The sequence below is a fragment of the Capra hircus genome, chromosome 23 (assembly GCF_001704415.2).
Source record: "Capra hircus breed San Clemente chromosome 23, ASM170441v1, whole genome shotgun sequence".
NCBI classification, from domain to species: domain Eukaryota; kingdom Metazoa; phylum Chordata; class Mammalia; order Artiodactyla; family Bovidae; genus Capra; species Capra hircus.
Window position 1 is genome coordinate 22,203,336 of NC_030830.1, and position 66,896 is coordinate 22,270,231.

Consider the following 66,896-nt stretch of genomic DNA (forward strand, 5'->3'; position numbering starts at 1 on the left):
TAATTTATAAATGTGCTTAGTTTCATTTCAATGTTACTTGTGGCTTAACCTTGTACTAGTTTCCCTTATTTGGGCCTCTTATGTCTCAACAAGTAAGACTTAAAGCTGTGCACACACTGCAGTTCAAAAATGAGCCCCCACATATAACCCTATCACTGAGAGACAAGAGGGAAGGCTTATCTCCTCCAAAATTGAACAGGGACTCTCCATTCTTTTTCCACTAAAAAATGGGAACCTGCCAACTAATGGGGAACCCACAGATCTCTGACTTCATCTAAAGTTGCTTCAGCCCAAGTTCAAGAATCACTGATCTCCAGGAAGGTCTCCCTCTCTGCTCCTCTGACCCCCACACTATGGCAGAGGCCATCTTCCCTCCAAATTCAGTGATGTCCCAGACAGCAAACTGCAGCTGTCCACTGTCCAGCAACCTTGCTTTCTGGGGCATGTTTTTCTGAGGACCTACTTTTTCCTAGAAGATCAAAGGTGGAACCATCCACTCTGTGAGCCAGGGGTATGACTGTGCCCTCTAGCCACAACAGGACATTTCAGAACACACTGCAGAAGTCCAGTATGTATACACAAGCCTCAGTGAGGGGACAAGGCTTTTGTTCTAGTGCGGATTTGATGGGAGGGCTCACCAGTTCAACCAAGCTTGAAACTGGTAACTGTATATGGTGCCAACTTAACAGAGGAGGCAAACCCCAACAATGTACAAGAGAAAGGTCACTGGCAAGAAGAGGAAAGGGAAAATCAATACTTGAGCCAGGTCAAGGGTGTGAGCTTTCAAGTCTGGCAGACCTAGGCTTTTCCAGCAGGCTGTGGAGCCTTGAGCACATCCGGCCCAGAGCAGGTTCCAGCCCATACTTGCTGAATGAGTGAGTACTGAATGAAGTTCTGAGCATTTCCTCATCTGCCAACCAGTCATGTAATTCATTCTCCCTTGCAGAACTGAGAGGAATGAATAAGAAACACACAGTGCTAAGAATTACTGACACAAGACATGGTAGGCTGGGGACCAGAGTTCTAAAGCAAATTTTGCCTGGCAGGAACAACTTCACACTAGGGAACCTGAGTTCCTGGACTCTGGGGCCAGGTTGGGAGGCGGGTGGGTGCAACAGAGCAGGGCAGGGGCAGGGCCAGGCATTGAAGCGAGGCCACAGCCCGGAGGGAGCCAGTTCCTGGTGGCTGTAGAGTGGCTCAGACAGCTCCCTGCCTTACCCGCCATGGTCCTCCCTCTGGCCTGGCTCTCCCGATGCTGCCGCCGCCTCCTGCCATCCTGGGCCCCCACACCCCAGAGCTCCTGGAGGTGCTGCTCCCAGAATCCCAGGAGCAGCACAGCAGAGACGAGCTCCACACGCAGTGGGAAGATGTCACCTTCCAGGGTAAGTGGCACCAAGGAAGGTGGAGGGGATGAGGGCAAATTTGTACTGGGGGGCAGAGAATCCCTTCTGTGTCACCAAAGGTCAGCAGAGAGCACACCCGGTGACTCAGATGATAAAGAATCCACCTGCACTGCCAGAGACCTGGGTTCCATGGCTGGGTTGGGAAGATCTCCTAGAGGAGGGCATGGCAACCCACTCCACTATTCTTGCCTGGATAATCCCCATGGACAGAGGAGCCTGGAGGGCTGCAGTTCATGGGGTCAGAGTCCTAGATGACTGAGCGACTAACCACAGCACAGCACAGCACATGCCCTCCACCCCCACCCCATGTTTGTGGCCTAGTCCCAACCCTGTTCCCTAAAGCACCCTCCCTGCCCCCACTCCACTCGAGACCACAAGACACCCTCTATCTGCACCCTACCCTCCTTGCAGTTCACAAAGTCCTTGAACAGAATAACTTCCCCTCATCTATCAGTTAATTATTTCTCAGGAGGGTTGGGACAGCCGGTTCTCCCCTTCCCAAACGCACCTTCAAGTCCAGTTACAGCACCTGGGCTGTGATCTCTACCTACCACCACCCCACACCCCACTCCAGGACTATGCCCAAGACAGGAAACTGCTTTGGCTCTGCAGTAAGATGACCTCAAATTAATGGGGCAGAGGTAGAATTCCTGACTTCCAGTGAGCCTCAGCCTACAGCCCTGCCTGATGACCTCTCCCTAATGCCCTGCCCTCCCAGGAGTGCCAGCCCCGCCCCACAGCTGAGCTGGCCCAGGCGGAGGAGCTGCTGGAGCAGCAGCTGGAGCTGTACCAGGCCCTGGTGGAAGGGCAAGAGGGGGCCTGGGAAGCCCAGGCCCTGGTGCTCAAGACACAGAAGCTGAAGGAACAGATGCGGAGACACAGAGCCTGGGAGAAGTCGCCTAAGCGTTCCATCAGTGGCCCCTTCACCCTCCAGCCCTGAAAACTGCACGCCACCCTCCCCAGCCCTTGGATCAGCAACATCCCAGCCTCTCCCAGGCCCTAAGCAAACAGACGAAACTGCCACAAAAGGGCCAGAAATTGGATAGCCATGAGAAGTCATGGCCTCTGCAGTCTTTTCACTCACATCCCAATTCAACACCTCCCGCTGACCTCAGCCCACAGCAGGGCACAGCATCCCCACAGGAATTTACTCTGGATTATGCCCCAGAACCACCTCACCCCAAATCCAATAAAGGGATGGAATGCTTATAGACACCACAGACGCATAAGTTTTTTAGTTTTGTTAAAAAAAAAAAAAAAAATTCCGACAAATCGGGGTAATGGGTTTTAGGAGTGGTGGTGATGGCAGAGGGAGTCATGGGGTGGGGGCCGGGGCCAGTAGTGTCTCCTTCACCCCCACGCCTGGTGTGCTCTCCTGAAGAGGACTGTTGCATTCCAGAACGGGGGCTGAGTCCTCTACCGCGTCTGTTCAACTGAAAAGAAAATACAGCAGTTAGACTAGATCGTGGGGAAAAATTTTTTTTAAAAATCAAAGTCGGCACAAACAGCCCTCTCCCAACACATCCAAATGTCTGTGTGGTATGTGGGTCAGATAGGTCTGGGGATAGACAGAGAGAAATAATTTCATGAGAAGAGACCTCCATACACAAGTCAACTAAACATCCCAACAGAGCATGAAGGTAGGGGCAGCAGAAATATGGATGACGAACTTGTCAAGTGGCCACCATGCACCAGGGGCTTTAAGAAAAAAACCCACTAAGCAATGAAGAGAATCTAAAGGACTGGGGGAAGCAGCTTCATGAGATCATTACTCACTGTAGGAGGAGATGTCTATCTCATCAGGCAGCTCACTTATATTGACTTCAAAGCGATCCTGCACATCATTGAGGATCTTGGCATCATTCTCATCTGACACAAATGTGATGGCCAAGCCCTTGGTGCCAAACCGGCCTGCTCTGGCCACCTGGAAGGAGATATGTGATAGGACCAGCAGGCCCCACAGCAGGAAGACACACAAAAGGAGGGATGAAATGCGAGATATGAAAAGATAAAGAAACTGAAGGATGGGGAGAGGACACTGGGCTATCCTCCAGGTGTGGGGCTTACCCGATGCAGGTAGGTGTCTGAATCCTCAGGCATGTCGTAGTTAAAAGCAATGTTCACCCGCTCGATGTCCATGCCTCGGCCAAACAGGTTGGTAGCCACAAGAATCCGTCGTTGAAAATCTTTAAATTGCTGATACCGAGAAAGCCTTTATGAGAAAGGAAAGCAGAAAGTGTTGAGATTCTCTTCTCTCAATGGTCCCTTTTGCTCACAAGGACACAAAACATCTTGCCCATCTCTGACTCACCTCTCCTCCTGGGGCATCCCACGGTGGATAGCAATGGCTGGGAAGTTCTGCTCCACCAGGAGCTGGGCCAGGGCAATGCAACGCTGCACAGACTTCACAAATATCACCACCTGTGTGCGTGCGTGGTGTGTATGAGATTGGAGGGATGTGCGTCCATGTGGGTGTGTGTGAGAAAAATTACGAGCAGGAGTTCTCAGTAATTACACTCTTCTAAAAGAACTCCTTAGTCCCCATCACATACTTCCTCTTCTGCTCTAAATACTAAGTCTTTCCCGCTTGGCTCTGACTTTTCCTGAGCAGACAAACATGCTGCAGAGAATATGGAAAACAGTAACCAAAACTACCAGATACATTAGGAGATAAGAATGAAGCCACCACATGAGAACGGTAAAAACCTAATCTAAGTCTGGAAAGACATGACCATTATTCCCACTCACCAAAACATCAAACATAGTAAGAGCTTATAGAAAATGATTTTTAGTGCAAACAAATCACACAAGTAATGAAACACTTCTCCCTGGTGAGCAGTGCAAAACACAAATTTAAGAACCTAATTATTGTGGGACTCTCATTAACTTTAAGACTCAAGATTTTATAATTTGAGGTTTACTTTCTGTATCAGGCATGGAACAGAAAAGCAGTTCCCATTGCGCTCACGCTCAGCCCCTAAGTCTCTCATTTAAAAGACTTTTTCCACTATTCTCTTTCACATGGCATACGTGGCTTCCTCAATAAAAAGGTTTCTGCCAACAGTTGGAGATGTACTCATTCTCCCTACTGGACCCTGGACAACTAACCTGGTTGAATTCAAGGACATCCAGAAGGTCAAAGAGCTTCCGGTTCTTCTCGTTGTCCTTCAGTTTCACGTAGTACTGCTGCAATCCATGCAGCGTCAGCTTCGTCTCATCATCCACGAAGATCTCCATTGGCTGGGGGGGAGGGGGGAGGGAAGGGGTGGGGAACGGGAGGAGGGCAGAGTGGGGGGGTTAAACCTGGGGGGGTGGAGGAAGTTGATCTCCAATACACCCCATGGGGGGATGGGGAGAAGAGAGAAGATTGAAAACCCAGCCCCACCCCCAAAAATACCCACATTTTAATGTGGTCTTTTGGACATTAGATCTGATTTCCTTCCTATCAGTTGAGTTTTAAGATTTCCCAACTGAAAATCGTTATAGGAAAGGAACTCTGCAGGGAGGAAAGGGCAGAGTCCAACCATCCAATGGCAAGATGCCATTACCTCAAACAGAGGTGGTGGAGGAAAGAAAACAAAGGGAAGTGGTTCTCAAAGCGAGAACATGAAGCAAACACCTGGGAAATCATGGCAACAGTGACTCGAGGTCAGAATAACTCCATTAGAGCTGGTTTAATACAGGGCAGAGCTCCATGTGCATATTCTCTCAACTAGGAGAATCATATCTCCATAAGGAAGGTAGATGTCTTCCCATATCCCCATTAGGAAGGTGGAAGATCAGAATACTTCAATGGACTTAAGGTCAAAATGCCATGAAAAGAGAGGCAAAGATTGAGTAGCAACTTGCTCTCGAACCACAAGGAAACAGTTTTAGATGAGATTGGTCTCTGAACGAAAAATCAAACCATCTACAGTGTTACGAGGAAGGTACAATGAGTGGTGGTAAGAAGCAAATTCAGAGCAGCAGAGTTACTCAGTCATCTTTAAAAACAAAACAAACACACACAACCCTTGAAGGGAAGGTAGATAGCATTTACAAAAAAAAAAAAAAAAAAAGTGGTAATTGACACAAGAGTCAACTCTAAAGCCCAATTTCCCTTGTGTGCTGTGCTTAGTCACTCAGTCGTGTCCGACTCTTTGTGACACCATGGACTGAAGTCCACTAAGCTCCTCTGTCCATGAGGATTCTCCAGGCAAGAATACTGGAGTGGATAACTTTTCCCTTCTTCAGGGGATCTTCCCAACCCAGGTCTCCCACATTGCAGGTGGATTCTTTACCATCTGAGCCACCAGGAAGCCATGGTTAACGTAAAACCCCAGGGTACAAGATTTGGGGAAAGGGTAAGTGTGTCATAAGCGAAAACCAGAAGCTGAACTTCAGAATGCAGACTAGCAAAGGAAGGATTTCCAAAGAGAAGTTCCATGGCTTCCTTCCAATCTAACTTGAACCCCAAATACAGCTAAAGTAAGAGTTATGGTCCATGGGAAGGAGCACAGCAGGGAGGGAGGGAAAGAACACACTCCACTGCTTACACAAGGGCCCGCCTAGCCCAGACCCTACCACCACCTGGTTACACCCAAGTGGAGCGCTTCACTTTACTTTTTCCATATCCCTCTGAGTATTAAAAAAGTTAAAAAGAAGAAAAAATAAAAATCTACCACCCTACTCAGAACACCCCTCCCCACCAACACAAACGGAAAGAAACAGGGAGCACGGCACGCCTTGGGTTCAGGAAAAAAACCGGGAACAGAAAAAGAGGCTGGTTTGGTCCTCAGCTTCCTGGTCAGGTTCCCCGCGGCCTCCGCTGCCGCCATCCACCGCCGGGTGAGTCCGCATTCCCCCGCCGCGCCACGGTGCTTCTCTGCTGCTGGTTCACATCAACCGAGGTTCCGACGGGTGCGAGGAGGTACGGGTAGGAAGGAGCATGGACTCGGGGATTGAGGTGCCAAAGGCCCCCACCCCTGGAGGTGGGGAGGGAGCGGATTCGTGTGTGCTGTTTGCTCTTCTTTTGGACATGCCCTGCCATCTGTCTGTCCCTCTCTTGCTCTCCTGCCACCGGGAGGTTATGACTTTGGGGAGCAGAAGGCTCCGGCTGTATGCTTGACGCCACCTGGAGGGTGCGTGGCTGTAGGGGGTATGTAGGAGACGATGGGTGGGTGGTAGGGCAGAAAATCCTGCCCTCCCCCAAAAGGGAGAAGAGGTTCAAAAATGCTTTGATGAAAAAAAAAAGTCGAACACTACCCGCTCTCACGTTAACCCGACCAAGTCTTCCGGAGTTTCCCTGGCGCCGCGCAGACCCTAACACTAACTGTCTCTGCCTCTGTGTGTCTCTTCAAGGAGTCATCACTTTCAAATGGGCGCGTGCCCCCTTCTTGGCGCTTGAAGGACAAGGGAGTCTGGAGGAAGAGGGCGCGGAGGGGGAGAAGGCAGCGGGCGGGGAGTGGAGGGAGAGAAGGTAGAAGGGTATTTACGTCTTGCATGAACTTGCGGCAGACTGGACGAATCTCTTTGCTCAAGGTAGCACTGAACATCATGACCTGCTTCTCATGGGGGGTCATGCGAAAAATTTCCTGGACATCCCGACGCATGTCTACAGGAAGAAGAAAAAAAAAATTATGGTAGAAAAGAGACATATTATCATAAATGAAGATCAGAGACAGGCTTATCAATGAGGTAAGGACTGCTGGAAATGGGTGAGCCGAGAGCTGCAGGTCAGGGTTAAGATTTGCCTCGGGTCTCTCTCTACTCTATTATCTCCAACCGCCATGTAATCACGTCCAGGGTTGCAATACAGTAGGAACAACAGTGCCTATGGACCAGGTTCCAGCCGTTTATTTTAACCACGAAAGAAATTAGATGAAACCCCAAAGCCCACAACCGGAAAATGGGGATAAAGCCCACTGCAGAGACTCACAAAGATTAAGTCCTTAAAAAGCCCTTCTCCCTACTCCTCTCTCCCCAAGCTCCAACTGTCTACCAATATCGCGCACCTATTACATTCCAGCTGTCAGAGTCCATTCCATGCTTCCTCTGGATCACACTGTCCTATCCAGTCAGGCAAATATGACATCTCTACTTGGAGCCCACTTTATAGCTCGCCATCTAGAATAGCCAAAGATCATTTGGAATGACTTATCCCTGGGTATATGCCCATCCCTAGTCTCATTCACCAAATTTGAGTTCTCATAAAACATCTTCCTTTCTTCACAGCACTTAGCACACTGGAACACCACACCACACAGACTCCCACACACACTCTCCACATTCATTCCAGAACTTAAGTCGAAACATTTATTCAGCTATAATCTGATGATACATCCTGAGTTGAGGATGCCAAACAAGTAGACTGTCTCCTTTTCCAGCTCCATTGTCTTCCCTTTGACACCCACTATAGAGATTTACAGAGGACACAATGGTGGTGTGACTAACATCCAAGATTAGCTAAGTCCCTCTTCTCAAAGATAAACATCTACCACAAAAAGGAAGAACATGATCCCCCTCTCCTTGATCACCAAGGAAGCTTAACAAGCCTAACAGAGACTGACCAGGGAAGCCAGAGCCATCAGTCATGGGTGATAGATTAAGAGTCGTCCTGGCACTAAAGTGCTCCAGTATCAAATAAGCATCATTTGGCTCCAAAAGGCAACTTCCCAGATCACTAGACCAGCCCAGCCCGACTGGGACAACTCACCGAGCTGTTCAAGCATCTTATCGCATTCATCCAAGATAAAGTGTTTAATGTGTTTGAGGTTGAGGCTCTTATTTCGAGCCAGGGCTAGGATGCGGCCAGGGGTACCCACGACGATATGCGGGCAGTTCTTCTTCAGCACCTCTTCATCCTTCTTGATAGACAGACCACCAAAAAACACTGCAACCTGCCAACCCAGAAGAGAACAATATTTCACAAGGAAGCAAAGGGTCAACCTTCCCAAGGTTCCCATCCTTTCAATTTGCTCTAAACCAATTCTCAGAACATTTCAGAGCTAAAGGGAACATGAGATCACCTAATCTAAAAGTATCGTATCCCCCAAACATTGAAGCTAAGAAACAAAAGTGACCTGTCCTAAATTACATGGCTGATCATGGCTCTGAGGACTAGCATTTAGTTCTGACTTAATCTAACAATTTTCCTTCTCCAGCTCCAAAGCCAGGCTTCACTGTAAAAATGAGGATGGCAAGAAATTAACAGTATCAAGTACCAAAAAAAAGCTCACAGGTATCAAGTGTTCCTAACTGACCCTAGATTTTTAAATTCCTTTGAATAGACCCTGTTTAGGCTAGACATATTACTCCACCTTAAAACCATTCAGGAAACGGCTGTTGAGCCTTTTAATACAGCATCAGAAACTGCTTTTTTAGTTTCAAAGGGGGAGACCAATCAAGGGATCAGACTATCACAACCTTAAGTCTAGGGTAAATCTAAAACTATTAATTGTGGGATAAGTGGTCTGCAACAAAACAGGAGATACACAGCATCATCTATGAAGAATTCTTGCCCAAAATCTTTAAATTGAATCAGTTAAGCTTTCAAACATAACTTTCAGTTTAGGGACTTCCCTGGCAGTCTAGTGGTTATTGCACTTTCAATGCAAGGGGCATGGGTTTGATCCCTAGTGGGGGAACTCAGATCCCACACACTAGGTGCCACAGCACAAAAAAAAAAAAAAAAAAAAATTCAGTTTACAGGAAACACTGGGAGCGAAAAACAAGTTAAAACACCACCACAGGAGAGTAACCAGACAAATCCAGAGGTAGGACATTTTGCAGAACTAGCCCAATCTCTTTATCAAATCACTGAAGCATAATATTGAACAAAAGGACAAATAGACTAATCAAATTTATATCTGATCTTGACACCAAGAACACTCTTTTGAGTCCACTGGTGATGAATTAAACCTACTGAGGTGAAACTACATCCTAGCTCTCTATTGAGCTCAACAACAAATGTTTTCATAGTCTTAACAATGGAAAGTTATGGAAACTCCACTTGCTAAAAGGACAAAGTAAATGCTAACGAAACCGACAATGTATGAACACAGATATACTTTACACACACACAGAGCTTTGACTATATTTGGAAAATTAAATAGTTTTCCCAAGTTCTGGGAAAAAGAACCATGTAAACAAGCTAAACAGTATTACATGAAAAGTTAAAATGGCTTTTAAGTAGACAAATTGAGAAAATAGTGCCTAATACTTGGTTTCACAGAACATTAGAAGTAAAAAAAAAAGTTAACAAGTGATACTCTGTGTGAAGTATGATTAGACAGGAGAACACAAATTCAACATAAGATCTTTTGGATTAACTACACATTTTACCAAGCGCAAGTACTACTACTACTATTTTTAACAAATTACTTTTAGTTTACGGCTACTACTCAAATATCCCTAGTTCTAAATATAATAATTAAGAGGGAAATTTTTAATCTGAACAAAACTGTATTTTTTCACCCAAGGAGAATAAAAAATTATATACATCAAGCATATACATATGCTTCTCAAATTCCAATTACCTGAGAATCTTATTAGAATGCATGTTCATACTGGATAGGTCTGGGTGGAACCCATGTTATCTATCTACATTTCCAACCACTCCCAAGTGACACTGAAACCACAGAGGTCTGGGAACCACACCTTGAATATCACAGCTACACAATGCACACCCATATTGACACAGTGTATATACATGCTGATACAATGTATACACACATCAATACAATATAGGAGGCACCTCTAACAAGTATAATTCATATCAGAACATAAATCTCTTAGACACCTAAGTTGCAGGAACTTACTATGTCCTACAAGTTTATTTGTGTACAGGTATTTAATACCTGTGGGACGTGAAGACTACTGATCTAGCAAGTTCCCAAGGCCTCCAACTCTCCACACCCTCATTCCCCCAAGCCTCTTACCCTGGCTTACCTTGACGCTGGGCATGTATTTGGAGAAGCGCTCATACTCCTTGCTGATCTGAAAAGCCAACTCCCGAGTGTGACACATCACCAGTACAGACACCTGGGGGGTGGGGGGGAGGCGGGCAGTAGTTGGAGACACAGACAGTATATCCCTTCACCAGGGACGCCACAAAAGCATACCCAGCAGATCACAAGCGGCTACAATTCCGGGTCTAAATCATTAACCCCATGATTACTACAGAATATTCCCCAGAGCTCTCAGTCAAGAGTGATAAAGGTCATTTTAGCAGCAAGAACTCACAGCTCTGAAAGCATCATGTAGCTGAGACAACACCCCTCCTGAACACTAGTAGCCAAGAGGCCTTGCCCAGCACTCTCCCCAAGTGTACCTGTCCAGTAACTGGCTCCAATTGTTGTAGGGTAGCCAGCACAAACACTGCTGTCTTTCCCATGCCTGACTTGGCCTGGCATAGGACGTCCATTCCCAGGATGGCTTGAGGGATGCACTCATGCTGGACTAGAAATAGGGAAGAAAAGGTAAATTAGACTCCAATCTTCAGAGAACTCCACCACATTTTTGCACCAGGCCAAACCCATTTCTCACCACTCAATTCTTAAGTAATTCTTGTCAATTTCTATACCCTCTCTCTGCTCTCTCAATCAAACTGAAAGTGAAGTCGCTCAGTCGTGTCCAACTCTTTGTAACCCCATGGACTGTAGCCTACCACACTCCTCTGTCCATGGGCTTTTCCCAGCAAGAATACTGGAGTGGGTTGCCATTTCCTTTTCCAGAGGATCTTCCTGACCCAGGGATCAAACCCAGGTCTCCCGCACTGTAGGCAGACGCTTTACCGTCTGAGCCACCAGGGAAGTCCCTCAAAGTGATTCCCAAATCAAGACCTTCCCAGTTTCTTCTAGTATCAGCCTCTTCTAACTCCAGGGCCCAAAGTCCTGCCATCAACCCTCTGGGCATCTACCAATCGGTCATCTTAGGTGCTCCTCTGTCCCAATGCTCCTTAATCTGTAACAATCCATGACTTTTGAGGGCCTGTCACAGGCTACTTCTTCTACTTAGATTGTCATGCTTTGGATGACATAACTCTGCAACCTTGGGCAAAATAAAAGAACCCGGTGAAAGTGAAGTTGCTCAGTCATCGCCGACTGTGACCCCGTGGACTATAGCCTGCCAGGCTCCTCCGTTCATGGGATCTTCCAAGCAAGAGTACTGGAGTGGGTCGCTACTTCCTTCTCCAGGGGATTTTCCCGACTCAGGGATTGAACCCAGTCTCCCAAATTGCAGGCAGACGCTTTACCGTCTGAGCCACCAGGGAAGAACTTAGTACTTGACCCAAAAGACAGCTATCTTTAGACCAGCCATAAAGGTTTGCAGAGACCAGAGGTTATTTGATCCAAGGGTCCAACCAGCTCCTCTTTGGAAATTTTAAATTAAAAGACAAAATTTAAAACAAGGAGACAAGGAGAAAAGCCACTCTAAGTTGCTTTGAAATCACTAGCACTTACATACTATCATGAACAAAGACGAACCTATATAAACATCTTCTACTGCTGAAATAGGTTCTGGTACTTATTTCCTGATCTATCCTATATATAAAACTGTAAGGGACCATGGCTATTATCTGTTTTCTTGTATCCTTAAAGCACCAATGAGCACTCCATGCCCAACAGGAAATTTACCTTCTGATGGATGCTCAAAGCCACAGTCAACAATGGCCCGGAGCAACTCTGGCTTGAGCAGGAAGTCACGAAAGCCAGAGCTGTGGATGGAGACATAGGAGCCCTTGACATCCTTCTTGGCAGGGGCCTCAGCCCCATCTCCCCCAGCTGCCGTCTCCACCTCATCATCTTCATAATCCAAGAGCTCATTGTCCACATCGTTCTCCGCCATAACTGAGCCGGCAGGAGAAGGGGAAGGGTCTCCGGATGGGTTAGCGCAGAATAAAGGAAGACAAGAGGAGGAGAGTGGGGGCTTGAGGAACAGAAGAGGAAAAGAAACACACTAGTTTCTGACAGAAGAGCTGGGAGGGGGGAAAAACAGGGAGAAGACATCAGTCATGAGTAGAGCCTTCACCATCTATACCGTCCATCCCCACACTCTTCCTTTCCCTAAACTGACACATGTACCTGGAAACAAAAGTAACAAAGGGGAAAAAAAAGTAACAAAAAAACACAAGACAAAGAAACAAAAGGTAAACATAACACACGGAATGGGAAAAGTGTGTTTCCCAGGAGTGATGGTTAGGACATAGGTTCCCAAAAAGATAGGATCGGAGAAGCAGAAACCGGAAAGCTAGAAAGGCCAGGCCAGCTTCCCAATTCCTGCTCCAGGACAGCAGTAAGTAAATTAAAGACACATAAAAAACAGACTGCTACTAACAATTTACAAGACTGGAGAATGTTAAGTGACAAAATGAAAAATCCTCAACGAAAGACCTTGTGCTTTCCCTATAATCTCAAGGTGTGGACAGCAGCCATCAGTCAAGGGTGATAGATTTACGGTCGTCACTGCGCAAAGCGCTCACTTTTCAAAATGGAAACATCATATGGCTGCCATCCACCTCTCCCAACACTCCAGTCTCCCACTCCTCAGACACCTCACACTCGCGCGTAAAAAATCCTTCGGCGGTGGTGGCGGAGGAGGGTGGGGGCTAAAGAATGGCTCGGCCAGAAGAAAAAAACCCACTCCTCCATCACTCCTTAGGTATGGCTCGTTTCCGAAAAACACACAATGACACCACTCGTAAACATTTAGGAAATGCTCCAAATAACGGTGGGCAAATCGGGCCGAGAAACGTCCAGGTAGGCCTAGAAGCCGGCTCCTCTTATTCCCGCCGCGGACCGAGGACCCAGAAATAAGCGGGAAAGTGAGAAGACCCCGCCCTCCGCAAATACCCAGGACCAGAGGACGCCTGGCGCCGCCTCTCAATGTCACTGGGGCCTCAAATAATCGAGGGGGGCCACCGAAGGAGCGAGAAGCAAAGAAAACACAATGGCGCCGGGGCCACCATCTTGGATTGGGCCCCCCTAGCTTCCCTACCTCCCCCCCAAAGTTTCTTCATCTCGAAAAACATGCAAGCGATGGAACTAACGACCCAATCAGACTCCAGCAACCAGACCATGGCCTGTACAAGGGCTATCAGGAGCTCGTGCGACAGGATGGCCGCAGAAAAACGCAGATGGAGGCGGATGGTGCCGAAGGCCCAAAGCTTACCTGAGCAAGGCAAAGACGTATGGCGGCGGCAACAGCGACGAAGAAGGGAATCTGCCTTCACTTCCGGTTCCCGGTTTTCCCTCCACCCGGCCTCCCGCCTTCGCTGATGCGAGCGCGCAGGCGCGAAGAACCGGAAGACGGGCCTTCTACGGTTGTGTAGTTCTGCTCGTTCTAGGGTTGCCTTTAGAAAATGCCTGCGTGAAAAAAAAATTTTTAAGCTGCTTCTTACTCTTTTGCTACTACCAGTAACAAAATGCATCAAGGAAACTATAATCCTTCCCATTGTTATCTTTTTTCCGCGTGTCCAGTTCTTTTCCGCGCCTCTCTCTTCATTTAGATTCTTGCCACTCAGGTCTTCTCTCTGGGCACCCCTCCTCTGGGCGCAGGAGGACCCAAGCTGGCGGGACTTCGATTTCCCACGGGGTCCTTGGCCCGGTAGTCAAGGTGACCTGGGGGCGCTGGCGCTGGAGTTAGGGAACGGCCAGCGCCAGGTGTAGGTAGTGGGTACGTCTCACGGATCCTACCTCCTACCTTTTCCCCAGTCTTGGAACGGCATTTACCCAAAGTAATGGTTGGCTGATGTATCTGATGTCCTAAGGGCCGTGGGCTTGGGCTGTAAGTCAGGAAGGTGTTTTGAAGCCACTGCGTGCAGGACTGGGGGTCTAGATTCTGCCCCAAGTGTTAACGATAAATACTAGGGCATGAGGGTTACATGGTGGTGGGTTAGTCGCTAAGTCGTGTCAGACCCACCAGGCTCCTCTGTCGATGGGATTCTCCAGGAAAGACTACTGGAGTGGGTTGTCATGCCCTCTTCCAGGGGATCTTCTCCACCCTGGGGTTGAACTCAGGTCTCCTGCATTGCAGGCTGGTTCTTTACCTACTGAGCCACCAGGGAAACCTGAGTGTTACATAACATTTTATAAATGTTATTTCAACCAGAATGGGCTTAACCCTTTACCCAATAACCCCTCCCTTGGTTCATCCTGAATATTTTTCCTGAATGAAACATTTGATATCTCCCGCCTCACTTTTATATGCTACAGAAGTCAAATGTGACTTAACAAAAATGATAACAAACGTTTGACCTTTTACCTATTATCACTTAACCATTTAACACCAAGGTGTACCATTATTCCCATTCTATATCAAGCAAACAGATTCAAAGAAATAAACATGTCCAAAGTAATACAGCTAGCAAGGTGACAGAGCCAGAATGGAGACACCTCTTTATTCTCTACTGTATCCCGTCTCCCTGATTAAAGAGTGCTTAATAAATACCCTATAGATAACCTCATTGGTTCAAGGCTCGTTTTCTGTGGCCAAAAGAAATAACAGTGATTCAAGGATGATGTTACAGAAGGGCAGTTTTTCCAACACACAATATCTTTTTTTCAACAGCATTTATCAACTGCCAGTCCTGCGTCAAGTGCTAGCCTAAGATCTGGGTACATAGCAATGAACAGCCCTATCATCACAGAGTTCATTTAACAGGGGAGACATGTCAAGTACGGATAAATGCTATGAAGAAAAACAAAGGAACGTTCAGTTCAGTCGCTCAGTCGTGTCCGACTCTGCGACCCCATAAACTGCAGCACGCCAGGCCTCCCTGTCCATCACCAACTCCCGGAGTCCACCCAAACCCATGTCCATTGTGTCGGTGATGCCATCCAACCATCTCATCCTCTGTCGTCCCCTTCTCCTCCTGCCCTCAATCTTTCCCAGCATCAGGGTCTTTTCAAATGAGTCAGCTCTCCGCATCAGGTGGCCAAAGTAATGTTACTACCTTTACTTTACTTTAAAAAGTAACGGCATTACAAAGTAATGCCAAAGCAATGTTACTACCCCTCAGATTTTCTCTCTAGTTACCATCTACAGTCCTCAGGTTTGCAAAGGAGGAGCCATGTGTTTCTCACTTAGGAGAAAAACTTACGTGCCATTTGCTTTTGTTTCTCCAACAAGCTTCAAAGGACATCCCTTTTGAGTGGGGAATACATAAGCAAGGAACAAAATGACTGAAAATGATAAATGAGAAGCAAAAGGAAGCTGACTCAACCCACCAGTTGATTTGCCCATAATTATTTTATTGACACTTTTATTGTTACAAAGGGAAAGTGTTGGTGATGTAAAAGGAAGGTCATGCACACAAGGGGACGCAACATCACTTTAGATCTCAGGAAGCAGTAAGCAACTGATGGTTCTTTGGGGAAATAGGAAAAGGGGGAAAACCAGTAAAGAGGAAGACCAACTTAAGAGAAACAAAAAGGCTAAAAAATGCAAACAGCTTCCTGGAACCACAATAGAGAAGCTAAATAAAGCCATCATTTCATCTTTTTAGCGATCACAAGGTCTTTGGGAAAAGAAAGATTGGAAGTACCAATTCTCTAGAGAATTAGGAGGGTCACAAGATGAATGAGTAGAATTAGAAAGCCACAGACAGAAGTGAGAAAACAGCTGTGTTTAGGTTTTGGCAGGTGAGCAGGGGGTCATTATAATATCACAGATTTGTCACTTATTGAATCCAGCTACTAGAAGCCATGCTAGGCTCTTTACAGAAGGCTTTCTAGTTAATGCAACAACAAGGTAGCATTATTTCAGCCTTACAAAGGACACGGGAGTTACAGTTTAAGTAGCTTGTCATGGTTGCCCAGCCAGCAAGTGGCAAAGTCAGGAGAGGGACCCAAGCCTGCCTGGCCCTGAAGTCAGTGTTTTCCACATCCCTACTTCTCCAAGCTACAAATTTCACAAAGGATCTGAGTGAAGGTGACTTGGCAGTTTACACGGTCCTGGTAAAAGAGCAATAAGGAGATTCTGGTCTGAGCAGGGTATGTCTAAGCTTCACAGGAGAATCATTGGATCCTGCTTCCTAGAATTTCTAGGGAATGCAAGGGAGAGAAGGATTATGGTGGAAGTTGGTTTTGACTTGAGGATTTCTTGGCAGGAGGGAACTGGGGGGAGGAGTCAGGCCCTAGGTTAGGTCCTAGGCAGCAATCCGGTAGTTGGGGTGGACCTGGGGCCTGACGTCACAGACCATGCCGAGAAGCTGGGCCAGGACACGTTCACGGTTTCTCTGCTGGGAGCTCTGCATGCCCTGCACCTGGCGCCTTGTAGCCTGCTCCACCTCAGCTGACAAGTTCCCTTGGGAGCCCATGGCCTGCAGAGTGGGAGAAAGGGTGGAAGAGAGAAAAGAAAAAGCAGAAACAGAGAAAGAAGCATCCAGGCACGTGGAAGGAAGGGTCCTGGAGCAAGGCCAGGAAGCAAGGCCCTCTCCAGAGTCATGCCCACCCTTGGAAATATCTAGATAGACACCACTCGCATCCACAGAAATATCTGGACACCAAAGAGACCAACATTATGCCCTCTCCTCTAAGATCTGACATGCAGCATCATCCTACAACAGACTGTAGGATCCTCACCATCTGTGCCCATAAAACTCTGCCCTCCACCCCAAATGTCATCATACCCTGCATAGACCTCAGCCATTCCCCCACCTGCACCAGCTACACGAGTCCTTCAAAACTCCCAAACTCTCTTACATACAACTAAGCTTGACCTCACCAGCGACCCTTGACCACCTTTTTTCTTGTGGAATCACCCTGGACACATCCCACCAGATATACCCCCCAACATGCACACTGGAGGTCCCATCTCAACTCCCCCACGACTCACTGCCTGCTGCTTGCTCTGGAATTCTTGCTCTCTCTCTCTGCGGTACTGGTCCACCTCCATTTGTGCCTCCTCCTTTGCCTGCTTCAGACGCCGGGCCTTCCCTGGAGGCAGAAGGACGGACTGAAAGTGGGGGTAGGACCCCTGCCCCATACACACACACTGTGAGAGTAGGGGGTCAGTCTCTCCCCCAAAGTTATTGCCTTCTCTCTGTCAGCCAAGAACTGGATTCTCATCACCCACCCATTTCTTCCCTCCTAAAAGCAACCGCAGCCCCCAGCTCTCTCTCCATCAGTCTTGGGTTATCCCAAGGACTCAAATGTCTGCTGTCCCTCTACCTCCAATTTTCTCTCCAGAATTCTAAGGAAAAAATGAGACTCACTCTTTCTGGCATCTGCCACCTTCTCAGCCGCCCGCTTCTCGGCTTGCAGGAGCTGCTGGATACCCTGGGATTGACTGGCCATTTCTGTTGTTAAGACCGATGTTGTTTGTTTCAGAAGCCACCAAGGTACCAGATGGCTCCCCCTCTTCCCTCTCCCCACAACGCCTAATCCTCCTTCAGCTGTTTGCTGCAGACTTTCACTCCCCCTGGGTCTTAGTGCTCCCCTTTTCGCTCAGCCTCCTTTGCCGGGTGTCTCCCCCAAACTGATCCTCCCATTGATGGCTGGTCCTCCTTTCCCACCTCTCACACTGGCAGTACTCAGAATTACCGCCTGGTGGCAGCAGAGACCAGGTCCAAAGCTGCCCGCTAACTACAGCAGGTGCAGAGCTTTCCCAGTTGGAAGAAATGGGGGGCGGCGGCCGAAAGGAGAAGAATGTTTAGGAAAGAAGGCGGCAGAGAGAGATTGAGACTGGGGTGAGGAGGTAAGGAAATTATGCGTGGTATGTTGGGAATAGAATATCTGAGCTTCTCTGAATTCTTCCAACTTCTCTTCCCCTCTTTTTTCTCCCTCCCATTTCCATCTTTTTTCGCTACATCTTTCCAGTTCCAAATTTCTCCATTCATCTCATTTGCTTTGTCCTACAGTTGTTTTCCTTGTCTTTTACTGTATTTTTCTTCTATGATCTGTCCCTTCCTTGGCCTTACTGTGGTTTGGGGTTTAGTTTTGCATTTTAACTGCGGTTTTTTTCTTGTCTTTATCTCTGTTTTCTCTCTCGTCTCATCTTTTCGTCTATCACTGAACCATCTCCTCTCTCCTCCCAGTTGAAGGAGGCGGGGTTAAACTCTCCAAGAGCCTTTGCCTCTGTTCCTTTTCCTCGCCTGTCTTCCAGACTTCCGGTTTCAGACGGACCCTTTATCTTAAGTTCCCTAGTTTCCCCCCGGAGGCTGGGCCAAGGAAACACCTCTTGCCCCCTCGGGGAGGAACGACATCCGGTAACACGCCTCACAGTTCATTTCCGCCCTTTACCTGCTTCTCGGCTTGCGCCACTTCCGTCAGTCTAGAGTGTCTCCGCCCTTCCCGCCTCCCTTCCTCCGAGCTTCTTAAACACGGGCTTCGGGCCTACTGCTCCGGGGGTACTTTGGGGGCGGGGGGGGGCAGGTCTGATGAGTAACCCCTCCCCCCAAGTCCCAGAGGGAGAAGCCTCTACATCTGTTTGCCGGGTACATTATATTCAATTTCTAGATCATTATTTGAAATTGTCTGTGACTTTTTAAAATTCAGGTATCTATTGATAAAAATTTCCCCCATCATTCTGTTTTGTATTATATAACAAAATCCTTTATGGAAATTTACCTGGGCTAATGAGCCTCTAAGTAATCATTTATCCTTTTCTCAAATTTTACATTTAAAAAAAAATGTGACCCCAGCGTCCCTCAAAATTTTTTTCAAACTTCTCGTCTGGTAAAGGGATGAGGGTTCGGATTGGCCTCATTTCTTGTTGAAAATTGTCAGAAGCAATGGGGAACCGAAGGGAGAAACAGAGAGAATGCCAGAGATGGAGGGGGAGGGACCATCCAAGGCTGGGGTCCTGACTGCTGCCTTCTTATCCTTCTTCCTCAGCCCAAGAGTTCCATGGCCTCCACTTCCCGTCGCCAACGCCGAGAGCGTCGCTTCCGTCGCTATTTGTCTGCAGGACGGCTGGTCCGGGCCCAAGCCCTCCTCCAGCGACACCCAGGCCTTGATGTAGATGCTGGGCAGCCCCCACCTCTGCACCGGGCATGCGCCCGCCACGATGCCCCTGCCCTGTGCCTTCTGCTGCGGCTTGGGGCTGACCCTGCCCACCAGGACCGCCATGGGGACACGGCGCTGCATGCCGCTGCCCGCCAGGGCCCTGATGGTGAGTCTGCCTGGTGGGGAACAAGGCCGTGAGCAACTGATGGGGTCTGAGATGAAGGCCAGTGGTAGAAGAAATTAGCTAGTTTTTTGGTCCTGGGACTCAGGGAAGTATTTGACCAAGTTGGCTTATGGCTGTCATTTATGCCTTCACATTACTGAGCTACCACTGTCTGAAGAGCCCAAGATTACCCAAACAGCAACTAGTACTCAAGCTTCACATCTCTCTAGATTGTTGTATGTTAGTTGCTCAGTAGGGTCCGACTCTTTGCAACCCATAGACTGTAGTCCACCTGGCTTCTCTGTCCATGGGATTCTCCGGGCAAGAATACTGGAGTGGGTTGCCATTCCCTTCTCCAGTGGATTTTCTTGGCCCAGGGGTCAAACCCGGGTCTCCTGCATTGCAAGCAGTTTCTATACGGTCTGAGCCACAATATCTAGGTTAGTAGCTACTTCTTTCTCTTAACTGGTTGTTTGCTTGTAGTATGAAAAGTAAGATAGAGGGTACTCTCTGCAGTTACAATGCATGGATTCAAATCCCAGCTCCACAATTAACAGCTGTGTGTTCTTGGGCAGGTAACTAAACTTTCTTGATGCTTAATTTGTCCCCGTGCAAAATTAATTAGTAGCAACCTTTGCTGTGTGCCAGGCACTTCTCACAAAGTAACTCATTTAGGGCTGCCCTGGTGGCTCAGACAGTAAAAAATCTGCCTGCAGTGAGGGAGACCTGGTTTCAATCCCTGAGTTGGGAAGATCCCCTAGAGGAGGGTATGGCAACCCACTCCAGTATTATTGCCTGGAGAATCCCCATGGACAGAAGAGCCTGGCGGGCTACAGTACATGGGGTTGCAAAGAGTCAGACACAACTGGGAGACTAAGCACATAAGCACTTCTCATGAAGCAACTCATTTAATCCTCACAACTACCCTGTGAAGATATAAGCACTAACATCAACCTTCACTTCTCAGATAAGGAAACAGCACAGAGAAGTAATTTGCCAAAGTCAAACAACTGTTAAGTGGTAGAGCAAGGATTGTATCCCAGCAGCCTAACTAGATAGTCTCTGCTCTGTGGTACTTTGTAGAATTACACAGTGATAACACCTGTGTTCAAAGCACCCATGTTGTGACAGATGTTTTTAGCATCAACTGACACAGTACACAATGAAGCACCCAGCACGTGATAGCTCAGTTCAGTCGCTCAGTCGTGTCCGACTCTTTGCAACTCCATGAATCACAGCACGCCAGGCCTCCCTGTCCATCAACTCCCGGAGTTCACTCAAACTCACGTCCATCGAGTCAGTGATGCCATCCAGCCATCTCATCCTCTGTCGTCCCTTTCTCCTCCTGCTCCCAATCCTTCCCAGCATCAGAGTCTTTTCCAATGAGTCAGCTCTTCGCATGAGGTGGCCAAAGTATTGGAGTTTCAGCTGCAACATCAGTCCTTCCAGTGAACCCCCAGGACTGGTCTCCTTTAGGATGGACTGGTTGGATCTCCTTGCAATCCAAGGGACTCTCAAGAGTCTTCTCCAGCACCACAGTTCAAAAGCACCAATTCTTCGGCGCTCAGCTTTCTTCACAGTCCAACTCTCACATCCATACATGACCACTGGAAAAACCATAGCCTTGACTAAACAGACCTTTGTTGGCAAAGTAATGTGTCTGCTTTTTAATATGCTGTCTAGGTTGGTCATAACTTTCCTTCCAATGAGTAAGCATCTTTTAATTTCATGGCTTCAGTCACCATCTGCAGTGATTTTGGAGCTCAAAAAAATAAAGTCTGCCACTTTCCACTGTTTCCCCATCTATTTGCCATGAAGTGATGGAACTGGATGCCATGATCTTAGTTTTCTGAATGTTGAGTTTTAAGCCAACTTTTTCACTCACCTCTTTCACTTTCTTCAAGAAGCTCTTTAGCTCTTCTTCACTTTCTGCCATAAGGGTGGTGTCATCTGCATGCCTGAGGTTATTGCTATTTCTCCCGGCAATCTTGATTCCAGCTTGTGCTTCATCCAGCCCAGCATTTCTCATGATGTACTCTACATGTAAGTTGAATAAGCAGGGTGACAATCTATAGCCTTGACATACTCCTTTTCCTGTTTGGAACCAGTGTGTTGTTCCATGTCCATTTCTAACTGTTGCTTCCTGACCTGCATACAGATTTCTCAGGAGGCAGGTCAGGTGGTCTGGTACTCCCATCTCTTTGAGAATTTGCCACAGTTTGTTGTGATCAGCACATGATAAGCACTCTAGATACTGGCCATTGTTCCTGTGGGTATTAATAGATCCATACTCCTTTACGCACAGTTCTGAAACTCAGAAACACTCTAAGAACCATATTTTTTCATCAGCTTGCCACCAAACTCATTTGGTGACAAAAACCTAACCTAACCTGAAGCTAAGCTATTTATGATATGCTGTTATCCTACTGATGTCAATATTCATCCATTTCACTGCAGAAACATTCACATGTTTGGTTATCAGGGCTAGCCATGCTCTCCCGGACTACCTGATATACAGTGTACCATTGTCTCTTGGTATCTGAGAGGGATTGGTTCTAGAACCCCCCACTCCCAGGATACCCAAATCCGCAGGTGCTCAAGTCCCTTTTATGAAATGGTGTGATGTTTGCATATAACCCATGTACTATATTCCTGTAGATTACTTAAAATACTTAATCCAATGAAAATGTTATGTAGATAGTTGCAGGCAAACTGCAAATTCAAGTTTTGGCTTATAGAACTTTATGGAATTTTTTTTTTCCCCCTGAATATTTTAGGTCTGTGGTTGGTTGACTCTGCAGATGTGGAACCTGAGGCTATGGAGGGTCAACTATATGTACTTTCAGACCAGCTCTTATCAAATCTCCCAAATATCTGCATTCTGGAAAGCCTTTGATATTGATGGGGGCTTGTTGATACTGTAGTGGCAGTGGAGGCAGCTCAGAAGAGATGCAGCTCTCCCTAAGAAAATAACAGGTGAAACGCCATTTCCCCTTTTAGAGACTTTCCTTCTAGAGTAAGAACGTTAGATGAAAATCTCTTGGTGGATGAGCAATCTGAACTCAGTTTGATTGCTATTGTCATCCCCCCCAGCTCCCCAAGAATGTACAGGAACCTCACCTACACCCCGAAACCTCCCCCATGTAGTCAAAAATCCCCTATTGTTTAGTTCCCCTAACATAGTGAGATAGGCTGACCTATTCAGATATTTTTTAAACTTAGAACAAAGAGACGAGGTTTACAAAGTGTAGGCACCCAACTTGACAGTTGATACTGTATATGACAACGGAGCAGAATGCCCCCAGGCAGACCTCAGACCCCGTTAAGTCCCAGCCCTGCCGCTTAATGGGCTGTGTGTCAAGCCCTCTCCAGTTTAGCCTGCGTGAACCTAATTTGCTTCTCTAGAATGGAGGTTGTGGCGAGTGAGGCAAGCACTTGGTGCAGTTTTGGTATTCACTAGATGATAAATAGGGCTTCCCTAGCGGTCAGCAGTAAAGAATCCACCTGCAGTACAGGAGATGTGGGTTCGATCCGTGGGATCGGGAGGATTCCCTGGAGAAGGAAATGGCAACCCACTTCAGTATTCTCCAGAAAGTCCTACAGACACAGGAGCCTGGCGGGTTAGAGTCCATGGGGTCACAAAAAGTCAGATACAACTTAGTGACTAAACAACAGCAAAAGATGAGAAGTGCTGTTATTTTTATTCTTTTATTACTCGGTTAAGGCTTCGTTAGTGACAGAAATGTCTTTTATGGTAGGTGCTTCCTTCACTGTATTGAATTCTAAGAAGCATGTGAGGTTGATATTATGGTTCCATTTTAGGAGGAGGAAAACAGGGCCCAGAAACTTCAGGACCTTGCTGAAATTTCACCTACACTCAGGTCACTTCCAGGCCCTCTCAGGCTTTCCTTCCTCCTGGTCCCCTGCCATCCTTACCACCAGGTGGCCTTCTAACTCCTTGGTAGGAAGGCCCATCTCTAGGGACCATTCTGCCTTAAAATCCAGGTATTTTCTTTGAACAGGTGAAATGACCCAGAATCTTCTGGGGGAGGGTAGATTTCCCTTCAGTTCCCATGGTGGGTCCAAGGGATGTGTCAGTTCGTTCTGGGCTGGGCTGGGTTGTCACACCCAGTGAGATGCCAGTAAACGGCCACTACCTTTGAGGCTTTTGGTAACACTTCCTAGGGAGGTGGTCTTAGCTGTCAGAGACCCTGTATAAACATACCTTAATCCAACAATAGCCATTCTCTGCCTTCAGCAAGAATGAGTGAACAATGACAAACAGGGTCGTTTTGTCACCATCTTTGCAAAAAGAATAAGTCCAAAGCCAGCTTGATTTTTTTGTTTTTATTTCCTTAGTGTAGCATTCACTGCACCTCTGCCCTGTGCCAGCACAGTATGAGACATTTCCCATCCATTACCCACTTTGATCTGCTCAGTAGAAGTAGGCTGTGGCCCTGCTTTACAGATGACTGGGCCATCCGGTTTACGTTCCTTTTGCCTTTCCAACTTAACCTCCCACGGCACACCCACAAACCTGAGACTCCTGCTCCATGACTGTCTTCAGTGACCCCGAGCCTGTTTTCAACAAGCAGGTCTGTCTTTTATCTGCCTCTTGCCTGTCGCCTTCCTGCCCGCCCTAGTAAGTTTTCCACCTTGCTAAGTTATTCTCCCTTCACAACCCAGTGTAGGCCCCCACCTCCTGCTAGAAGCCCTCTCCTACCAGCCCGCCCACTGTTACCTTTTCTTCCTCTGCATCTCAATCATCACTGAATATAAACTTCTGATCTGGCATTTTTTTTAAGTGTTCTGTACCAATTAGTATCAACATCTCATTAAGACAGAAATCGTGTCTCATTTTGGGGTGAAGAACAGTGCTTCCATCACTAAGATGAAGTACGTGTTTACACCACAAAGCTTTTTTTCACATTTATTTTTCCCAGTATAAAAGTACAACATATGAATTACAAAACATTGGGAAAAGTTGATCCGTACTGTTAAATTGTCAGTAAATTTGGTGTTTCAAATAACTGAAGAGGGTGGTGGTGAACTATTTAATAAATGATACCAGACCATTTGTCTTCTCTGGAGAAAAATAGTCTTACCTTACACCTGACTCAAAAATAAATTGCAGCAGATTAAACATCTAAATGCGACAGGAAAGTCTCAAATTCACGAAAGGGTTTTCTCTGGGGAGATAAAACCCAGAAGACAGTATCAAAGAAAACTTTAGTTTTATCTCTGATGGTTTTTTTTTTAATAAAATTATGTTGCAAAAATGAAAATACATTAACATACCTTGTGGTAGGAATAGGTTGCTTATCATATGTACTTGGTACTTTTTTCCTTTTTTGAAAAACAAATTTTTTTTCTAGGAATAAATATAGTAGGAAAAAACACAAGGGCATAATCTTGGAGTGGAGAAAAACCCTTCTAAGAATGAAATAAAAGTCAAAATCTGTAAGTTGAAAATAGACACAGATTTAATGACAAAAACTTTGAAAAGATAGAGGAAAATATTTACAGTATATGTGAAATAAACACAAAGGATGGGTATCCATATTATATAAATAACTCTCATATCTATCTGTATATTATCCAAGGGAAAAGTAGACAAAGAATATGAATATGAAAAACTTTCATTAATAAAGTCATTTTTTTTAATCTATCAGATGGGCAAAATTTAAAGGGTTGGTGATATTCAGATTTGATGAAGGACTTCACAGACACTCATATTCTTTTTTAAAATACTTTGATAATTACCTAGTTTATTTCAAGAATAATTGAATAATATTCCTTATCGTATATAAAAAGTTTCCTAAAAGTGATAAAACTATAATTTCATTAGGCACTCCTATTTTCTTGATGGGGTGTACCTTGGCACAAATTTTTTTGAAAGCAGTTTGGCAAAATTGCACATTTTGTTTGACTCAGAAATTCCCCTTCTGAGAATCTACCCCACAGAAGTAGTGTAAGGAGTCCACAAACACATATGTATAAGACTGATCATTTTTGGAAACAAAGTCTTTCTATTGGGGGTGGGAAGATTTGTTTCATACACACAATGGAACACTACACAGTCACAAAAAAGAATGAGGTAGTCTATGTATACTCCTGTGGAAATTATAAATGAACTGCTAAATGAAAAAAGCAAGTTACCAAACAACATGTAACTCTTGAAAAGAAATTGTCGTGCATATGTGTTTATATACACCAAGACACGACTGAAAAGGGACCACACCTAGCTGTTAACAGTGGTTAAGTTTGTTCTTCAATCTTTAAAAAGAAAAGAAAATTTCATATTAATTATGTCCTTTTCACATTAAAATATCAGGTACAACTTGGAGGGAAAGCTACTCATAGTCTACCACCCTGAAACTAGAATTTTCACATATTTCTTTCCAATGCTTTTTTCAACCATTGATTTGGTCTCTTTTTTCACACAATTGTGATTGGATCCTATATACAGTTTTGCAGCCTGCTTTTTCCCCACACCAACATAATCTTTAGTGGCTATTTAATATGCTGTACCAGATTTTACTCATAGTGTTTTATAGTTGGAGGCCTTACCCCTTCAAACCTATGAATTTAAAAACCTCCCCTGCAGACCTGAGCACCCACCCACCCTCACACCTGCAAATAAGCTGTTGAAAGACAAGGCCAGTTGCTGGGTGGGACAGGTTGGGAGGGCTTGTGACAGGTCACATCAGTACTAAAGAGAAGTTCCCCCACCCCCCCATCCTGATGTGGTTTGCGTTGAGTGACACTCAAGTGTGCCAGGAGATGGGTGGGGGGCAGTGGGCCTTGGCCAGCCAAGGCTGGACCCATTCTCTCTTGTGCCTTCCTGGTATTGACAGGACAGCCCGCCCTTTGTCCCATCGTTTTGCCAGGCAGCCAGTATGTTCTAGCATCAGTGAATAAAGATTGAAAGACTGCTGGCCCACTTCCTCCTGCCCTAGGGAGAAAAAGTAGGTCTACAGGAAGAGAGGGCGCCTCATTCACCTTCCTCTGTCCTGGGAGTGCAGGGGGTGTTGGTGGCTGTGGCAGGGGGCACTGGTAGGTGCAGTGTTGGCACTCAGCTGATAATGGACCAGGTGCGTTGAGGTCAGGACTCAGGAAGAGGGGAGCTCGGGCATGTCAGTCCCTTTCCTGGTTTCCCCCAGCCTCCTGTCAGCTAGGTTGGGAGCATCTGTCTCAACCCCTTTCCCCTGCCTTAGGTCAGCAGTCATTTGGAAAGACTTTGCCTTGCTGCTAGGAACATCAGTGGCTTAAATTCATTACTGGACTACCTCTCTATTACCCTCTCAGCATCCCCTGGCTAAGGCTGGCTGAGAGAAATTTCCCTGAGAATATTTATTTTTCTCAGTTTATTGAAAAGTGATATAAAAAGAAAAATATTATGTATTTGTATATTTATAATGGTACAGATCAGGGTGTTCAGGTATTCTATATAGGATATAGTTTTGGATGAGGAACACAATAAAAAGTATAAAGTAACTATTTTTCAAGCCAAAAAATGGAATATATAGGCAAAGGGAGGCAAGCTAGAAAATATCATTTGATGTAGTGGAGCTCCCAGGACACCAAATTGGTCTGCAAAGACAGAATATTTTAAACTACCACAGTTACTCATGAGGTAAAGTATCAATAAGTATTTGTCAGTGAGGACGATTGCATAGTACCCAGGAGGCATCCGTGTGGGCAACCCTTCCATTGTTCTAAGACCAAGGGAGTGAATGACCTGCCGGATTCAAGATGGCGGCCCTCCTAGCTAATTTGTGCTCGCTGCTCTCCCGTCAACAGCCTACACGGATTTCTTCCTGCCACTGCTGAGTCGCTGTCCTTCTGCCATGGGAATAAAGAATAAGGATGGGGAGACCCCAGGGCAGATTCTGGGCTGGGGACCCCCCTGGGATTCTGCTGAGGAGGAGGAGGAAGATGAGGCCTCTAAGGAACGGGAATGGAGACAGAAGCTGCAGGGAGAGCTGGAGGACGAGTGGCAGGAGGTCATCGGGAGATTTGAAGGTAAGGATGCCATTTCCATCCACAGCCGCCCTTCTTCCCCACTGGCTTCTTGTGCTCCCTTCTCCCGTGCTGCCCATCACCTCCTCACGGCCTCTCCGAGACCACCCCCACCTGCCCTCCCAAACAGATGATGCTTCCCATGAGACCCAGGAGCCCGAGTCCTTCTCAGCCTGGTCAGATCGCATGGCCCGGGAACATGCCCAGAAGCGCCAGCAGCAGCGGCGTGAGGCAGAGGGAGCCTGCCGACCCCCACGGGCCGAGGGCTCCGGGCACAGCTGGCGGCAGCAGGAGGAGGAGCAGCGGCTCTTTCGAGAGCGAGCCCGGGCCAAGGAGGAGGAACTGCGTGAGAGCCGAGCTCGGAGGGCGCAGGAGGCGCTCGGGGATCGCGCTCCGGAGCCGGCCAGAGCCGGGCCCCGGGCAGAGCACCCCAGAGGCGCAGGGCGGGGCAGACTTTGGCGCTTCGGTGATGTGCCTTGGCCCTGCCCTGGGGGAGGGGACCCAGAAGCCATGGCTGCAGCACTGGTGGCCAGGGGTCCCCCCTTGGAGGAACAGGGGGCTCTCAGGAGGTACTTGAGGGTCCAGCAGGTCCGCTGGCACCCTGACCGCTTCCTGCAGCGATTCCGAAGCCAGATTGAGACCTGGGAGCTGGGCCGAGTGATGGGAGCCGTGACAGCCCTTTCTCAGGCCCTGAATCGCCACGCAGAGGCCCTCAAGTGACTGAGGGGAGAACGAGAAACTGCAGGAAGGGCAAGACAGTAGGAAGGTTAAGGTCAGGAGGCCAGTACCGAAGGGCAGAGGATATGGGGTGGGAGCAAAACTTGTAATGAGTGGGGGTGGGGGGATGCGGGCCACCACCCTGCTCCTTGACTCTGCCATTTCCTAATAAGACCTGGTTCCACATTGCACACCCGGTGTCTCCTCTGCCTTTTTCCATCACTGTGGTTTTCATCACCCATGACTTCTCATTTCCCACTCCACATGCCAAAACCTGCAGCTCCTATACCCCTGCACCATGCAGGCGCATACTGACTGGTGCCCTCTGCTGCAGACTAGAAGCCCCCTGCCCACCCATAAGGGTGGCGCTAAGAGGACCCAGCTTGTCTGCCCTCCAGTCTCTCCCCTTCATATGCTGGGCTCCTCTCCACTGTTCAGTCAGCAGTTGGAGGAATAGATGTGAACAGAGGCAAAAAGGGGAACAAAGCTAGTTTCCCTCCCCTCCCCAGCCAGAACCACATCCTCCTCCCCACTTAACACCCTCTTCCCCTAACACAGGGCTTTCCCTCTGCTGAGTCACTGAATGATCTGAATTGGGGGCACCTGGAGCTGGGGGACAATGAGAATGTGGTGGGAGGATGGGGGGTAGAAGCAGAGAGAAGAAGGGAAGAGCCCTTGTGGGGGAGTGGAATTTCAGCTACTAAAATTAGGAGCAGGGGAAGGAGGCGGAAAGAGCCAAATTATGTAACCTGGGTTGTCTGTTCTTGGGCAACCAGAGATCCACACCCGAGGCCATCAGTCCCGGGCTTCTCAGTCCTGACTCTCCTCCTCCAGGGCTCCAGTTCTCAACTCCTCCAGCCACCTTCTGCCCCCATCCCAAACCTGGGCTCCATCTCTGGGCAGCCCAGTCTTGGCCTTCCAGATAAACATCCCCTTTTACTGAGGTTAAGGAAAAGGTCCTGGCAGGTGGTGGGAGAGGGTCTAGGGTTCCTAAGGTGGGAGGGTAGTGGGAGTACCATCTCTTCCACTCTTCAAACTCAGTCCCCTCTTCAGCTCCCTTGAACGAGGGTAGGAAGTTGCAGACAGCTCCGCACCCTACACCACCGGTGGAATCCCACAGTACTGGCAGGACACAGCAGGAACTCAGGGGCAGGACTCAGGAGAATATGGGCATGCGCCGGCACGTGCGCAGTCCACACATGTCTGCACCAGAGAATGTTGTGAATCAGAACTTATTTTTCAGGTTTGGAATGGAATGCCGGTCTACACAGGAGAATCCCAGGTGTGGAAGCAGAGGGCGATGGGGGATGGGGAGGGGAAGTCTCTGGAAGCATGGGCACACGAGGTGGGTGTGAGACCCTTGGAGAAGACAGAGAGCCAACAGACCCCAGGTCTCCCAGGACCTGGCAGATGTTCAGGGGGCAGGAGGAGGGAGGGCTGATGAGAAAGATCCTGTGAGAGGAAGCTGCCGTGATTCAGAGAAGAGACTGAGCTGTTAGCAGCCCAAGCGTCCGGTTCCTCTCACAGGCCGGAGACTTCGGAAGTAGCATGCAAAGAGCTCAAGTTCGAAGTGGCGGGGGTGGAGTTGGGGTTAGGATCTTTAAGCTGGGGCTTGAGAAGTGAGCAACAGAAAACTCTGGTGTCCAGATTTGTTCCTTCACCCAGGAGACAGTCTGGTTTTTAAGCACATCATTGGCCCCTCTGTGCGAGTCACATAAAACCCAAGCAAAGTAAGTCCCACTCTCTGGCCCCCCGACCTCCCTCTTTTCAACGTCTCTCCTGGGTGTCTGGCCCCCAGCCCGGTTGGGGGTTCCCCTGAGATGAGGGCTGTTCACTTTCTCTGACCACACGGTTTCCGCTTCTGTGTCTCTTATTTCCTAAGCTGATAAAAATACTGAGCCCTAGAGGCCCTGGCTTCCTCTGACCCCCTGGGGCCAGGAGGCAGGCATCCTGTCTTCCACAGTTGGGGTGGGGAGGGGAAGCAGGGATCCCCAAGGGGTGACTCAGAGCCTTCCGTGCAACTCTGGGGACATGGACGTGTGCAGCCTTGCTCTAGAGCTGGAACGAGAAATTGCTTCTCAGTGGAGTGTGCATTGGGGCTCAGTTAGAGACATGGGGTTGGGAATGAGACTGATGAGATTGAAGAGGGTCCCTTGGGAGATTGGGGTTGGGGCAGATCTGGTTAAATCAGGAAAAGGGTGTGGGAGGGACTGTCTTCAGTGCAGTTCAGCTGAGCATCAAGTAGCCCAAAGATAAATGCAAACTGCTTCAAATTTGCTGTCCAGTAGGGGATGCAGACCTAATCAACTGATTAAGGCATGCTGAGTGAACCAGATAGAGTAAGATACAGTGGATGTAGAAGGTAAGGGGAGGGGGGAGGGGTGTTCCATCTGCAAGCACCCAGCAGGCTCTGAGGGAGGAGAGGGCATTTGATGAACAGGTGGGATTTCTGGGGGAGGGGTTGAGTGAAAGGGCCCTGGAAAGGAATGAAACAGCTTGAGCAGAGGCTGAAAGTCAGAAAACAGTGTATGTTCAGGAAAGGCGAGCATCCTGCTGTAGGTGGAGTGCAGGTGTGAGGGAGCATGTGCTGAGGAAAGGACAAAGAATGTCAAGATAAGGGGTGTGGACTGGCAGCCAGTGGCACTGTGACAGCTGTAGAGAAGGGGGCAGGGACTACTTCACGTGTACGGCCAAGGAGTAAAGAAGACAGGTGCCGTGGGCAGTGGGGGACACATACTACGTGTTAACCGTGTCACACCCTTTTCCCAACATCAGAATCCTGCCGGCAGCTGTCCAGAAGGATCTCCGTTATACAGATGAGACTGAGGCTCATAAATGTACTGTAACTTACAGTCAGACAGCTACAAAGTAATGGAATTAGCGTTAAACTCATTTTACCCCAAAGCCTGTGTACTCTCTACTTAAGTCCCAATAACTCCAAGTGGCATTAAAGGAAGGGACAAATCTTACAACTTTGAGAGGGATAAGTCATTAGGGTGTGCCAGCTGATTGGATGGTGGGAGTGAGGGAAGACGAGTCCTAGATGGCTCCAAGGTTCGAGCCAAGGGGATAAGAAAGCCCAGAGTACCCTAAACCAAGGAGGTATGTGGCTGAGGGGAGAATGAGTTGGTTTCAGACAACCAAATTTTTATCAAGTACCTGATGGGAGCAGAGTGCTCTGCTAGACAATGGATATAAATGAAATAAAGTCACTGCCCTCAAAGGGCTTGCAGTCTATTGAAATATACAAACAAGTGGGCTTCCCAGGTGTGCTGGGTGGTAAAGAATCCACCTGCCAGTGCAGGAGATGAAAGAGACTCAGATTTGATCCCTGGGTCGAGAAGATTCCCCTCAAGCAGGAGATGGTAACCCGCTTCAAGATTCTTGTGGAGAAAATTCCATGGAAGATGATCCTGGCAAGCTACAGTCCATGAGGTGGCAGAGTCAGACACGGCTGAGCAAACGTTTCACGTTTAGGCTACAGTGAACCAAATGATCTAATGTGGGTGGAACAAACTAACAGAAATCCTAGGGATTTCTCCAGGGTTCTGTGTACAAGCAAGCACCAACCACATATGACGGGAGGCGCACCTGCTCAGAATAATACAGTGCTCAGGAATGTCCTGCAGGGTTGGAGGTAGCAGCATGACCCTGAAGTGCAGGTTTCCAGCAGCAGGTCTGGAGCTCAGAAGAAAAGTTGGAGCGGCTGGAGACAGATTTGGGCATCCTTTTCTGAGTGGACAGGATCCCTCCAAGAGAGGGTGATCAGAAGAACCTTGAGGATGATCAAAGGGAGGGAAGCCAATAAAGGAGAGAGATTGAAGGGACAGAAAAGTAGGGCAAGAGAGGTGTGCCAGGCAGAGACCTGGCAGCCACATCTGACACTTCAAAGAAGTCTAATAGGTGACAGTTCAGAAGATCTGGGTTCAGGACTAGACGATTACAAATTTTGAGAAGACAGTTTCCACTTATCAGAGGGGCAGAAATCGCTTTACTTAGGTTAAGGGATGAGTGGGAGGTGAGGAAAAGGAGGAGCTGAGTACAAAGTCAGAATAGTGAATACTGAAGGTAACTGAGAACCATCTTTACAGTGAGGAAAATTTTACCAGTTCCCGAAAAAGTGGTTGGTTAGAGGGCTAGTCGCGAGACATCACACAGAAAAGGAAGATGAGAGGTGGAATGGACATTTAAGGGAGAGAGAGAGTCCAGGAAAGGCGTGTTATTTTTGAGAAGTAAAGTTGAGTATCTAAAATGAAGGCACATGGGAAGAGATACTGAAAACAAGAAGGGAAAGGGAATGGTAAACATGGGGAAGTGAAATACGGAGTACAAAGAGGCTACCTTAGGAGAAAGAGTCCTCTGACTCGAGAAGAAAAAGGAAACACGAAGGGAGAATAAGGCAATAAAGGGTACTCCTTAGGTGACCCTAAGTTCAATAAAAACCTAATAGCGTCACTGAGAGTAAAGAGCTAGGGAGGGATGTAGGTTTAGAACATGGAGGAGTAGATATAGTACTGCAGGAGTAGAACTCGGAAGTCAACAAAGATAGGGGACCTTAAGGGCTTCCTGAGGTTAGATGACCAGGATTAATAATAGGCCTCTTACTGTTTCATGATCTTTTCCTGAGCCCCGTCTAGACCCACAAGGTTGCCTCTACAATCTTCTGGAGAGACAACCAGAAAGTAAATGGCCTTGGGAGAGAAATACTCTATAATATCCAACCCCCTAATCCTACCCACTACTGGTCACACTGGAAATCTTGGGGATGCCCAACTCCAGTCCGGGGGTCCCAGGAGGTCGTCACACCTCGACCTGCCCAGGGACCCAATTCTCGGGAGGCCATCATGCCTCAGCCTGCCTGGGGATTCGATCTCTAGGAGGCTGTCACACCTCAGCCTGCCTGGAGATCTGCACCCTGACCCGGGGACGCCTGGCTCTCAGGTTGCAACAGTTCTGGGTAGAGTAGGGCTTCCCTGGTGGTGCAGAGGTTAAAGCGTCTGCCTGCAATATGAGAGAACTGGGTTCGATCCCTGGGTCAGGAAGATCCCCTGGAGAAGGAAATGGCAACCCACTCCAGTGTTCTTGCCTGGAGAATCCCATGGACGGAGGAGCTTGGTGGGCTGCAGTCCACGGGTCGCAAAGAGTTGGACACGACTGAGCGACTTCACTTCACTTCTGAGGATATGACTCGCTTGGCAGTCCAGGAGAAGGACCTAAGAATGAGACCACTGAGTTTCCCCAGATCAACTTTTTCAAGATCTTACTGGTAGAATATCAGGTAGGGAAGGAGAGGTGAAGAAAGACTGATCTGGATACACAAATTGTTGGATGCGTGGTAGAGATGGTGGTGGAGGAGGTTGTGTTATGAAGACCAGAAGGACAAGGAAGATTCAAAGGCATGGATTTCAAGAGAGGAGGAGATTATCAGTGGTGCCAAGGGGAGAGGAGAACAGTGCCCTCTCCTGCCCCTTGCTCCTAGTGATGGGTGTGAAAGAAAGGGCAGCCTTCACCATAGACAGAATGAACGTTCTTAGGGAAAAGCCAGGTTTCAATGTTCCAGAGGAATATGCTTTCAAAAGTGAAATAGAGGATTTAAAGATATGAGGAGTTCCATAAAATATTGTGGAATGGGTTGTTACAAGCATCCTGTGTTGGATAGGGGATCGAATCCAGGGAGGTTAAATCCCAGTGAGAGTTCTAGAGAAAACTAAGTCTGGAGGGTTTTGCTTCTAGAAGAAAGAGGTTGCTGGCTTCTGACATTTAGAATAGGAGATACATTGCATTTATCATGAAGGAAACCATAAATACCTCGAAGGGATCTTAGGAGTGTGTGTAAGGTATTTCTTCCATCTCCATGGCTGGCTTTGTGCTGACAGTTCCCACCATTGACAACCTAGTTCTGACATTGCCTCTGAAATCTAGACTCACATATATTGATAGAATTGCCAAGTGACATTTCTTGGCAATTTCTTGGCAACATAACTCAAATTTTATCCAAGACTTCGCTATCTGGCCAATAGATTTAAATCCAAAATTGAACTTCTGGTTCTCCCATCCCATCAGAATCCGGCTTCTCTCTCAGTCTCCCCATCTTCCACCTCCCTCATCATCAATCCGTCATCTGGGCCTGTCAGTTCTACCCCTGAAATGTATCTCAGTATGTCCCAGATTTGTCTCCTTCTGTCCCATCTCCATGGCAGCCACCGTCTTCTCCCGAGGGTCACTGCAGTTGTCTGCTACCTGGTGTCCCTGCTTGCAGTCTTACTCCCCACAGTCCAGTCTAAACACAGGAGCCACAGTGCTCTTTTAAAAACGTGAATCCAATCACGTCTATCTCACCTTCTCTCCTCGCCCCACTCGCCCACATACATGGACACACCCTGACACCCTCCAGAGCTTCCCCTGGTTGACGACAGTTCAGATGCTTTACCTGCCCTTGCAGGGCCTGCGTGCTGTGGTCTCTGCCGTGCCCCTGTTCTCTGAGCGTGTCCACCTCCCACTCTCTCTGCTCCAGCCTCACTGGCTTCCTTTCTGTTCCTCAGCACCCCCAGCTCATTTCCATCCTCCGGCCCTTGCAGTAGCTGTTCCCTTTGCCTGGACTGTTTCTCCCCCAAACCTTCACTCAGCCACTCCTGTCATTTAGGTCTCAGCTTAAAATGCCACTTACTCGGAAAGGACTTTTCTGACCACGGTGTCTAAAGTAGATCCCTGCCGCTCTTGGCACATGTCCCTATCTTATTTCCTCATAGCACTACTTACTGCTTTCTTCTTCAGTGTATTTCCTTTCTCCCTTGCCTCACTAGAAGGAAATCCTGTATCCTTACTGCCTGGGACAGTGCCCAGCATGCAGTAAGCTCCCAATCGGTAGGTGTCCAGTATGCTACTGGGGAGGAGCAGAGAAACAGCTCCAGAAAGAGTGAAGAGATTGGGCTAAACCAGCAATGTCACTGTCTGGTGGTCAAAGTCAAGTCCAATGCTTTAAGTTCCCAAAAAAGACTCGTTAAATGGAAGCATGAATGAATAATGGGGAAAGGCAGGATAAAGCTCAACTTCAGGTATGTAGCTCAGACTGAACTTACATTTCAAGTCAGGTTTAACTATAGGGTTAGGAATGGAGATGAGTTAATTCCAAGATGAGCTCTAGAAACAGCGCTGGGTTAGTTTAGTGTATAAGTTTATTTAGGGGGTTCATTATTGAGATATGTTTAGATTTGAGGTTAGGGTTGATTTTGAGTTGCGATTTGGGTTGAGGTTAAGCATGGGTTAGGATCAAAGTTGACGTTAAATCCCAGTTTAGGTTTTGAGGCTAAGTTCAGGTTTGAGGCTGGTTATCATTTCAACCTCATTTTAGAGGGCTCAGCAATTTCACTAGTTTTCTCCACAGAGACCACTGTAGAAACTGTACTTCCTTGGGTTTGGAGCACAAGACTCTAGTCATCACCCCTCCCACTCAGGGAAAGCCCCAAACCAACTGCTGGCCTCCTCAAGAAAGAAACTGAATTTCACACAACCTCCGAAACTAAGATTGAAACCAAGATTGGTCCATCTCCAGGAGCGTCCCTCAGCGCATCGCAAACGCCTGTGACACAGACCCAGCTCTCCCCTTTCCTTCCTCCCTCTCACGTCTCCCTCTCCTCCTTGCCTTCCCCTTTCGCCCTCCCATGTCCCAATTTTCCTCTCTGACCAAAGCTTCTCCACTTCTGTTTTTCACCATTAATTGCAACGTCATTTAACACTTTATTAATAATATAGCTGAGGTCTCCCGAGTCCATCAGCTCCTACCACTGGAGAGGCAGAAAAAGACAGCAGGAAGGAAAAGGGACTTCAGAGAAAGAGGGGCCCAGAGCAAAGGGAAGGAACAGGGACCAAGAGGGAGGCCAGCAGGGACACAGGACACAGGTGAAAAGAAAGAAGCTGATGCCAGTAGAGATCAAGATGCTTAAAAAGAGGCACCTGTGGCTGCCCTTCTTCCACTATTGCACCTGGTAAGCCACCACCTGTAGATTTTTGCCTAGAAACTCTCTCCTTTCCATTCTCCTGCTACTACCTCAGTTTATATGCTGCAGGCTCTTGTCACCTCCTTGCTGAGTTGTTGCAAAACCTTCCCAACTGGTCTTCTCACGTCCAGTTTCCCCTCCAGACCCCAGCTCCCATACCTCAATTCATTCTTCCTGTAGCTTCCAGACTCATGTTTTAAATATACCAATCTGGGTGGGTCCCTCTCTCACTTAAAAAATTTGGTGGCTTCCCCTCAGAATGAAATCCAAACCAATTAGAATGAAATCTTTTCTTGGCTCTAAACCCCCCAGAATGTGTTCTCAGCTTGCTGTCCAAGCCTCATCTCTGTTCCTTCTATCTGTGTTCACTTGCACATGTTAGCACACTTCGTACCCTCTTTTACCTTCAGTCTTTGCACCTTCTGTTCCCTCTGTCAAGAATGCCCTTCATCATCTTCTTTACCTTGATACTTGATGCCTGGATCGCCTCTCCCCCAGGTCAAGTTAGATGGCTTTACTGTGGACTGTGAGAATCCCAGGGACAGGAGAGCCTGGTGGGCTGCTGTCTATGGGGTTGCACAGAGTCGGATATGACTGAAGAGACTTAGCAGCAGCAGCAGCAGCCATAAGCGCACTGTCAGAAAAGCTTACCACACTTTATTGCAATTTTAACTAACCTGTGTCCCACACTGGTCTTTGAGATCCCGGAGGTTAGGAGACTGTCTTCCACACATGTTTCCTCAAATGCCTTGTGCAGACGCTTGATAAATGTTTGTGGAATAGAAAGCTGAAGAGGTGGAATGAGGGAATTCCCTGGCAGTACAATGGTTAGGACTGTGCACTTCCACTCCTGTGGCCCAGATTAAATCCCTGGTCATGCATGGAATTAAGATCCTGCAAACCACGAGGAATGCCCCCATGCTCCCCCAAAAAAAAAGAATGAAAAGAAGTAATTAGACTAGGAAGGCATGAAAGGCAAAGTTGCAGGGCCTCAAGTAGGGGGAGAAAACCAGGAGAACTAGCTCATACACACCCTGAATGTGACTTACCGCCACAAGACACCAAGACCCCTCAGGGACTTTCTGCCGGTGCAACAGAGGGAGGGCTTGAATTTCCATCACCACCGTCCTCGGCCCCAGCCCCTCCAAAACCTTCCACATGAAAGCATAACAAGTCATAAGAGTAATAATAATATTTGAGGGGGCCAATTGTTTTCTCAGTCTTATGAAATGTGATTAAAATCATCTTTAGAAACGTTGCTGGTTTTTTTTGACCTGCAACCTACAAGCTAAGCGAAAACTCACTCGTGTTCAAGAATATTCATATCATCATTTTTCATACTAGCCCCAAGCTAGAAACAAACTGAATGCCCACCAACAGAAAAATGGATAAATGGAGTATATTCACACAGCATCACATCACAATGAAATAATTGCTACTGACACACAACTGTGCAGATGAATCTCACAAACATAACACAAGAGAAAAGAGCCAAACACAGGTGAGATGTCTGTGTGGTTTATTTATATGAAGTCCGGAAGTAGGAAGAACTGGGATTTTCCTGGTGGTCCAGTGGCTGGGACTCCAAGATCCCAGTTCACGGTGAGTGACTTCAATTCCTGGTCAGGCAGCTGGATCCCACATGCCACAACTGAAGGTTCCATGTGCTGTGACTAGGACCCATCACAGCTAAATAGATAAAAAAATTTTTTAAATAGGAAGAACTAATCTGTAGTTGTAGAGGTCAAAAAGTTGGTTGGTTATCTTTGGGAGGTTTGAACTGAGAGAGGGCATGAGAGAACCGTCTGGAGAAGGTTCTAAAAATATGTTGAACTGGATGGTGGCTGCATGGCTATAAACAGATGGAAAACTTCATCAGGCTGTCTACTTAGAAGTGCACCTCACTGTACCTGAGTTCCAGATCGACAGAAATGGGAAATCCTTAATGATTTTACAGCGGTGTACTGGGGATTCCCTCATGGCTCAGTGACAGAGAATCCACCTGCCAACACAGGATTCCGGGTCCAGGAGAATCCCAGCTGCCATGGAGCAACTGGGCCCGTGCACTACAGCTGCTGAGCCCGTGCTCTAGAGCCTGGGAGCCATGACTGCTGGAGCCCACGCGCCCTATAGCCGGTGCGTCGCAACAGAGAAGCCCGCACCCTGCAGCTAGAGGATAGCTCCCGTTCACCACAACTAGAGAAAAGTCCATAGAGCAACAAAGACTCAGTGCAGCCATAATGGAAGGAAGGAAGAAAATTATGAAAACAACACAATGTATTGGCTTTACAAATGCAGCTTCAAGACAGGCCATTTTGCTATCCCCCACCCCATCCTAGAACACCACCCTTGACCTCCACCTGTGTGGAATTCTGAAGCCTGCAGTGTAGAGCACTTGAGCAGTTGATGCTGGAATGTGTTTGTTTGGGGTTATATAAATCTGATCTTCCGAGCCCACCTAAGGTTGGGATGAGGTGGAGGGAGTCCTGCAGTAAGATGAGACCTCATCATACGTGAGTTCATAGCCTCATCCCTGAGTGGGATTTTCCAAACCAAGACACTTCTGAGAGCAGAACGGAGCTCCACGGATGTTTCCACCAGGACAACAGGCATAAATCAGGATGTCCCAGGTGGGAGGGTATATACTGGAACTTCTTGATATGAAACCCACCAGATGACCTGGAAAATACACAGACTGGGACAAGTTGACTTGAGTCTTTTGGGACAAAGACGTGGGGTACGAGAGGAGGAAACATGCACACAGAGAAGGCTGCAATCAGTCAAGGGTGCAGAGGTGTTACACAAAATCACTCTTCAGGGAACCGGGCCTCCAGCCCACGCCCTAGCAGCTCCCCTTCTCCTCTGAATTTACTGTCCCTTCTCTAGAACTCCTAAGCCTGACCCCGCTCCCTGGCCCTCCCAGCCCACGATTCCCCTGACCCCACTCCCTTTCCCAGAACTCAGTCGTCTGAGCCCCCAGCCTGCGGTTCTGTCCTAGGCCTCAGCCTTTCCTGCCTTCGACTGAAACAGCAGCATCTTCTAAGCCCTGGGGGCTTCCCCAGGCCCCAGCCCCGGCCTAGAACCCGCCCGCCGCCTGCCACGCTGCCACTGCCGCTTCCTCTATAAAGGGACCCAGGCGTCCGGGCCAAGGGGCCCCCGCACAGCAGGTGAGACTCTCCCAGCCCATCTCCTCAGGCTGCTGGGGCGGTGGACTCCTTCCCCGGGGGCGTTCAGTCCCTCCTCTCACACCCCAGCCCCTCCTGCACCTGCAGCTAGGGCCAGGGCCTTGGTGGGGCTGGTTTTGGTTGGTTCCCCTCTCTCTGACTCCATCTGTCAGTCTCTTTCTCTCTGTCTGTGTCTCAGGTCCTGAGCCCTTTCTGTTCCCCTCCTATCTGTCTCTCTGTCTCCCCCTGCTCACCTCGGGGTTTCCCTGATTGCATCTCGTCCCCTTCTCTGTCTGTCGCGCCGTGGGTCTCTCAGGGTGGCTGTCTCCACCGGCAGGAGGCCCGTCTTCCTCATCGCGCCCCGCCCCGCTCACTGTCTCTCTCCCTGCAGGTTCTCCCCATGACACCACCTGGACGTCTCTGCCTCCTGAGGGTGTGCAGCACCCCATCCCTCCTCCTCCTCCTGGGGCTGCTGCTGGCCCTGCCGCTGGAGGCCCAGGTGAGGCAGCAGGACCAGGGGGCACCGTTGGGGGCGGCCCAGCCCAACCCTGGGCCTTAAAGCCTGTCTGACTCTCTCCTCCCCTAGGGGCTCCGTGGCGTTGGCCTCACACCCTCAGCTGCAGAGCCTGCCCATCAGCAACTCCCGAAGCCCTTCACCCGTGGCACCCTCAAACCCGCCGCTCACCTTGTTGGTAAACATCCACCCGCCCTCCCGACAAGTAGCCCCCAGCCCTCCTCCTGCCCCTTTCAGAGACCCAATATCCACCCCCACCAGCTCACCCCTCTCCCACTCCCTCTGTCCTCCCAGCCATCCCCGGGAACTCAGTCCAGCACCTGTTGCCTCAGGGACTGAGACCACTGACCCCCAAGTCCTTGAGCATCATCCCCTCTGGCTCTTCCCAGGAGACCCCAGCACCCAGGACTCGCTGCGCTGGAGGGCAAACACGGACCGCGCCTTCCTCCGCCACGGCTTCTCACTCAGCAACAACTCCCTCCTGGTCCCCACCAGTGGCCTGTACTTCGTCTACTCCCAAGTGGTCTTCTCTGGGAAAGGCTGCTTCCCCAGGGCCACCCCCACTCCTCTCTACCTGGCCCATGAGGTCCAGCTCTTCTCCCCCCAGTATCCCTTCCATGTGCCTCTCCTCAGCGCTCAGAAGTCCGTGTGCCCAGGGCCACAGGGGCCGTGGGTGCGCTCGGTGTACCAGGGGGCTGTATTCCTGCTCACCCGGGGAGACCAGCTATCCACTCACACAGACGGCATCTCCCACCTGCTCCTCAGCCCCAGTAGTGTCTTCTTTGGAGCCTTCGCTCTGTAGAAACATCCAGAAAGAAACAAATAGGCTTCAAGGCCTTCTCCCCATTTTGCCTCCATTCTGACCACTTCAGGGGTCACCGCACCTCTCCTTTGACCATTCCAACAGTCTTGAGTCTTCTCCCCGCCCGGATCTCAGCACCTGGAGCTTCCAAAGAAGGAATTCTAGGCACACCAGGGGACCAGACCTCCCTGGACCACCCCAGATGCTCAGCCGAGGACTCCAAGCCTGCCTCGAAATGCCCACCCAGATCCCTTCCTTGGCCCTGCCCATCTAGGGGGCCTCGTCCTGGACATGGAGAGGGGAGCTGACACATGAGGGAGCTTGGGTAGATGACTAAAGGCAGGGAGGGGGGGGGCTTATTTATGAAGGGAAAACAATTAAATTATTTATTTATGGAGCATGGAGAGAAGGGAATAATAGCGAGACATCAGAAGAAAGAGCTAATACACCCAAGAGATGACAAGTGAGAGGGCGTGGGCACAAGGATGACCCAGTGGGAGAGAGAAAGCATGGCTCTGAGGGAACAAGGGGTTCTGGAAGGAAGTGAAAAGCTCTTAAGAGCCAGCTGCTGCTTACTGGACACCCCAAAGGGAGATGTCTGACCCTCAATGAAGCCAAATAAACTTTTTTCTGAAATGCTGTCTGCCTGTATGTCTACTGTGGAGGGGAGAATTCCCCAGATGTTTCTGAGGAATGGAGGGAGGACAGGAATCAGAGCGGCCTGAGGGGCTCTGGGGAAACGCTGTGGGCTCACGGGGTGGGGCAGCCAGCTCGCTGCAGAGGAACCAGAGGATAAGCTGAGAAGACAGAGGTAGGTCCAAGGTCTGGAGAAGCGGGGGTCGGGGTCCCCCTGAGGGATGGGGGTTACAGGAGGCTCCTAAGGAGCACTGACAACACTAAAGAGAGTTCAGGATGATGGGGGGAGCATGGGGCCCCCCTGGAAGACATGGCCATGCCAGGGCCCCGAGAAATGGGACAACCTCCAAGGCTGGGGGCTGGAGAACACCAGGAGCATTTCAGGAGACCTGGCCACACACACGGGGGCTCTCAAGGGCAGTGCTGTCTCCAGGAAAATGGAGGGAGCAGGGATTTTTTGGGGATACATGGCCACACACAGGGACTCTGAAGGGGGAGGGCTCTGTGCAAAAGTTGGGGAGTCACATTCCCTTGGAAACCAAGACTGAAACCAGCCTCAGAGGTTCAGTGAGTCCCTGGTCAGAGTGAAAGGAGAAGCCCAGCCGTGCTGGAGTTCATGAATTCCCAGCGTTACTTTCAGCCCCTGGGGCTGTCCCAGGCTTGGACCTGCCATCCGCCCCCAGTTCTTGCAGAGCCTCAAGCTTCCCTTTCTCCAGCTCCTCTCACCCCCCAGGGCCCCAAACACACATCTCAGGACCCAGCACAGCTTCCTCTGAGTTTTCTCTCCATGAAGGACTCAGCTTTATAAAGCCCCTCCCATTTCTAATTCTGCCCCTACATGAGTCCTGTCTGGAAATCAGAAGGAACAGACCACAGAACTCACTCCCACCCCCAAAGAAATGGAAACAGTGGGAGCTGGGGGGCAGAGGGGAAATGGGTCCAGCCCTCAGAGTCCCATGTTTACAGCAGTAACTGGCCTAGCGAAGCCCACTCAGAATCCTAGTGGGGGAGTGTAGGAAGTATCCTTGATGCCTGGGTGTCCCCAACTTTCCAAACCCCCCGCCTCCGCTATGGAGAAGAAACCGAGACAGAAGGTGCAGGGCCCGCTACCGCTTCCTCCAGATGAGCTCATGGGTTTCTCCACCAAGGAAGTTTTCCGCTGGTTGAATGAGAGCCTTTCCCCGCCCTCTTCTCACCCGACAGCGTATAAATGCAGCTGTTTGCACACCCAGCCAACAGAAGCTCCCAGAGCGGGGACACCAGGGGACCAGCCAAGAGAGAGACAAGCAGCTGCAGAACCCCCTGGAGATAACCTCCCAGACAACACACCCCCGAGAGACAGCCAGGCAACTTGCTCTCTCATACACCCTGCCACAAGGCTCTCCTGTCTCCCGTCTGGACTTGGATCCTTCTGAAAAAGACAGCATGAGCACCAAAAGCATGATCCGGGATGTGGAGCTGGCAGAGGAGGTGCTCTCCAAGAAAGCAGGGGGCCCCCAGGGCTCCAGAAGTTGCTGGTGCCTCAGCCTCTTCTCCTTCCTCCTGGTTGCAGGAGCCACCACGCTCTTCTGCCTGCTGCACTTCGGGGTAATCGGCCCCCAGAGGGAAGAGGTGAGTCTCTGGCCAGCCTTGGCTCATTCTCCCACCCAGAGAGAAATGAGAGAGAAAGAGGGTGAGAGATGGGGTGGGGAAAGAGGTATGCTGATGGGGAAGAATGGGGAGGAAAGTAGTGGAGAAAGATGGGGAGGCAGGAGGAGACATGGACAGAGTGGAGGGAGAAAGGGAGAAAGACAGAGAAATAAGACCCTTGGCACGTGGGGGATGCCCTCTAAATATTTGTTGGACGAATGAGTAAGCAGACATACAGACATAAAGAGAGATGTGTAGACAGATAAGGGGTGTGAGTGGAAAGATAGAGATTCAAAACAAGTGATCTGGATGAAGATGATGAGACAGAAAGAGGTACAGACAATATGAAAGAGAGATAAGGAAAGATGAAGCTAAGCGTGTCTGGCACGTGGAAGGAACTCAATGAAAGAGCTGTTAAATGGATGAATGAATGAAAAAAATGGATGAATGGAGAGAGAAGACAAGACCCATCTGGGCAGAGAGTACAAGCTAGAGAAGCAGCCAGCAGTTTCTCCTTCAGGGGTGACTTGCTCTAACACTCATCCTCCTTTTTCTCCCCAGCAGTCCCCAGCTGGCCCCTCCTTCAACAGGCCTCTGGTTCAGACACTCAGTAAGTGTCTCCACAACCTCTTTTCTAATTCTGGACTTGGGGGGGTTGGTGTGGGTGGGGTTCAGTCCAGGGATGGAAGCAGTAGGGGAAATTAAGGGTTTGGGATCTGAGCGGGGGCCGGGGAGAAGGAATGGAGGTTAAAGTATGGGATATTCTCTGGGAAGCTTACCTTTTCCTTTCCTCTTTCCTCCTCAGGGTCATCTTCTCAAGCCTCAAGTAACAAGCCGGTAGCCCACGTTGTAGGTAAGAGTTCTGAGGATGTATCTGGGGCATGAAGAAGCAGAGAGACAGGGCGGGGTAGGATTGGGGGGCTGAATCCAGACTGAGACAGTGTGAGAAGGATTCACGAGCTCAAGGGGAGGGCGGAGGATACTTAGAACTTGAGGGGGCTACTCAGAACCTCATGGCCAGATGGGATGTGGGAACACAGACTGAGGGGACAGGAACCGGATGTGGGGGGTGGGCAGAACTCGAGGGCCAGGATGTGGAGAGTAGAACTGACAGGGTCGCACTGACTCACCCCTCCCTTTTCTTCCCCCTCCCTCCAGCCAACATCAGCGCTCCGGGGCAGCTCCGGTGGGGGGACTCGTATGCCAATGCCCTCAAGGCCAACGGCGTGGAACTGAAAGACAACCAGCTGGTGGTGCCCACTGACGGGCTTTACCTCATCTACTCGCAGGTCCTCTTCAGGGGCCACGGCTGCCCTTCCACCCCCTTGTTCCTCACCCACACCATCAGCCGCATTGCAGTCTCCTACCAGACCAAGGTCAACATCCTCTCTGCCATCAAGAGCCCTTGCCACAGGGAGACCCCAGAGGGGGCTGAGGCCAAGCCCTGGTACGAACCCATCTACCAGGGAGGGGTCTTCCAGCTGGAGAAGGGAGATCGCCTCAGTGCTGAGATCAACCTGCCGGAATACCTGGACTATGCTGAGTCTGGGCAGGTCTACTTTGGGATCATCGCCCTGTGAGGGCGCAGGACATGCATCCTCTCCCACCTTATTATTTACCTTATTATTTACTCCTTCAGACCCTCCTCATCCCCTTCTGGTTTAGAAAGGGAATTAGGGGCTCAGGGCTGGGCTCCAAGCGTCCAACTTTAAACAACAGCTGCACTTAGAAATTAGGGATGTAGGGAAGTGAGGCCTGGACAACGGGCCACCAACCACCATCAAGGACTGGAACTGGAGCTTCCAGAACTCCCTCGGGTCCACAAGTTTGGGTTCCCGGATGCAACCTGGGACACCCAGAATGTGAGGGCCAGGGTTCTTAGCGGAACACTTCACAACGTTCCTTGAGAAGATCTCACCTAGAACTTGACACGGGTGGGCTTCAACTCTCCCTTCCTGCCAATGTTTCCAGATTCCCCTGAGGTGGGAAGCCCAGCTCCAGCCCCACTGGGCCAACTCCCTCTGTTTATGTTTGCACTTATGATTATTTATTATTTATTTATTATTTATTTATTTACTAATGAATGTATTTATTCAGGAGGTCAAGGTGTCCTGGGAGACACAAACTAAGGGCTGCCTTGGCTCAGATGTGTTTTCTGTGAAAACGGAGCTGAACTGCAGGTTGCTCCCACCATGCCTCCTGGCCTTTGTGCCTCCTTTTGCTTATGTTTTTTAAAAAATATTTATGTGATCAAGTTGTCTAAATGATGCTGATTTGGTGACTGATTCGTCGCTACATCACTGAACCTCCGCTCCCCAGGGGAGTCATGCCTGTAACCGCCCTACTGGTCAGTGGCGAGAAATAAAGTGTCCTGAGAAAAGAAACATGCCTCTGTCTGGAAATTAATTCTTCATGGGCCTGTTCTTGGGGGTGAAGTGAAGTGAAGTCGCTCAGTCGTGCCTGACTCTTTGCGACCCCATGGACAGTAGCCTGCACCAAGCTCCTCCACCCATGGGATTTTCTAGGCAAGAGTACTGGAGTGGCTTGCTGTTTCCTTCTCCAGGGAATCTTCCTGACCCAGGGATTGAACCCAGGGCTCCCGCATTGTAGACAGACGCTTTACCATCTGAGCCACCAGGGAAGTCCTCTTGGGGGTGAGAGGCTGCTAAGCGAAATTCTTCTCCACAGGGCTTAAGATCCCTGGACCTTACTCCTTGGACTTCTGGGGCTCAAGAGATCCTACCTAAGACAAAGCCCAGCTGAATATACCCCTACCCCAAGAAAGGAACTTGAACTTAATTACCTCTCCCTCAGGACATGGGAATTTCCAACTCTGGGAATTCCTATCCAGGCGGGGCAAATCCTGCTCAGGTGAGATTTCCGGCTGTTGTGGCCTGAGAGAAAGAGCCGGGGAGCGGCCAAATTCTCAGGTACCTGAATCACAGCCAAGGGACTTTCAGACAGTTGGGCAACTGGGCTCTTGAAGCTCCTGCTCCCGGCCCTCCCTCTGCCAATCCAGTCTTAACTGTGCAACTGAACTGGACCTCGGTCTACCAAAGGTTCAGTATCAGTCACCGAACCTCATCTATCAAAGAGAAGTAGGGACCCCCACCACACGTGGGGCCACACGAGGAACATGAACAAAAGACCTAAACGACACCGGAGCGCCTCACGGAGGGCTCTGTGCATTCTGGCTTTCTCCCTTTGTCCGGGCCCCAGTCTTCTACCCGCTTCCATCTCTCAGTGGATGGAAGTGAAGAGGAGGAAGATTAAAACACAAAGAAAGAAACAAAAACAAAGAATAAGATGTAGGTGAAGGAACACCCTGCTCCCCCCATGCCAGCTTGGTCTCCCTGATTTTTGGTGAATGATGAGAAGGACATGAGATGGGTGAAGTGGAAAGAGAAATGCATTCTGACCCTCCAGGAAGCCTCTTCCGGACACAGAGTCAAAGACAAATATGGAGTCAGAAATAAAGACTCAGAGAGTGGGACCCCTTGCTGGGCTTTCCTTCTTGCTAGGGTTGCCAGGCAAGGGGAAAAACCACGCGGTGTGCCGCAGAGGTGGGGTGACCCACTGGGGTAACCTAGATAGAGCTTTGGCTCCTCCTCCATCTCCTCCAGCCCCAGGCTGAAAGTCAGTCATGGAGCGAGGGGCCTGGTGTTGCTCACCCTGAGGCCCCCACACTTGCCCACTCATGGAAAAGGAACCTGAAGTGTGAATGAGTGGTGAGGATGTGCCATCTCTCCCTGGACAGGGCCAGGTGGCATCAGTTTTTCTTCCTCTCCCTCCTCTCCAGGTTCTCCCTGGTGTCCTCAGGCACCATGCCCCACCCCCCGCCCCCGCAGGCCCCGCATCTCCCTTTCTCCATCACCCTCCCAACTCCCTCCTTCGGCCTCCTCCCTTTACCTCATCCTTCTCCACCACCCACCCACCCACTCCTGCTCCCCCAGCTGTGGCTCTTGACTGCGGCTAACTGGGCAGCTAGCAGAGAAGTGCTGACCTCCTCAGTGCTTCACTATCAGCCCTATTCAGGTTTACTCTGCCGACTGGGCCATTCTGAATGGTGCTTGCCTTCCCCTGCAATGACCCCACCACTACTGAGATGGACCCAAGAGAAAAGAGTGCAGTGCTGAGTCTGGGGGGACCATGTGGCCTTGAGAATCAGGGTGCTGGGAGATGCTTTGGCATTTGTGGAGGGCCCTTTCCTCCAAATGGGCTAATATCGGGGAAAAGTCATTCAGAGGCAAGGGTGGGTGGGACCCACAGATCCCCCACCCCAGGGAACAGAGGCCATGCCAAGTACTATGAATTGTTTCAAGCAACCAGAAAAATAAGGAGAAAATTTAACCCACACTTGTGTACCTACCCTGAATGAAGACACCTTAGCATCTCTGCGTTTGTATTGGCAACATTGAAGTTTACATTCTTTATTTTCATCTGGCTCAAAAATCAGTTTCCAAACAGTCATCTACATTTTCCCCACAGCCATGGGGTCCCCGGTGTCTGGGTCCCCAGTAACTGGGCTGCGTCATTCACATACTCTCATCAGGCAGTAGCTGTTCTTAGGGATGCAGCTAGCCCTCACCCCACCATCACCGCCCCGAAGAAGGTCTTTCCCCTCCTGTAGTCCACCATGTCGGGGTGACTGATATTGACGTACACCCTCTCGCCCCTCCGGAGCTGCACCAGGCCACCGAACCCCACGCTCGTGTACCAGAGGGGCCCATAGTCGTGCCTCCTGGCGGGGTCCGAGACAGGTGTCACGGTCTCCGCGCCCTCCAGCAGCAGCTCGGGGGTCCCCGATCCATAGGCGCCCCCCGCCCGGTACAGCCGGCTGAGCAGCGTGACCGAGCGGTCCGGGGGCTCCACGGCGGGAGGGGGCGCCCGGCCCCGGTAGCCGACGTGACAGTAGAGGTAATAGAGGCCGTCCTGCGGGAGGGCCAGCCCTTCCGCACCCGAGAACAGCGTCCCGCTGCTCAGAAACGCCTCTTCTTTCTTCGCCTCCCAGCCTAGCCCCTGCCCCGTGGTCCAAGCGCCTGCAGAGAAACGGGCCCGTCGGCTCTCTCGGAAATCAGATCCTGAAAGGAGTGATCCAGGCCGGGGGCTTCTGGGAGGGTGGGTATGGGGGACACTGGGGGCTTTTAACCCTCTGCAGGAGCCCAGCTGGGTAGGGGAGCGGGCTGATGGCGCTCTCCTGCAATGAGTACGAGTTGGGCTTGAGGGCACCTGGGTGTGCGGTGCCGAATGCTGAGGTGGGGCGATCCAGGCCGGGTTTTCCCTCCTCCCTGGAGTGGGGCGGGGAAGCAACAGGCTAGGATGCTGGTGGAGTGGAAGGGTGGGCGAGATAGCTGCAGTCAAGTGGGTGGGCAAGGGAGCACCGCAGTGACAGAGCAAAGGGACTCTAACCGTGGGTGAGCAGAACTGACACCCCTGGACCCTTCAGGAAGGTGAGGTCCTTACCAATGAGATGGGGTCCTTATCAGTGAGATGGGATCCTTACCAATGAGATGGGCAGCTGGGAGCCTAGGGCTGAGATCAGTTTCTGAGTCCTCCTCGGGCAGCTCTCCGGACTCTGGAACGGGTAGGAAGAGTCCACAGTTGGGGGCAGGGCGGCCACCCACGCATGGTCACCCCCAGAGGACAAGGTGCCAGGGCCCAGGGATGGGGCATCTGGATTCCTGGAGGAAGAGAGTATCTGGGGATGCAGATGGTTGGGAGCTGGGAGTCCCTGAGGGGCAGAGCCAGGGGAGGGAAGGTAAAATGGTGGGCTCTTACCAAATCGCTGATGGGCAGGTGCCTGGGCGCCTGGGTCAGCAGTCCCTGTTACCTGAGAGGGTGGGGTCACAGCGCCCAGATTTCCCTCTTAACTGATGCCAACCACCAGCCCTCCCATTCCCAGCATAGATCCAAGCTCCAGACTTGGGGTTTCTCCCACGAGCCCCAGCCTCCACACACACCTCCCTGGAATGGAGAGCAAGCGAGGTGGCTGTACTTGAGCAGAGAGACAGAGGCCCTAGTATGTCTTGGGAGGAGGAGAAGAGACATACAGATGACCAGGAGGGGGCTTGGTGACACCGGGACACAATAGCATCACACGAACATGAAAAGAGGACCAGCAAAGAGACAGACAAGACATCCCCACACGGGGGACAGCCAAGCCAGCTGAGCAGGATAAGGCAAGGGGCATAGCCAGAGGTGAGTGAGCATTGGCAATAGCCGGCCCGTGGAGGGTTTACTGTAGCCACTCACCAATCCTCCCTGCTCCTGGGGCACCAAGGCCAGCACAGCCACAACAGTGATGGGCACGGCCAGCAGGAGGGTCACCAGGGAAGTGACTCCTGCCACAGCCAGCAGCAGGCATCCTTTCCTCTGGGGCCTCCTACCCCGGCCCTCCAGCCCCCGTTCCCCCATGGAGACTGAGCTAGGGCCCGGGCAGGGGGGCTTTCATACCTCAGGGGTGGGGCCACCCTCTCCCCAAAGACCCATACACCTGGCTGGGACTTTCCGCACACCCCTCACCCTGCTTCCTGTTTACCCAGAGCTGGGCTGAGGCAGCTGGATGCCTGGGTTCTCTGAACTGGGGAAGGAGTCAGAGGTGAAGAGACAGGCTTTCAGGGTAGAGCTGGAGGGGGACTGAGAGATCTTCTGACTCAGTGGGAAGGAAAACTGACTGAGGCCCTGGGAGGGAAGCTGGCTTGCTGTAAGTCGGGCAGCTACAGTGAGAACACACAGATTGCTCCAGATTGCCAGTGGGGTCTGCAATCTTCTGTACCCCAGAGGTGGGTGCTAAGGGGAAAGGTGTATCCACACCCCTGAGACCAAGGGCAAGAACTGGAGTCTTCAGGGATGGGTGTCTGGGTCCCTAAGAAGAACTTGTCCCCATGCTTGTCCTCTTCCCATTCCCTTGCTCCCTCCAACACCCCAGACCTGGGTGAGAAAGACAGAGTTAAGCCAGTCCATGGTAGTGGCAGCTGAAGAGGTCCTCAGCCTCACCACAGACTCTTAACTCACTGATGAGGGATGGAAATAGAGCATCACTTTCCTTGTTACTCAGTGTAGACAGGAGTGCGATGAGCACCCACCCACAAAGAGCTTTGCAGTCTAGGATGAGCTGCATGCTGACTAAGTGTTAAGTGAAGAAAGGACAGAAGAATGAATGAGTAAGCAAAAGAAAGCAGTAAGGACAAAATGAATGGTGTAGGAGACAGAGCAGCAGGAGATGAAGGGAAGAAAGACCAGGTCAAGGGAGTTGGAAGTGGTCCCAGATCATTTCCCTTTCTTGATGTCTCTGTGGGTTCCGTTCAGTTCAGTTCAGTCACTCAGTCATGTCCAACTCTTTGCGACCCTGTGGACTGCAGCATGCCAGGCTTCCCTGTCCATCACCAACTTCTGGAGCTTGCTCAAACTCATGTCCAACGAGTCGGTGATGCCATCCAACCATCTCGTTCTCTGTCATCTCCTTCTTCTGCCTTCAATCTTTCCCAGCATCAGGGTCTTTTCCAAGGAGTCAGTTCTTCACATCAGCTTCAGCATCAGTCCTTCCAATGAATATTCAGGACTGATTTCCTTAGGATGGACTGGTTGGATCTCCTTGCAGTCCAAGGGACGCTCAAGAGTCTTCTCCAACACCACAGTTCAAAAGCATCAATTCTTTGGCACTCGGCTTTCTTTATGGTCCAACTCTCACATCCATACATGACTACTGGAAAAACCATAGCTTTGACTAGACTGACCTTTGTCAGCAAAAGTCCTCTGTGTGTTCAGATAATAATAATAATAACATAGCTTTTATATATATATGTATCATTTGGTATGTGCCTGTCACTGATCTACACACTTTATATACAAGAATGCTTTTTCGGGGGGAAACACGATGCACAACATACAGGATCCTAGTTCCCCAACCAGAGATGGAACCCGTGCACCCTGCAATGGAAGCACGACTTCTTAACCACTGGACTGCTAGGGAAGTCCTATATAATAATGCTTTTAATCCTGATAAACACTCTAAGAGGAAACTGAGGCACAGAGAGGTTAAATAACTTCTATAAGGTCACACAGGAGTGGCAGAGTCAGGATTTGAACCCAGGTAGTCTGGCTCTATACCGTTAACCACAAGACAGTTTAAAAACTGAGTGCTGACTTCAGATTTGTCCATTTCAGGGTATGTAAATCTTGCCTTCCTCACCAACCCTCTAAAAAAGAAATGGGGAAACAAATACTGAACTCGAGTCAATGATAAGCATAGTAAAGGGTTTAGAGGTAAAATGTACTGATGTCTGCAACTTTGAAAAACATCAAAAAATGAGATGGATTGATAAGATATGTGATAGAGCAAATATATGGAAGAATATTAATTGTAGAATCTAGATGGTAGGAACAGGTTCATTGCATAGTTCCTTCACATTTTTTCTATTTGAACATTTTAATAATAAAACATTAAAAAAAAATATTGGCCTACTGTCCTGCATGGGGAACACTGTGGATGGGGGGAGGGAAAGAAGTAGCAGAAAGCTTCTGAATTTGGAGAAGGAAATGCAAATGCTTATGGGCCCAGGTACCACGTGAGCTCCCCCGTCTTCACCTTCCTCAAGGACGAGGTGTGCCATCCTCCAGCATCCATCTCCCTCTCCTTCATCCAGGTCTCTGTCCAGAAGGCCTTCGACTACTTTCCTTACTTACTTTTGCGCTCAACATCAGAACGCTGCTCCCTGCAGGAAATCCACCTGGGTTGCCTACACCTCCTTTCCCAGCACCAGCTTGTTGTCAACTTTCTGTCTTAGGTCTACCAGCAGTGCTCATGTGGATCTAGTCTGGCCGTCTCTGACTCTCCTGTTGTTCATCTGTCAATCAAGTGCCCTGTTAGATTCAGCTCCAGAATACCAGGAGAGTTACCCAAATCCACCAGCACTCCCAGTTTGTCTTGGGAGCTGGGGGTGTATGTCCACACATACCAGGATCATGGCTCTCAGGGACCCAGTATAACTGGGAAAAGTGAATCAGGACAGGCATCTAGAAGGTACATGATCACTGACGACTTGCAGGATCAATAGGAGGGCTGGGGTGGAAGGGAATGACAGACTGAGTTACAGTCCTGGGAGTCTGAAAGGAAAAGACGTTGTAACCCCAACCCTCAGAGCCTAACTTCCTCTCCCAGTCATGCTGGGGAGGAACCCAGGCTGGGGGAGAAGTTAAACCAGGGGAGGGGCAGGAATGTCTGAGGCGGCAACACCACTCCAGGGCGGCAACACCACTCCAGGGCAGCTCCAGCCAGTCTGCAGTCTGTTCATCTGCAGGCCACAGGCTCTGGGTAAGCTGGGACCCTCCAGGGGGAAACTCAGGGAGAGGACAGTCATACCCCAGAGTGAGGTGAGTCTAAGATAAGGGAAGGGAAAATACAGTTTTGAGGTTCCCTGGGCCCTGGAGGACTCCTCTGTCCAGCCTCTGTCTTTGCTCCTCAAAGAAGTGTAAACCATCCTCTTCTGCCCCCGCTTCCCAGAATGGCCTCCTCAGGCCCTCCTCTCCACCTGTGTTTCTGCTCCCCACCCGCCACCCCTACACATCCCAGGAATCCTCTTGAAACCAGGTCGGTCTCAGTTTCCACACACTGGTCAGTGCATCTGGCTCTGGGTGAAGACAGCAGCCCCCGCTTTGCCCTCAAACAGGAACCAGTGGTTGTAAGACAGGAAGTGCCTTAGGGGAAGTTATGGGCCCCAGACACTTCTCCATGCCCCACTTTAGCCCCAGCAATATCTGCTCAAGGGGAGCGGCTCTCCACACCAGCCAAGCTGGGGCCCCCTTTTCCTGAGTTACTCTGCCAGGTGGTGCTAGACACCGCCCTCCCTATTTTTCTGCCAGGCCTCGGCTCCTCCCTCAGCCCCCTCATCAGAACCTAGAGCTACCTGATGCTGGAAAGTCTTCTATGAGCCAGCTCATCAGCTTAGGGTAGGGGAAAGGTGGTAGGCTCTGGAGCTGGACAGAGCTGGCCTTGAACCCCAACTCTGCCTCTTCTGGGCTGGATGTCCTTGTCAAGATCCAGCCTCGAGTCTCAGGTCCTTCACCCGGGAATGGGCACCATAGTACCCTATATTGTTATGCGGATTAGCAGTGACAAACAGAAAGTGCCCCGTTCAGGGTTAATACAGAGCTAAGGCTCCTCGGCTTGGGAAACTATTGTAACAGAGACACCGGAGTTTACGGATGAGGAACTTGGGGCACATGATTCACCCCAGGCCATTTAGCCTGGAAGAGCTGTGTGAGGTTTCCCAACCTACAGGCTAGTCTTCAGTGCTGAAAGCATGGGGGAAATGGCAAGGTAACCCTCTGCAAGGGGTGGGGAGGGGGGTGGGGTGCACAAGGAGCAGTGGGTGAAAAGTGGCCTGTGCGGTTCGTGGGTAGGTGGCCAGGGCCTCTTGGGACCAACCAGTGCTGGGGGGCAACAGACCTCATGGGGAGGCCCAGAGATGGCAGGGGTGGCGGTGGTAAGCTTCTGGAGGGTGAATGGTCTTGGGAGCGAGTGAGGTAACTGGTGAGGGATGGCCACCTATGGTAAGAAGTGAGTCAACACAGTCTGGGGTGAAGAATCTCTGGGAGAATTTTTTTTGTCTCTAAAACTATTAGAGGGAGAAGCTGAGATTCACAACAGATGAGGGGGATGGAGTGAAGTGAAGCGAAAAAAGGTCCCTCTAATATTTACCCCTTTTCCCTGCAGGAATGCTGTGGGAAGATATGAAGAATTGTTACCTATTTGGGGGCGTAGGGCTGGGGGTGCTCCTTCTGCTTGTGGTCGTTCTGGCCATCTGCCTGTGTCGGCTCCACAGGAGAGGTGAGCCCCACCCGCACCTCCCTCATGCCCCCTCTGTGAGGAAGGAGGCAGAAGTCAGATGGAGCAGGGCGGAGAGAGTCCAGAGAGAGAGGCCGTGGCTTTGGCCGTGGGAACCCCAGGGAGGTTGGCAAGTGAGGAAACACCTGGTGGGGGTGGGGAGAGTGAGTGAGCAGGGCTGGGAGGTGGCACCAGGGGGGCGGGGGCACGGCCAAGCTGAGCTTCTTCTTTCCTTCCAGTGAGGAGGCTGGAGAGAAGCTGGGTGAGTCTGGGGGCAGGGGAGAGGGTGATGGGGCAACAAGACGGGGTGGAGTTGGGGGAGCAAAAGACAGAAACAGGAGCATGAGGGAGACAGGAAATAAGAGAAACAGAAAGAGGGAAATAAGGGATGAGAAAAAGAGAGGAAAGGAAAGGTGTGGAGATGGAAAGAGGGAATAAGACAAAGGAGAGAGGGGGGAAGAAATGAGGGAGATTGGAGACGAGTGAGGCAGAGAAGTCAGAGGGAGAATGAGAGACACAGGGAAAATGAGAGAAACCAAGAGAAAAAGGAAGAGAAGGAGATTAAGCGGGATGAAGTGGGAGAAAATGAGAGAGTGAGAGAGACGTGAAGAGGAAAGGACAAGACAGACTAAAAGAGAGATGAAGAGAGAGCTATGGATGAGCACAAAGAGAGGCAATGAGGTAAAAAGAAAAGAAGTGGCAGTGGGAGCAGGGAGTGGCAGAACTTAGGGAGGGGGTGGACAGGGCAGGGAGGCTCCTGGGGACCCTGTCAGTGCCCTCTGCCCGGGCCCCAGGTCCAGGCCTCAAAACAGGAGCTCCACTACGCGTCCTTGCTGAGGCTGCCTGAACGGGAGGGACCTGATGTCCGAGAAAGGGAAGGCAACAAGGAGGACCCCAGCGGGGACTATGCCTGCATTGCCAAGAACAAACCCACCTGAATATCTGCAGATGCCCCTCCCCCAACCCACAGCCATCCTGTGGTTCACCCAGTAAAGACCATGGTCTTGCCACCCTCTGTGTCTCAGGCTTCTTCATCTATTTCAAGCCCCAGCTCCACAGGGCCAAGGTCAAAACCGAAATTAGTGGGACTTCCCTGGCTGTCCAGTGCTTAAGGCTCTGGACACTTCCACTGCAGGGAGCGCAGGTTCGATCCCTGGTCAGGGAACTAAGATCCCACCTGCCGAGCGGCCAAAAATAATAATAAAGTGGCCTTTCTTAAAAACAAAACAGAATCCTAAGCGATTTACCCTCCCACTCATTCTGGGATCAGGTAGGGGAATTCACCGGGTGAGGAAGGGTGTTTGGGGACCCAAGCTCCCCTGAAGCTCAGAGAAGAGTATTTGCCTGTGGGCCATTGACCAAGTGGGACCAGTCATGTCAGATACTCTGCTCTTCTCAGGACAAAAGGCCTTAGCCTCCTGGGCAGGAAGGAGAGGTGTGCTGAGTCCCAGGATGGTGGTGGGAGGGGGCAGGATTACTAGAAAGCTCCCTCCTTGGGCCCTTCCAGGCCAGATTTAGTAGCAGGAGGTAAGAGTTGGGAGAATCCAGAATGAGACACACTGGAGCATTTGGAGATAGAGCAGGAAATACACAAGACTCATAAGAAGGATGATGGTGGGGTAGAGAGGAATTTATTAGGGTCTCTTGAAGAACTTGGGATCACTGGGGTCTGGAATCACTCATCAGAGGCCATCCAAGGAGTGACAGGGTGTTCCCTTGTGACAGTGGCCTGGAGGAGAGGCCACAGGAATTGCTCAGTGCTGCAGCCCTCCTCCTCTTTGTTGGTCTCTATGTCTGCCGGCTCCAGGCTTTTCACTTGCCCTCCCATCTCCACACCCATGTGTCCCAGCTCCAACACTCACATTTGCCCTGGTAATACATGCTGCTGCCCATAAACACCGAGAGAAAGCTGAAGGCATACAATCCAGCCCGAAGGAGGAGCACTGTGCCAGCCGCTAGCTGAGCAGATCCTGCATGTTGCGATGGGGGGAAAAGGGGGAGAAGGGCTCAGGAGAGGAGGCCCTGGGTAGAAGGGTGCAGTGGCTCAGGGAGGGCAGCAGCCCTTGGGGAGGGACTCTCCAGTATCAGGGAGGGTGGGGCCTCCAGTCAAGGGAACATGGCTTTCTGGCACCTCACCTTCCTCCACCACCAGCAGGGTCCCATTCCCTGTTCCGACACCCAGGCCCAGCACCTCCACCCTGCACACGTAGACTCCGGTGTCACGGCCTCAGGTGTCCCAGATGTGCAGCTCAGCCTGGTGGTCACAGAGGAAGCGGGAAGAGGGGAGAGGGGCCAGGCGGCCCTGGAACTCGGCGGTCTCATTCCTCACCTCCATTCCTGGGGCCACTCTGTCCCGGTACCATGTGACAGAACCAATGGCCAAACTCCCTTGGCTGGCACTGAAGGAACAGGGCAGGAAGGCAGGGGACCCCTCTTGGGTACGGACTTCAGGGAGCTGGGACACCCAGAGAACACAAGATCCTTGGGGCAGAGAGAAGACCCAGAGGAGTGCCTTCGCAGTTACTCCAGAGAGAAAGACCTGACAGCTTGTGGTAGAATGTCCCCACTGTACCCCCACCCCCAGAGGGTTCCCAGGGACAAGCACTTTAGATGTCCCATTAAACCCTTTTTACCAATCTAATTGCTTATTAAATAGTTTTTCAAATTATTTCTCATACCAACTCTCACCCTCTCCCATCATTCTCTAGCTCCGTCCACTAGTAACATTTTGCTGAAATTTAACTTGTCAGAGTTAAAGTGAAGCTCATTAATGAATGTGGCTGCCTAGTTTACTAATATCATTAATTATATTATGCCAGGTATTATTTTAGTACTAATAGCATTCCGCACCATTACTACTGTTTTTTTTTGTTGTTGTTGTTGTTAAAGATCATTAAGCAAATCTTCAGGTGAAGCTGTGGCTATAATTGACAGGGATCCCTATTGAATTCATCTAAATCGATGAATTATATCAACTATTGAAATTCTTGATTAAATTCTCTAGTTAATGAAATTTACCACTCATTCTTTTGTTTCAGTGATTCTCAAGCTTGAGAGTTCATTGGAAACATCTGGAGTGTTTGTTAAACCAGGTTCCCAGGCCCCACTCCTGGAATATTTTATTCTGTGGTTTTGAATAAAATATTTGAATTTGCCCTAGGTCCCTGCTGATGCTGAAGCTGTAGGTCTGGAGTCCACACTGCATTTAGTTAATGAGTAGATCAGATAATTAAAATCAGTTTCATTAAGAAACTTAACTTAGAGTTAATTAAATCCCTAAACTCCTAATTATATCTAAACCCTAGATAATAAGCCTAGTTTAATAAGCTTATTAAACTCATCGAATTAAAACTGACCCCTTAAAAAAATCTGACCCCTTCCTTCAAGCCCTTTTTACTGGTTCTTTAGACTTTATCTTGTTAGGAAGGTGGCTGGGAAGAAAAAGGCTTCCCTGGTGGCTCAGATGGTTAAAAATCTGCCTGCAATGTGGAAGACTCATGTTCAATCCTCAGGTCGGGAAGATCCCCTGAAGAAGGGCATGGCAACCCTCTCCAGTATTCTTGCCTGGAGAATCCCATGGACAGAGGAGCCTGGCGGGCTGCAGGCCATGGAGTCACGCAAAGAGTAGAACACAACTGAGCAACTAACTTTCACTGGGAAGAAGAGCTCTGGTGTGGAAGCTGGGGAATGACTCTCCCAGCAGGTGATATGGAGGGGACTGCAAACTGGAGGAGTGCACTGGGTTTCAGCTTTACAGAGGGACCCCCTGCTTTCAGCCCCCACCCAGTCTGCTCCCCCTATGTCCAGCCTCCCCCATCCTTCCTCCTCCCAGGCCCACACCCCTCAGGTTCCTGGGAGAAAGCCCTGTCACCTGGATGAATGGTGATAAAGATGAACAGCAGCATCCGGGCCATGTCGGAGGGTGTTCCTGTTGATGAGGGACACGAGCAGTGAGGTCTGGGTGAAGGAAAATGACCCACTACTTGTGACCAGGCCTTTGGTCATTGGAGGGGGGTGGGGAGCTTCCTATGACACACAGGACTCACACATCACTTACCAAGGACCTTAACTCCCTGGGACCTCAGGCATCGAACGCATCCCTCCCTGAGGAAAGAGGATGCTGCTGACGGTGATATCTGCATTGCTAGGAGGAGGGGGCAGAGTGGGGGCGGTTGCATAAGTGGTTGAGGGGAAGGGTGTGGCTTAGATGGCTGGTAATGCTTAGGTAGGTGGGTGGACGGGTGAGATCAGGATGTGGTTCCCCCATCTTCTAAGGTTCAAGAAGACTAACCCTTTACCAAGAATAAGCCTTCAAGAGCTTTTCTGAGCCCAGAGCTAACCCACTTCCCCTCCCCTTGGCTCAACAGCACCCAGGTCCACCCCCATTCATTCCCTCCCCTCAAGTTAGGGCCCTCTGCCAGGGCTGCTCAAGAAATTCTGTAAATGAGAGGATTAGCAGAAGTCAGCTGACTGGTGGCGGCGGCTGCAGTGAGTTGCCAGGGGCTTTGTCTAGAAGCTGTATTTGCACAGCAATCACCCTGTTTTGCTGGTAGCTCAGATGGTAAAGAGTCTGCCTGCAATGCAGGAGACCTGGGTTTGATCTCTGGGTCAGGAAGATCCCCTGGAGAAGGAAATGGCAACCCATTCCAGTATTCTTGCCGGGAAAATGACATGGACGGAGGAGCCTGGTGGGCAACACTTCATGGGGTCACAGAGAGTCGGACACAACTGAGCGACTAACACACACACTGTTTCACTTAGGCTGTGTTGACTTGGGTAGAGCTGATGGAGAAGTTTGGATTCATTCAGATTCAAATCTCCATTAAAGGAATATACTTCTCAAAGAGGTCCACTTGACCAAGTGTGTTCTACACAGATTTAGGTAAAGTCACTCATCTTTATTATTTTATTGATTCGTTAGCTAACATTTCTTGAGAAATTACAAGGTGCCCCCACTATGGGAAATGCAGTTTTTACAGACACAAAGGAAAGGAGACACACTGTGGGACTTCCCTGGTGGTACAGTGGGTAGGAATCTGCCTGTCGATGCAGAGGACAAGGGTTCAATCCCTGGTCCGGGAAGGTTGCACCTGCTGCAGAGCAACTACTCTAGAGCCTCCTCACTGCAACTACTGAACCCAGGTGCTGCAGCAACTGAAGGCCACATGCCTGGACCCTGTGCTTTACAATGAGAGAAGCCACTTCAATGAGAAGTCTGCACACCGCAACCAGACTAGCCTTTGCTCTCCACAAATAGAGAGAACCCTCGCACAGCAACGAAGACCCACACAGCCAAGATTACTTAATTATTTTTTAAAAAGACAGTTTGTGTTACACACAGGTCCAAAGTTACACAGGGATTAGTACAAGTGTGCCACACACTTTTGTACATGTATAAGCCACCTACATGAGATAACACAACACATAGGAAAGAAAGATGACATATACAAATGCGGGGTGAAATCTGCCCAGCCCTCACCGCATATTTTCTCTGTGACTCCTTTTATAGCGGTCCATATTCTTTCTTTCTGACCAAGTTTCTTGCTGTTTCGCAGCACACTCACGGATCATGCCGTTCTCCATCTTCCACAGCAGTGATCTGGAGCTTTTTTTTTTTTTTTTGATAAGTTGTAATTTTATAGTTAAGAATGCTGACTTGGAGTCAGGCTGTGGTCAAAATGCCAGCTCCCCTACAAACTAGTTACCTAATTGTGGACAAATTATTGAACCTCTCTGAACCACCTGACAACCACAGGTACCTCACACTCTGGGAAGGACTGACTCAGCCATTCAGTGAGTGGAGTGGCAGCCTCTTCAGGGCCATCTAACCAGTGGGTGTGGAGACATAGCAAGGCAAGGACCGCCCCCTGGTGGCCACAGAGCATGGGGCGGCCTGAGGCCCCACTACACGGCTCTTCACAGCTGGGCCTTAATTGTTGCTTTCCCTCTGTTCCATACCTTGCCTTGTCCTGTCAATAACCCATCCTCACACCCAAAGGGTGAATGTGGAGCAAACAGTCTCTTCCACTCAACTGTGAGAATCCCATGGTTTGGGAAAGAAGGGAAGTTCACCCCAGCGGAGTGGGGGTGAGGGGCTGGAATGGGCAACTGGCCTGAAGATAAAACTCCATAATTCACAGACTCGATCACATGGCACTACTCCATGTCTCAGGGCAATGAGGCTTAGAAGTCAAGGCAACATAAACGGGAATCATGGTTCCACTACTTACACATCTGTAAAATAGGAGTAGCTTTTGTCGGTTTCCAGACCCCACTGTAGCGGAGGGTCAGTGTATGTTATGCTAGCCTTTATCTCCCTCCCAGTCCTGGGAGAGAATGACCAGTGGTACTGCTGGGCCTGAACTCAAAGGTGTTTTGCTCTTTCCACCTCTTTTTGCTACCTAAGATTTCCAATACCCCAAAATGTTGTGGATTCTGAAGACAGGACTTGGCTTGTTTTAAAGACCATCTAGAATAAATCCTGATGTATGTGTGGATTCAAGGACCCTTTTCAATAAATCTGAGAGCCTCTAAAGAACTTTAACCTTTGCTAATTAGATAAGCAAACTCAAGGATGGAATTTTTCTTTCTTTAATAATTTTACTTTTGGCTGTGCTGGGTCTTCGTTGCTTTCTGCAGGCTTTCTCTGGTTGCAGCAAGCAGTGGTTACACTATGTTGCAGTGTGCAGGCTTCTCATTGCGGTGGCTTTTCTTGTTTCAGAGCACAGATTCTAGGAGCATGGGCTTCAGTAGTTGTGGCTCGTGGGCCCTAGAGTTCGCGGCTCAGTAGTTGTGGGGCATGGGCTTAGTTGCTCACAGCATGTGGGATCTTCCCAGACCAAGGATCGCACCTGTGTCTCCTCCATTGCAAAGCAGATTCTTATCCACTAAGGGAGTCTTTGAAAGCAATTTTTCAAAAGAAACTTTTACCAGCTACTCGAGAAGAAAGGTAAGAAGTATGAATAAAAAAAGTTGTGAAATGGATGTATACACATCTCTTGTTTGATAAATCTGAGAGTGCTCTGCCTTGAGGGTGGTCAGGGCCAATAAACTCCCAACTTAGAACAGGAAAAGAGGTGAAAAACCAGAAGAGCTTCTGGAATCATAGCACAAGTGACCCCATCTCACCTAGTGTTTCCTCCTCTAAGTGTTGGCAAGGGTGAGATATGGGTAACTTCTCCAGTCAGTCAGTTCAGTTCAGTTCAGTCACTCAGTTGTGTCTGACTCTTTGCAACCCCATGGACTGCAGCATGCCAGGCCTCCCTGTCCATCACCAACTCCCAGGATTTACTCAAACTCATGTCCATTGAGTCGGTAATACTATCCAACCACCTCATTCTCTGTTGTCCCCTTCTCCTCCTGCCTTCAATCTTTCCTAGCATCAGGGTCTTTTCAAATGAGTCAGTTGTTCGCATCAAGTGGCCAAAGTATTGGAGTTTCAGCTTCAACATCAGTCCTTCTAATGAATATTCAAGACTGATTTCCTTTAGGATGGACTGGTTGAATCTCCTTGCAGTCCAAGGGACTCTCAAGAGTCTTCTCCAACACCATAGTTCAAAAGCATCAATTCTTTAGCACTCAGCTTTCTTTATAGTCCAACTCTCACATCCATACATGACCACTGGAAAAACCATAGCCTTGACTAGATGGACCTTTGTTGGCAAAGTAATGTCTCTGCTTTTTAATATGCTGTCTAGGTTGGTCATAACTTTTCTTCCAAGGAGTAAGCAATTTTAATTTCATGGCTGTGATCACCATCTGCAGTGATTTTAGAGCCCAAAAGAATAAAGTCTGCCACTGTTTCCACTGTTTCCCCATCTATTTCCCATGAAGTGATGGGACTGATGCCATATCTTAGTTTTCTGAATGCTGAGCTTTAAGCCAACTTTTTCACTCTCCTCTTTCACTTTCATCAAGAGGCTCTTTAGTTCTTCACTTTCTGCCATAAGTGTGGTATCATCTGCATGTCTGAGGTTATTGATATTTCTCCCGGCAATCTTGATTCCAGCTTGTGCTTCTTCTAGCCCAGCGTTTCTCATGCTGTACTCTGCATATAAGTTAAATAAGCAATCTACAGCCTTAACGTACTCCTTTTCCTATTTGGAACCAGTCTGTTGTTCCATGCCGTTTCAACTTCTCCAGTCAAGTCCTTATAAATATTTTTTACTAATTAATGGCTCCCAGGTTATACTCTCAATCTCTGACGATGACTTCTCAGAGGTCCACCCCACCTTTGGCCTTAAAAAAAAAAAAAAATTTACTTGGCTGTACCAGGTCTTAGTTGTGGCATCTTTCAGTTGTGGCTCATAGGATCTTTAGTTGAGGTGTGTGGGATCTAGTTCCATGACCAGGGATCCTACTTGAGCCCCTGCATTGGGAGTATAGAGTCTTAGCCACTGGACCACCAGGGAAGTCTCTTGCCTCTTCTTCTCGCTGTCATGGTCCAACTCCCTCAGATTCACCAAGAGCAGGCCCCTGGCTCTCCAGCTTTCTATTTCAACCTCTGCCATCTCTCTAGAAGACTTAATGGCCATGTATATGATATTTTTATATACAGATATAAATATATAAAGTTGAGTTCAGCCGCTCAGTCTTGTCCTACTCTCTGCAACCCCATGTACTGCAGCACACCAGGCTTCCCTGTCCACCACCAACTCCTCAGTTCAGTTCAGTTCAGTCGCTCAGTCGTGTCCGACTCTTTGTGACCCCATGAATCGCAGCACGCCAGGCCTCCCTGTCCATCACCAACTCCCAGAGTCCACCAACTCCTACAGCTTGTTTTTTCACCTCTTTTCCTGTTCTAAGTTGGGAGTTTATTGGCCCTGACCACCCTCAAGACAGACCACTGTCAGATTTATCAAACCAGAGATATCTGTACATCCATTCCACAACTTTTTTATTCCTACTTCTTGCCTTTCTTCTTGAGTAGCTGGTAAAGGTTTCTTTTGAAAAAATTCCATCCAAGGACTTCTCTGGTGGATAAGAATCTGCTTTGCAATGGAGAAGACATGGGTGCGATCCCTGGTCTGGGAAGATCCCACATGCTGTGGAGCAACTAAGCCCATGCACCACAACCACTGAGCCCCAAACTCCACCACCCGTGAGCCGCAAACACAGTAAAGTACATAGATCTTAAGTGTAGAGATAGATGACCTCTGGCAAAGACACGCGCCCATGTACAGAGCACTGCAACTGGTATACAGATCATTTCCATCACCCCAGAAAATTCTCCTATGCCCCTCTTTCGTCAATTCTTTTCCTCTCCCAGAAGCAACTACCGATTTATACCCCTATAGATTAGTTTAGTCTGTTCTTTTTTAAAAACAAAACAAAACAAAACAACAATATTTGCTGATTAGGCTGCGTCAAGTCTTCGCCATGTCATGCCGGATCTTTCTGCGGCAGCACACAGACTCTCTAGTTGTGGTGCACCCGCTCAGTAGTTGCTGATGGAGGGCTCCAGAGCACATGGGCTTCAGTAGTTGCAGCATACAGGCTTAGGTGCTCCAAGGCATGTGGGGTCTTAGTTCCCCGACCAGGGATCGATCCTGAGTCCCCTGCATTTCGAGGCAAATTCTTAACCACTGGGCTACCAGGGGAGTCCCAGTTTAATCTGTTCTTGAACTTCATACAAAAGGAACCATATAGCGTACACTCATGTATCCGGGTTCTTCCATTCTGCATAATGCCTGTGAGATTCATCTGTTTTGATCCAGGTACACCAGTGGTTTGTTCCTTTTTGTTGCTGAGTGGTATTTCATTTCTGGATGTATCACAGCTTGCTTATCCATTCACTTGATGATGTATTCGGTTATTTCTATCTGTTGGATATTATGCATATATCTCCTGTGAACATTCTTGCACATAACTTGCCAATTATTTTTCAATACACCAATTTCACAGGTGCTTTGCCTTGTCTACTCCAGCTACCACCTTGACTCTGTGTGACCTATACCTCGGATCTTTTCTCCATCTTACCTCTTCTTTCTCAAGGACACAAAAGCAACCAGACCTGAGTCCCTCCCAGCTCCTGAACCCGCCACACGTGCTTTCACACCATTCTCCTTTTGGTAGACTTTTGGGTTGTTTCTCCTACTTTCATTCAACTAACTGAGCATCTACCATGGGCTTACCCAGGCAGTTCTCTCAAGATGCTTCCCTGGTGGCTCAGATGGTAAAGAATCTGCCTGCAATTTGCGAGACCAGGGTTTGATCCCTGGTTTAGGAAAATCCCTTGGAGAAAGGAATGGCACAGCCACAGTTTTAACTAATGCTATTCTCAACCTGTATCTCCATCTCAATCTGCAACCTTTGTCTCAGGCCTTTTTCTGAAATCTGAGTCCAGAATATCCAACTGCCCTCTAGGCATCTCCCCCAGAATGTTCCACAGGCATTTCAAAATCATCAATGTCCACCCAAACTGGGTCAGCCTTCTACATTCCCCACCTCAGTGAATGAAAACACAATCTACCCAGACATTCAAAGCAAAATCCTGGGACTTGTCCTATGCTGCCTTCTCCTTCCGTTATTCCATCCAAACAACACCCAAGTGCTAACCACTCTGCCTCTGGGATATCTAAGGGTCTTTCTCTGTCTCTTGGTTCTCACTTCTAACTAAGGCCCTCATCATCTCAAGATGAAACTAGGACATTGCTTCTCTGATGGTCAGTGGGTTTCTTCTCAATATCCATTCCATGCCTCCCTGAGTATCAAGGCTCATCCATCTATTCAACTATGCCTTTACTAAGTGCCTTCCATGTGCTAGGCACCCTATCTTTATCCTCCCCGATCTTGCTCTCACCTCTATCCTTGTCTCTCATACGTCTCTGTCCACAAGTCTTTTCTGTCTCACCATCTTTATTAATATCACTAGTGTCTTCCCTATCTCCCTACCTACATGCTGCATCTCCTTCTGCTTTCCCGTCTTTCTCCACATTGTCCCTCTCCATCAGAACACCTCTTTCCCCTACTCCGTCTCTCACCCTCTTTCTCCCTGATTTCCCTTTGAGTGGGAGAATGAGTTAAGGATGGCAAAGTGCTCACCTTTCCTTCTGGGGCTGATCACCCCACCCCTACCACCCCCACTGAGAAGCCTTTCCTAACTCTGCCACTTAGCTGGCTGGGACCACTTCTGGGTGCCCGAAGACTCTTGTGCAAGGATTCTTTTTTTTTTTTTTTAATGAATATTAGAGGAAGGCTTTAACCTACATCTGTCAGAAACTGATAAATAAGCACATAATTACTAAAGACATGAAAGAGTGAAAACAGACAATTAACAAGCTTGATCGAATGGGACTGCATAGAATATTAGAATAATTAGAAAATATCCATTATTTTCAGGTACACAGATAGATGTTAAAAAAAAGAATCAAAATCATTTAGAACACAGTTCCTGACCAACATCCACAACAACATAAAATAATAACAAAGAATATTTATCATGGGCTTGGAAAATTTACAACTGCATTTCTGGGACTTCCCTGGTGGTCCAGGGGTTAAGACTTCACCTTCCAGCGCAGGGGGTGTGGGACCAGTCTCTGGCCAGGGAGCTTAGACCCCACGTGCCTCGTGGCCAAAAACCCAATAAAGCAGAAGTAATACTGTAACAAATTCAATAAAGATTTTAAAAAAGAAGGCAAACTTTCTTTTTAAAAATGCATTTTTATTATATTTATAAGCTTTAAAAACATACTTCCAAACAATTGAAATGTTAAAAGAAAATATAATGGAATTTAAAATATTTTGAATGGGAGTTTACTGGTGGTCCAATGGTTGGAATCCAGTGCTTTCATTGCCAGGGTCTGGATCACAGGAACTAAGATCACACAAGCCACAAGGCATGGCCAAAAAAAAAAAAAATTTATTTTCAATTGAATGGCTGAAAACACTGCCTATCTAAACTCCTGTGAGATGTAGCTAAAACAATTCATGGAAGAAAGTAAATGTGAAACTTAGGAAAGAAAGTTTGAAAATCAATGAACTGAACAGATATTTCAAGAAATTAGAAAAAGTACACAGAATAACGACCCAAAATTTAGGATGGAAATAATAAAGAAATTAATGAACTAGAAAACAAACAAACAATAGAGCAGAAAAATACATATTTACAGAGACTACTTATACTAAAAAATCTCCCATCAAATTGGTAAAGCATGAAGAGAAAAGGCATACACAGAAAAGTAATTTATAGGGAATGCAATATCTGATACATTAGATATTTATATTACAAATTTTGATAAGACAAAATAACTTTCTAGAAAAATATATAACCAAAACTGACTCAAAAAAAAATTAGAAGCCTGATACACCTAAGACCATTAAAGAAGTTGAATCAGACATTCAAAATTTAACCACCAAAAAGATCACCAAGCCCAGATAGCTATAAAATCATCAAAACAGAGGTCACTCCAATCATATAAAAATTATCCTGAAAGTGAAAGTTGCTCAGTCATGTCCGACTCTTTGAGACCCAATGGACTATATACAGTCCATGGAATTCTCCAGGCCAGAATACTGGAGTGGGTAGCCTTTCCCTTCTCCAGGTGATCTTTCCAACTCAGGGATTGAACACAGGTCTCCCACATTGCAGGTGGATTCTTTACCAGCTTTATTAATATTTTTTTCTTGCATCTACGTTCATGAAGGAAATTGTTTAATAATTTTTCTTTCTCAAAAGCCTTGCCTAGCTTTTGGAGCAAGGTTATATTAATCTTGTGAAGTAAGTTGAGAAACTTTTTCTGTTTTCTGACCACCACAAAACTTTTTCTGTTTTCCGATGCTTTTGAACTGTGGTGTTGGAGAAGACTCTTGAGAGTCCCTTGGACTGCAAGGAGATCCAACCAGTCCATCCTAGGGGAGATTGGTCCTGGGTGTTTATTGGAAGGACTGATGCTGAAGCTGAAACTCTAATACTTTGGCCACCTCATGCGAAGAGTTGACTCATTGGAAAAGACCCTGATGCTGGGAGGGATTGGGGGCAGCGGGAGAAGGGGACAACAGAGGATAAGATGGCTAGATGGCATCACCGACTCAATGGACATGAGTTTGAGTGGACTCCGGGAGTTGGTGATGGACAAGGATGCCTGATGTGCTGTGAT

At 49.0% G+C, this 66,896-nt stretch overlaps 9 protein-coding genes and 1 long non-coding RNA gene across 14 annotated transcripts; 5 read left to right on the forward strand and 5 right to left on the reverse strand.

The window, feature by feature from the left end:
• MCCD1 (mitochondrial coiled-coil domain 1) lies at positions 965-2,650 on the forward strand. The gene is made up of 2 exons (XM_005696609.3): positions 965-1,382; positions 2,122-2,650. Exons 1-2 carry the CDS (start codon positions 1,224-1,226, stop codon positions 2,341-2,343), a joined length of 381 nt encoding a protein of 126 aa, XP_005696666.1. The 5' UTR covers positions 965-1,223; the 3' UTR covers positions 2,344-2,650.
• Positions 2,610-13,681, reverse strand: DDX39B (DEAD-box helicase 39B). Its single transcript, XM_018039045.1, has 11 exons — positions 13,554-13,681; positions 12,020-12,360; positions 10,714-10,841; positions 10,332-10,424; positions 8,098-8,281; positions 6,878-6,996; positions 4,512-4,643; positions 3,715-3,824; positions 3,471-3,615; positions 3,180-3,327; positions 2,610-2,836 (listed from the first exon to the last, which is right to left on the reverse strand). The coding sequence occupies exons 2-11, from the start codon at positions 12,228-12,230 to the stop codon at positions 2,820-2,822; spliced, it is 1,287 nt and encodes a 428-aa protein (XP_017894534.1). The 5' UTR covers positions 12,231-12,360; positions 13,554-13,681; the 3' UTR covers positions 2,610-2,819.
• ATP6V1G2 (ATPase H+ transporting V1 subunit G2) lies at positions 15,620-17,879 on the reverse strand. Its single transcript, XM_005696607.3, has 3 exons — positions 17,599-17,879; positions 17,220-17,320; positions 15,620-16,704 (listed from the first exon to the last, which is right to left on the reverse strand). Exons 1-3 carry the CDS (start codon positions 17,678-17,680, stop codon positions 16,531-16,533), a joined length of 357 nt encoding a protein of 118 aa, XP_005696664.1. The 5' UTR covers positions 17,681-17,879; the 3' UTR covers positions 15,620-16,530.
• NFKBIL1 (NFKB inhibitor like 1) lies at positions 17,961-28,425 on the forward strand. Of its 2 annotated transcripts, none has more exons than XM_018039265.1 (4): positions 17,961-18,080; positions 19,220-19,496; positions 27,297-27,518; positions 27,646-28,425. In XM_018039265.1, the coding sequence occupies exons 2-4, from the start codon at positions 19,232-19,234 to the stop codon at positions 28,233-28,235; spliced, it is 1,077 nt and encodes a 358-aa protein (XP_017894754.1). In that variant the 5' UTR covers positions 17,961-18,080; positions 19,220-19,231; the 3' UTR covers positions 28,236-28,425. The 2 variants fall into 2 exon arrangements, with proteins under 2 accessions (XP_017894754.1, XP_005696726.2); XM_005696669.3 differs by lacking the exon at positions 17,961-18,080 and adding an exon at positions 18,641-18,819.
• Positions 37,732-39,708, reverse strand: LOC108633514. The gene is made up of 2 exons (XR_001917128.1): positions 39,648-39,708; positions 37,732-38,945 (listed from the first exon to the last, which is right to left on the reverse strand). It is a non-coding gene; the product is annotated as an uncharacterized LOC108633514 (long non-coding RNA).
• LTA (lymphotoxin alpha) lies at positions 38,939-41,346 on the forward strand. Of its 2 annotated transcripts, XM_018039177.1 has the most exons (4): positions 38,939-39,396; positions 39,785-39,892; positions 39,980-40,085; positions 40,297-41,346. In XM_018039177.1, exons 2-4 carry the CDS (start codon positions 39,794-39,796, stop codon positions 40,707-40,709), a joined length of 618 nt encoding a protein of 205 aa, XP_017894666.1. In that variant the 5' UTR covers positions 38,939-39,396; positions 39,785-39,793; the 3' UTR covers positions 40,710-41,346. The 2 variants fall into 2 exon arrangements, with proteins under 2 accessions (XP_017894666.1, XP_017894665.1); XM_018039176.1 differs by having other exon boundaries at positions 38,939-39,892.
• TNF (tumor necrosis factor) lies at positions 42,595-45,358 on the forward strand. 2 transcript variants are annotated; one of them, XM_005696606.3, is made up of 4 exons: positions 42,595-42,956; positions 43,539-43,584; positions 43,780-43,827; positions 44,133-45,358. In XM_005696606.3, exons 1-4 carry the CDS (start codon positions 42,771-42,773, stop codon positions 44,552-44,554), a joined length of 702 nt encoding a protein of 233 aa, XP_005696663.2. In that variant the 5' UTR covers positions 42,595-42,770; the 3' UTR covers positions 44,555-45,358.
• On the reverse strand, positions 47,370-50,299 carry LTB (lymphotoxin beta). 2 transcript variants are annotated; one of them, XM_005696604.3, is made up of 4 exons: positions 49,227-50,294; positions 48,753-48,804; positions 48,478-48,549; positions 47,370-48,013 (listed from the first exon to the last, which is right to left on the reverse strand). In XM_005696604.3, the coding sequence occupies exons 1-4, from the start codon at positions 49,386-49,388 to the stop codon at positions 47,559-47,561; spliced, it is 741 nt and encodes a 246-aa protein (XP_005696661.1). In that variant the 5' UTR covers positions 49,389-50,294; the 3' UTR covers positions 47,370-47,558. The 2 variants fall into 2 exon arrangements, with proteins under 2 accessions (XP_005696661.1, XP_017894667.1); XM_018039178.1 differs by lacking the exon at positions 48,753-48,804 and having other exon boundaries at positions 49,227-50,299.
• On the forward strand, positions 52,150-54,809 carry LST1 (leukocyte specific transcript 1). Its single transcript, XM_005696603.3, has 4 exons — positions 52,150-52,287; positions 53,689-53,802; positions 54,039-54,061; positions 54,594-54,809. The coding sequence occupies exons 1-4, from the start codon at positions 52,191-52,193 to the stop codon at positions 54,735-54,737; spliced, it is 378 nt and encodes a 125-aa protein (XP_005696660.1). The 5' UTR covers positions 52,150-52,190; the 3' UTR covers positions 54,738-54,809.
• NCR3 (natural cytotoxicity triggering receptor 3) lies at positions 55,415-57,944 on the reverse strand. Its single transcript, XM_005696602.3, is given in 5 exon segments — positions 55,415-55,528; positions 55,662-55,769; positions 55,936-56,280; positions 57,671-57,727; positions 57,857-57,944. Coding segments are annotated over 5 exon segments (642 nt in total). The 5' UTR covers positions 57,942-57,944; the 3' UTR covers positions 55,415-55,481.

Bases quoted from the DNA above. Each gene is read 5' to 3' on its own strand.
- LTB (XM_005696604.3), bottom strand. From the start codon at position 49,388: ATGGGGGAACGGGGGCTGGAGGGCCGGGGTAGGAGGCCCCAGAGGAAA. The intron at 48,805-49,226 runs GTGAGTGGCTAC...CCACCCTCTCAG, and splicing joins CCCAGGAGCAGGGAGGATTG to GTAACAGGGACTGCTGACCC. The intron at 48,550-48,752 runs GTAAGAGCCCAC...TACCCGTTCCAG, and splicing joins ACCTGCCCATCAGCGATTTG to AGTCCGGAGAGCTGCCCGAG.
- ATP6V1G2 (XM_005696607.3), bottom strand. From the start codon at position 17,680: ATGGCCAGTCAATCCCAGGGTATCCAGCAGCTCCTGCAAGCCGAGAAG. The intron at 17,321-17,598 runs GTGAGTCTCATT...TTCTGCCTCCAG, and splicing joins GGTGGCAGATGCCAGAAAGA to GGAAGGCCCGGCGTCTGAAG. The intron at 16,705-17,219 runs GTGAGTCGTGGG...CCCACTCTGCAG, and splicing joins TCCAGAGCAAGCAGCAGGCA to GCCATGGGCTCCCAAGGGAA.
- DDX39B (XM_018039045.1), bottom strand. From the start codon at position 12,230: ATGGCGGAGAACGATGTGGACAATGAGCTCTTGGATTATGAAGATGAT. The intron at 10,842-12,019 runs GTAAATTTCCTG...CCCTATTTCTAG, and splicing joins CTTTGAGCATCCATCAGAAG to TCCAGCATGAGTGCATCCCT. The intron at 3,616-3,714 runs GTGAGTCAGAGA...TTTCTCATAAAG, and splicing joins GGGATGCCCCAGGAGGAGAG to GCTTTCTCGGTATCAGCAAT.
- NFKBIL1 (XM_005696669.3), top strand. From the start codon at position 18,763: ATGAGTAACCCCTCCCCCCAAGTCCCAGAGGGAGAAGCCTCTACATCT. The intron at 18,820-19,219 runs GTACATTATATT...CTTCTTCCTCAG, and splicing joins CCTCTACATCTGTTTGCCGG to CCCAAGAGTTCCATGGCCTC. The intron at 19,497-27,296 runs GTGAGTCTGCCT...TCCCGTCAACAG, and splicing joins TGCCCGCCAGGGCCCTGATG to CCTACACGGATTTCTTCCTG.
- LST1 (XM_005696603.3), top strand. From the start codon at position 52,191: ATGTCTGAGGCGGCAACACCACTCCAGGGCGGCAACACCACTCCAGGG. The intron at 52,288-53,688 runs GTAAGCTGGGAC...TTTTCCCTGCAG, and splicing joins CTGCAGGCCACAGGCTCTGG to GAATGCTGTGGGAAGATATG. The intron at 54,062-54,593 runs GTGAGTCTGGGG...CCCGGGCCCCAG, and splicing joins GGAGGCTGGAGAGAAGCTGG to GTCCAGGCCTCAAAACAGGA.
- TNF (XM_005696606.3), top strand. From the start codon at position 42,771: ATGAGCACCAAAAGCATGATCCGGGATGTGGAGCTGGCAGAGGAGGTG. The intron at 43,585-43,779 runs GTAAGTGTCTCC...TTTCCTCCTCAG, and splicing joins GCCTCTGGTTCAGACACTCA to GGTCATCTTCTCAAGCCTCA. The intron at 43,828-44,132 runs GTAAGAGTTCTG...CCCTCCCTCCAG, and splicing joins GCCGGTAGCCCACGTTGTAG to CCAACATCAGCGCTCCGGGG.
- LTA (XM_018039176.1), top strand. From the start codon at position 39,794: ATGACACCACCTGGACGTCTCTGCCTCCTGAGGGTGTGCAGCACCCCA. The intron at 39,893-39,979 runs GTGAGGCAGCAG...CTCCTCCCCTAG, and splicing joins CCCTGCCGCTGGAGGCCCAG to GGGCTCCGTGGCGTTGGCCT. The intron at 40,086-40,296 runs GTAAACATCCAC...GGCTCTTCCCAG, and splicing joins ACCCGCCGCTCACCTTGTTG to GAGACCCCAGCACCCAGGAC.
- MCCD1 (XM_005696609.3), top strand. From the start codon at position 1,224: ATGGTCCTCCCTCTGGCCTGGCTCTCCCGATGCTGCCGCCGCCTCCTG. The intron at 1,383-2,121 runs GTAAGTGGCACC...CTGCCCTCCCAG, and splicing joins GGAAGATGTCACCTTCCAGG to GAGTGCCAGCCCCGCCCCAC.